Below are 64,509 nucleotides of genomic sequence, written 5' to 3' on the forward strand. Positions count from 1 at the left end.
ATTCAGGGTGGGTCTGAATTAAATTACTGGAGTACTATATAAGCTCAGACAGAAGGAGCAAGCTTGCTACAGCCAAGAGGGACCCTTTGAAGAATGCACTGGAACTGAGAGAGGAGCTTCAGCTTACAGAGATATTTTGGTGACAACTTTTGAAAGCAGACTTTTGCTCTGGAGAAGCTAAGAGAGGACAAATGCCCCAAGAGCAACTAAGAGTGACATTTTTGAGGAGCTGAAGCCTAGAGAGGAACAACCTGGGAGAAGGCCATTTTGAAACCAGAACTCCAGAGCAGATGCCAGCCACGTGCCTTCCCAGCTAACAGAGATTTTCTGGATGCCATTGGCCATCCTCCAGTGAAGGTACCCAATTGTTGATGCATTACCTTGGACACTTTATGGCCTTAAGGTTGTAACTGTGTAACCAAGTAAATCCCCTTTTATAAAAGCCAATCCATCATCTCTGGTGTTTTGCATTCCGGCAGCATTAGCAAACTAGAACAGGTACCTTCACTGGAGAAAGGCCATTGGCATCCAGAAAACCTGTTAGCTGGGAAGGCACGTGGCTGGCATCTGCTTGCTCCCAGGTTGTGTTTCAAAATGGCGTTCTCCAAAATGTCTGCATCAGCTTCCAATGGCCGTTTTCAAAATGTCTGTTTCAGCTACCAGCTAGCTATGAGCTCCTTCTGTCTGAGCTTATATAGTGCTCCAGTAAACTAAACAAGGCCCACACTGAATGGGGTTTCCGGACACCACTGGCCATCCTCCAGTGAAGGTACTTTATTGTTGATGCCTTACCTTGGACACTTTGCAGCCTTAAGACTGTAACTGTGTAACCAAAAAAGCCCCTTTATAAAAGCCAATCCATTTCTGGTATTTTGCAAAAAGGCAGCATTAGCAAACCAGAACAGTAAGGTAGCAGCATATAATGTTAATATACAAAAACCAATAGTTTCATATAGACAAACAGTAATCAGAGGACATGATAGAGAAAACCCATTTATCATAGCAACTGTGGCAGTTTGGAGCTATGGATCCCAGAAAAACTTATTCTTAAACTTATTCTATTCCAATGGGTGTGAACCCTTGTAAACAGGACCTTTTAATGAGGTTACTTTAGTTAAGGTGTGGCCCAGCTGAATCAGGATGGGTCTTAATCCTGTTACAGGAGTCCTTATAGGGAAGGTCAAAGAGGGAGAGAAAGCCAGAGGAAGGAGCCAGAAGGTGAGTGTCAGTGGAACTGAGAAGCCAGGAGAGGCTGCCATGTGTGTTGCCTTGTGACAGAAAAGTCAAGGACCAAGGATCAGTAGCAGCCAGCCCCGGAACACCACAGTCTTCTGGGGAAAGGCACTGCCTTGCTGACACCTTGATTTTGCACTACTCCTAGCCTCAAATCATGAGCCAATAAATTCCCATTGTTTAAGCCAACACATTGCATGGTATTTGTGTGGCAGCCAGGAAACTAAAATGGTAACCAAGAAAGATACTTAGAAATAAACTTAACAAGAAATATGCAAAACCTATATAAGGAAAAATTTAAAATACTCCTGAAAGACAAAGGTAGATTTGTACAAATGAATAAGACAACTCAACATTATAAAGGTGTTGCTGACACTTAAGTTTATATAGAAAAACAAACATGCAGGAAAAGCCAGAGAAAAGCATTGAAAAAAGAAAACTTGCAAGGGGTCTAGCTCTGCTGGACATTAAAACATATCATCAAGCCTCTGTAATTAACAAGTATGGTACTGGTACAAGAATAGACAAATAGACCAATGGAATGGATAGAAAAGTCAGAAATCAAACAAGTACATATGGAAATTTACTGTTGGGGATTGAATCATATCTCCCACAAAAGGCATGTTCAGGTACTGTGCTAGTTTGCCTATATTATGTCCCGCCAAAAGCCATGTTCTTTGACACAATCTTGTGGGGGCAGAGGTATTAGTGTTAATTAGATTGTAATTCTTTGAGAGTTTCCATGGAGAAGTGACCCACCCAACTGTGGGTGATGACTCTGATTGGATAGTTTCCATGGAGGTGTGGCCCCGCCCATTGAGCACGGGCCTTGATTAGTTTACTAGAGCACTATATAAGCTCAGACAGAAGGAGCGAGCTTGCTACAGCCAAGAGGGACACTTTGAAGAATGCACAGGTGCTGAGCTGCAACTTACAGAGACATTTTGAAGATGGCCATTGAAAGCAGACTTTTGCTGATGCTTTGGAGGTACCAGCCCAGAGTTTGCTCAGAGAAGCTGCAGCCTAGAGAGGAACATCCTGGTGGAAAGCCATTTTGAAACCAGAACTCCAGAGAAGGCAACAGCCACGTGCCTTCCCAGCTAAAGAGGCTCTCTGGACACCACTGGCCATCCTCCAGTGAAGGTACCTGATTGTTAATGCCTTACCTTGGACACTTTATGGCCTTAAGACTGTAACTGTGTAACCAAATAAACCCCCTTTATAAAAGCCAGTCCATTTCTGGTATTTTGCTTAACGGCAGCATTAGCAAACTGGAACAGGTACCAACCCCTGGTCCTGTGGGTGTGAACCTATTTGTAAATAGGAACTTTGAAGATGTTATTAAGATGCACCTGTTCTAGTTTGCTAATGCTGCCAGAATGCAAAACACCAGAAATGTATTGGCTTTTATAAAGGGGATTTATTTGGTTACAAAGTTACAGTCTTAAGGCCACAAAGTGTCCAAGCAATCGGGTACCTTCACTCACTAGAGGATGGCCAATGGTGTCCGGAAAACCTGTTAGCTGGGAAGGCACGTGGCTGGCATCTGCTCCAAGGTTCTGGTTTCAAAATGGCTTTCTCCCAGGACGTGCCTCTCTAGGCTGCAGTTCCTCAAAAATGTCACTCTTAGTTGCACTTGGGATATCTGTCCTCTCTCAGCTTCTCCAGAGCACGAGTCTGCTTTCAACAGCCATCTTCAAACTGTCTCTCATCTGCAGCTCTTGTGCTTTCTTCAAAGTGCCCCTCTTGGCTGTAGCTCCTCTTCAAAACATCACTCACAGCTGCACTGAGTTCCCTCTGCCTGTCAGCTCATGTATATGGCTCCACTGTTCAAGGCCCACCCAATGGGCAGGCCAACACTCCATGGAAATTATCCAATTAGTCATCATCCACAGTTGGGTGGGGCGCATCTCCACAGAAACACTCAATCTAATCAACACTGATGATGTCTCAATCTAATCAACACTGATAACATCTGCCCACACAAGATTACATCAGAGATAATGACATTTGGGGGACACAATATATTCAAACTGGTACAGCACCCAAACTGAATAAGGATGGACCTTAATCCAATGTGACTGAAGTCCTTAGAAGCAAAGGAAATTGGAAACAGAGAAAGAAGTCACAGAAGAAGCAAGAAGCTGTAAGTCAGTGGAACCCAGATGAGACAGGAGAAGATGCTGCCATGTGCCTTGCCATGTGACAGAAAAACCAAGGAACCCCAAGGTTGCCAGCCAATTAGAACATATAGGCCCTGGGAGGAAGCAAGCCTTCTAACCTCTGAAACCATGAACCAATAAATTTCTGATGTTAAGCCAACCTGTTTTATGATATGTGTTCTAGCAGCAAGGAAACTAAAACAAGTCAATATGAAGATGGTATCCAATGGCACAGTAAACACTCCATTTCAACAATAAGCAGTTTTCTATTCTGAGTGCAATTTAAACTAAAATGTGGAAACAGCATTCATTACCTTGTCTTTTGTATTCATCAAACCTTTCACTGGGGCAAACAAGGAGTTTTTAACAAACAGTGCTTGGACAACTGAACAGCCATTTGGAAGTAGATAAAATCAGATCACACTTTACACCATATACAAGAATAAACTCCAAAATGGATCAGTGATCTAAATATAAAAACGAAGCCATACAAGTACTGGAAGAAAATTTGGGTAAATTTCTCTTTAATCAGAAAAAGTCACTCTGGAGGGCATTCTTATGCACTATATAGATATCCCTATTTAGTATTTAATGTATTGGAATAGCTAGAAGGAAATACCTGAAACTGTCCAACTGCAACCCAGTAGCCCTGATCCTTGAAGACGATTGTATAACTATGTAGTTTACATGGGGTTATGGTGTGATAGTGAAAACCTTGTGGTTCACACTTCCTTTACCCAGTGTATCGATGGATAAGGAGAAAACTGGGGACAAAAACTAAATGAAAAATAGGATGAGATAGGGGAGATGGAATGATTTGGGAGTTCTTTTTTACTTTTATCTTTTACTCTTATTTTTATTCTTTTTGGTGTAAGGAAAATGTTAAAAAATGGACTGGGGTGATGAATGCACAACTATATGATGGTACTGTGAACATTTGGTTGTACACCATGGACGACTGAATGGCATGTGAATATACCTCAATAAAACTGAATTAAAAACAGAACAACAACAAAAACAAACAAACAAAAAAAATGACTTTCTCCAAAATCTCTCAGCTGCTCTTGGGGCATTTTGTCTTCTCTTATCTTCTCCAGAGCAAACTCTGGGTTAGCATCTCAGAGCATCTCCAAGCATCTCTCAGCACCTCTGTCAGCTCCCAAGCATCTTTCCAAAAGTCCCTCCCAGCAACTCTGAGCTCCTTCTGTCTGTATCTCCAAGCATTTGGGTCTGGTCCAGCTTCTTTAAAGGACTCCAGTAAACTAATCAAGACCCATGCTAAATGGGTGGGGCCACACCTCCAAGGAAATAATCTAATCAAAAGTATCACTTACAGTTGGGTGAGTCACATCTCCATGGAAACAACCTAATCCAAATATCCCACAAGATTGAATTAAAACATGGCTTTTGGGAGGACATAATACATCCAACCTGGTACAATGATGAAGTGGGATTTATCCCAGGTATGCAATGTTGCTTCAACATAAGAAAATCAATTAATGTCATACACCACATTAACAGAATGAAGGGGAAAACCACAAGACTATCTCAATTGATGCAGAAAAGACATTTGCAAAAGTCAGCATATTTTCTTGATAAAAACACTCAGAAAACTAGGAAAATAAGGAAACTTCCTCAACATGATAAAGGGGATATATGAAAAACCCACAGCTAACATCATACTCAATGGGGAAAGACTGAAAACTTTCCCTTTGAGATCAGGAAAAAGACAACGTTGCCCACTGTCACCACTGTTACGCAACATTGTGCTGGAAGTTTCAACCAGAGAAATTAGGCAAGAGAAAGAAATAAAAGTCATCCAAATTGGAAAGAAATGAAACTTTCACTATTTGTAGATGACATGACCCTATAAATAGAAAATCCTGAAAAATCCACAACAAAAGCTACGAGAACTAATAAAAGAGTTCAGCAAAATGGTGGGGTACAAGATCAACATGCAAAAATCAGTAGTGTTTCTATATACTGGTACTGAACAATCTGAAGAAATCAAGAAAAAAATCCCACTTACTATAGCAACTAAAATTATCAAATATCTAGGAATAAATCTAACCAAGGATGTAAAGAACTTGAACAAGAAAACTACAAACATTGCTAAAAGAAAATTTTTAAAAAACCTAAATAAATGGAAGGACATTCTGTGTTCATGGATTAGAAGACTAAATCTTATTAAGATGTCACTTCTACCCAAAGCAATTTACAGATTCAACACAGTCATAATCTAAATTCCAACAGCCTTGTTTGCAGAAACGGAAAAGCAAATAGTCAAATTAATATGGAAGGGTAAGGGGCCCCAAATAGCCAAAGCCATGTTGAAAATGAAGAACAAAGTTGGAGGACTCACACTTTCTGATCTTAATACTTGCTAAAAGTCCACAGTAACCAAGGACAAACATTTAGGCCAATGGAATTGAACTGAGAGTTCAGAAATCAACTCTCACTTTTATAGCCAACAGATCTTTGTCAAGGGCTCCAAGTCTACTCATTTGGGAAAGAATAGTCTCTTCAACAAATGGTACTGGGAAAACTGGATATCCATATGCAAAAGAATGAAACTGGACCCCTACCTCACACCATATAAAAAAAATCAACTAAAAATGGATCAAAGACCTAAACATAATAGAGAAAAATATAAAACTCCCAGAAGAAAACATAGAGAATCATCTTCAGGACCTTGTGTTAGGCATGGTTTCTTAGCCTTTACACCCAAATCTCAAGCAACAAAAGAAAAAAAAATAGGTAAATGGGACCTCATCAAAACTAAAAACTTTTGTGCATCAAAGGACTTCATCATGAAAGTGAAAAGAGAACCTACATAATGGAAGAAAGTATTTGGAATCCATATATCTGATGAGGGATTAATATCCAGAATATTTAAAGAAATCCTCCAACTCAACAACAAAAAGACCAACAACCCAATTTAAAAGTGGGCAACAGACTTGAATAGATATTTCTCCAAAGAAGATATACAAATGGCCAAAATGCACATGAAAAGATGCTACACATCATTAGTCATTAGGGAAATGCAAATCAAAACCACTACGAGATACCATTCCACACCCACTAAAATGGCTACTATTAGAAAGACAGAAGATAACAAATGTTGGAGAGGATGTGGGGAAATAAGAAAATTCATTTATTGTTGGTAAAAATGTAAAATGTTGCAGCCACTGTGGAAGACTGTTTGATGGCTCCTCAAAAAGTTGAATATAGAATTACCATATAACCTAGCAATCCCATTTCTAAGAATATACCCAAAAGAACTGAAAGAAGGGACTCAGACAGATATCTGCACACCAATGTTCATAGCAGCTTTAGCCACATTTGCCAAAAGATGGAAGTATTCAAGTATCCACCGACAGAAGAATGGATAAACAAAATGTAGTATAACAATGCAGTGGAATATTATTTAGCTGTAAAAAAGAATGAAGTTCTGATACATGTGACAAGTTCTGACATCATGTTGAGAGAAATAAGCCAGACACAAAAGGACAAACATTGTATGAGCTCACTGATATGAAATAATTAGAATAAACAAATTCATAGAGTCAGAAACTAGAATACAGGTTGGCAAGGCCAGGGTGTGGGTAGGGAATGGGGAGTTAATGCTTAAAACTATACCGAGTTTATATTTAGGGTGATGGAAAAGTTTTGGTAATGGATGGTGGTGATGGTAGCACAACATCATGAATGTAATTAACACCACTGAATTATATATTTGAATGTGGTTAAAAGAGAAAAAGTTAGATTGAATATATGTTACTAGAATAGAAATCTAAAACTAAAAGCTATAGGAGTGTATAACACAAACAGTGAACCCTAATGCATACTACGGATTATTGTTAGTAGTAAAATTATTACAATATTCCTTCATCTTTTGTAACAAAGGTACCACACTAGCACAAACTGTTAAGGGGGGGGGGTATATGGGAACTCTGCATTCTGCATGACTTTTGTGTAAACCTACAATTTCTCTAATTTAAAAAAAAGTTAAAAAGAATTATCAAATGACCCAGAAATTCCACTCTTCGACATACACCCCAAAGTATAGAAAGCAGAGTCTCAAACAGATACTTGTATGCCAATATTTATAGCAGCATGACAATAGCCCAACAACCCAAGTGTCCGTCAACAGAAGAATGGATAGACAAAACGCAGTATATACATAGAATAGAATATTATTCAGCCATAAAATTGAATGAAGTGCTATTACCTGCTACAACATGAATGAACCTTGAAAACTTTATGCTAAGTGAAATAATACAGACACAAAAGGACAAATACTGTATGATTCCACTTCCATGAAATATCTAGAATAGGCAACTTTATGGAGATGGAAATTAGAGGTTCCTAGGGACTGGAGGAGAGGGAATGGGGAATTATTGCTTAATGGGTATAGAGTTTGTTCTGGGTGATCAAAAAGCTTTGCTAATGGATGGTGGTGAAGATAGCAAAACATTATAATTAATGCCACTGAATTTTAAACTTAGAAATATTTAAAATGGTAAATTTTATGTTATATATGTTACCATAATAAATAATAAAAATTTAAAAAGGCAACTTCATGAATGTTGGCAAAATAATTGCTCATTCTCATAAAAGTTTCAGGAAAAAGAAATGGATGTCCACTGATGGTGACATTTGTGTTGGGAAGTCCTGAAAGTGTTAGCCAAGGTAATTAGAGTACAAATTCCAAAATGTAGTGACAAGGCAAAATTATCATTTGAAAGTGAAATGACTATTTCTGGGAAGCCTAAGAAAATAAATAAATGAAAATTATTAGACAATAAAGAATTCAGTAAGGTACCTGGTTTAAAAATTAATATATAAAAAGCAACAGCTTTCCTATAGACAAGGGGTCTGAAAACTATGGCCTTTGGGACAAATCTGGCTGCTGCCTGTTTTTGTAAATAAAGTTTTATTGAACAACAGCCATGTTCATTCCTTTATGCATTGTCTGTGACTGTTTTCATGCTACAATGGCAGAGTTGAATAGCTGTGGAAGAAACCATATGGTCCTCAAAGACTTAATATTTACTATCTGCACTTTACTGTAAAAGCTTGCCGAGCCCTGCTATAGACAAATAATACCCAATTAGAAAATAAAATGGAAAAGAAAAGCTCAAACTCGCAATAGTAACAAATACAACCTATCAAGGAATAAACTTTAAAATATACATTAGCTATTGTGCCAGTTTGAATGTATTATGTCCCCCAGAAAAAGCTACATTCTTTGATGCAATCTTGTGGGGCAGATGTTTTGGTGCTGATTAGATTTGCATGGAAATACACCCCACCCAACTGTTGGCGATAACTCGGATGAGATATTTCCATGGAGGCGTGGCCCCACACATTCAGGGTGGGCCTTGATCAGTGGAGCCATATACATGAGCTGACAGGCAGAGGGAACTCAGTGCAGCTGTGAGTGACGTTTTGAAGAGGAGCTACAGCCAAGAGAGACACTTTGAAGAAAGCACAGGAGCTGCAGATGAGAGAAACTTGAAGATGGCCGTTGAAAGCAGACTCTTGCTCCCGAGAAGCTAAGAGAGGACAAATACCCCAAGTGCAACTAAGAGTGACATTTTTGAGGAACTGCAGCCTAGAGAGGAACATTCTGTGAGAAAGCCATTTTGAAACCAGAACTTTGGAGCAGATGCCGGCCACGTGCCTTCCCAGCTAACAGAGGTTTTCCAGACACCATTGGCCATCCTCCAGTGAAGGTACCTGATTGCTGATGTGTTACCTTGGACACTTTATGGCCTTGAGACTGAACTGTATAACCAAATAAACCCCCTTTTATAAAAGCCAATCCATCTCTGGTGTTCTGCATTCCAGCAGCATTAGCAAACTGGAACACCTATTATATATGAAGAAAACCTCACAATTGTACAGATAGACACAACACGAAACGTGAATAAATGGAAAGACATATTTTGTTCTCTATGAAATACTAAAGCAAGATTTTCTCTAAATATATCCTCCAGCCAAAGACCACCAGAAACACAACTGCACAACTGTAGTGGAACGAATTGGGTTTATTACTCTAGCACATCATGGAGAATTGTGGGGCATCTCCAAACAAGGAGGGAAGACTGGATGGAGGCTAAAGCTGTGACTGGTAAAGAAGCAGCAGCTTCTTATATTATCCAAGATACGGATGTTTGGTCATTTCTTGGGTTTGGACGGTTTTCATGTTTTTGTGATCTAGTGATCTCTTTTTTATCTTGCTCCTGCATGCTCTGAAGTTGATGTTAGGTGCAAGTGTTTATGTTTAACAGGAAAACCCCAAGGCCAGTTTCTGAATGTCAGTGGCTGCTGTTTTGCTTCTCAAATCTTTAAATTAAGCGCAATTTTGTATCAAAGTTCCTAGTTTTGTATGTGTTTGTTTTGGAGGAAAACGTAACAAAAGATGTCTAAGTGGGTATCTGAACAAATAAACATCAGAGAAGAATTAAGGAACAAAAAAAAAAAAAAAAAAAAAAAAAAGAATCTTGCAAAATCTAAAATACATAAAAGGTTGATAACTCTGACTATTAAAAATAAGTCTTCTCAACCTTTTTTAGGTTCTAAAGAATTGGGGTAGCTGGTGGTGGATACCTGAAACTATTAAACTACAACCCAGAACCCATGAATCTCGAAGACAGTTGTATAAAAATGTAGCTTATGAGGGGTGACAGTGGGATTGGGAATGCCATAAGGACCAAACTCCACTTTGTCTAGTTTATGGATCGATGTGTAGAAAAGTAGGGGAAGCAAACAAACAGACAAAGGTACCTAGTGTTCTTTTTTACTTCAATTGCTCTTTTTCACTCTAATTATTATTCTTGTTATTTTTGTGTGTGTGCTAATGAAGGTGTCAGGGATTGATTTAGGTGATGAATGTACAACTATGTAATGGTACTGTAAACAATCGAAAGTACAATTTGTTTTGTATGACTGCGTGGTATGTGAATATATCTCAATAAAATGATTAAAAAAAAAAAAAAAAAAAAAAAAAAAAATAAGTCTTCTGTATAGCAAAAATCACCCAAACCCAGGTTCGGAAAACAAACCGTCAACTCCAATAAAATATCTTTAACTAGAGATAGGTTGATGTTCCTAATAAGCTAAAAATAAGAAACCCTACAAATCAATATAAAAGGTGTACTTTCTGAAATCCTTTTGGTTTTCTACAAAGAGCACGCACCATTAAAAACAGATTAAAGAGCCTAAAGGCTGGGACTTGAACTCAAGGAAGGGGCACTTGCAGAGGCGCTTCGGCTACGGACTACGCTTCCCAGCAGGCTCCGCGCTGACTGAGCCCGGCCTCCCGAGAGGCTCCGCGCGCTTTACGCGCCAGCTTCGGCCTGGGAGGCGAGCGGCAGGATGGAGAGGAGCGACGAGGAGGTCGCGGGGAAGCAGCGCGTCCACGTGCGCCCCGCCACGCTCCGCGGTGCCGCCCCGGGCACGCTGCACCTCCTGCCTTGCGAGGTCGCGGGGAACCGGCCCGCCCCCGTGGACTGCTTCTTCACGCCCGCCATCCGCCAGGGGCCCGACGGTGAGCGCTCGCGCGGGGCCGCGGCTCCCGGCAGCCCCCGCGCCGGCGCCTGGCTCCCCTCGGTCGGGAGCGTCGCGAGGGCTCCTGGGGTCCGCGGCTGAGGCCCTGCCCCTCCGTCCTCCAGGGCTCGAGGTGTCGTTTCGGGGCCGCAGTCTTCGCGGCGAGGAGGTGGCGGTGCCGCCCGGCCTGGTGGGCTGCGTGCTGGCGATGGAAGAGAAGGGCGCGGTGATGACCGGGCTCAAAGGGAAGCAGGCCTTCTCGGGGGGTTCGGAGAATGACGACGAGGATGAGGAGCTGCAGCCGCTGGAGCGGGACTTCGTGAGCAAAGGAGGGGGTGGAGTTGGAAGGGGTGCGGGCGGGCAGGGGCGGCGGCCCCGAGGTTGAACGGGCCCCCCACCGCAGGACCGCTTTATCGGGGCCACCGCCACTTTCAGCCGCTTTACCCTATGGGGTCTGGAGACCGTCCCCGGCCCGGACGCTAAAGTGCGTGGCGCCCTGACCTGGCCCAGCCTCGCTGCAGCGGTGAGTACAGGGTCGGGCCCTCTTCCTCGGCAGCCTCACCCGTTCCCCTCCCCTGGCTTGAAGGTTGAGGCCGGTTGCCCAGAATCTTGCTTCCTTACTGGATTCGGGTAGCATAATGGGGCAGAAAAGAGCCTGGGCCTCACTGGGAGATGACGTTGGTGAAAGGTGGCCTGGCTTCCCTGCCTCTCTCCTTTCTGGCTGCCTAGAAGTTGGTATCATTCTGAGCAGCTGGACCCCTCCTTGGGTGTGTGGGCCACCCAGTGACTGTAACTTAGAAATCCAACCCTGGAACTGACTCCTGTTGCAGATTCACGCACAGGTGCCTGAGGACTGAGAACCAGCGCTGATCCCTTCACTCCAATAAAATAGCTCTTCACTTTGGAGCCGCTGATCCCATCACCCAATAAACCAGCTGTTCACAGCACCTGTGAGTCTGTGGGCACCTCAGATCCCCTAAGCCGGCACAGCCCACTCCCCCAGCACAGGAACCTTTCATGGCTCTGGCCTTTAGAAACTATTTATTGCCAGGGGTGGTGGGGAAAGGGGCAAGAGAGGCCAGAATTCTGCAGCCAATACCCACCCCAACTCCTACTTTACAAAAGAAATCTTTACACCCAGCCAGTCCTCTGTACCGAGGGCCCCCAAACCCATCTCGCTGTACACAGCTGCCTGGCTCCTTCCAGTCCCTGGTTCAGAACAGGCTGGGCCTGCAGCCAGCTGACCTGGGAGTGGGCCTGAGCCCTGAGCTTGCATGGTGCTGGGCACTAGCCAGCCTTGTCTTCTCCTTTTGGGGCCATCCTCAGCCTCATCTCCCTTGACATGCCTCTCGGGGGCCCCACTGGGGGCAGGATGGGCTGTCGGCCCCAGTTCTGCCAGCTGTACTGGTGCTGCCACAGCACTGCCTGTTCACCACTTTCCCCGTTTGCTCCAGTCCTTGGGAGTGAAGTGCAGACACTTAGAGTCAATCCGAAGGAGCCGCTTGAGCATAGCCCGTTCATGCCCATCCACGATGTCCTCCGACAGTGTGAGGATATACTGGCCCTAGACAGGGAAGAGGGGCAGGCAGGGGGTCAGCCCACGCTGGGTCTGCACCCTGTGCACCCCACCCCACTGTCTCCCCCTGCCTGCCTCTCTACCTTGTAGTAGTTGATGAGGTTGAGGTACTGCAGTGTGGAGATGACATCCTCTTTCTTGATGCTGGTGATTTCACTGATCTCACTGTGGGAGAGCAAAGGTCAGGTCCACTGAGATCCTCACCTCTGCCCTAGGAGCCCAGGAGGGAGTGAGAAAGCCCAGGGACAGGCCATGCCATGCCATGCACTCCCCAGGTGGGCCAGGGCCAGCTCACTTGATGGTAATCTGCGGCCTCTCCCCACTCTCTGACTTCAGCCCCATCAGGATCTCCAGGATTGTCTGGGACCAGTAGCTTCGATAGGACAGGAGGCCGAGATCTGAGAGGGGCTTCTCAGGGGTCCCTGTTTTCCCTTCCACTTTGGAGAGTTCATAGCCTAAAACAATGGAGCGGGAAAGGTTAAGTGTCACAGATTCATGCAACCAAGGTTTAAGAGCATGAGTTGCAGGGGCAGACTACCTGGTTTTCATCCCAGCACTGCCATTCTACTTCTGTGACCATGGGTCACACTTGTCTGCTGTGCCTCAGTTTCCTCGTAAAAGACTGATGATAATACCCATTTTCTAGGTTTGTCATATAATTAAATAATACATTAAGTGCTGGCACCTGGCTGGTCTTTATGGAGTACTCACTCTTCACCCAGGTGCTCAGAAGCCAGCGAAGGCCAGAAGAGGTGGTGCAGGGCAGAGCGAGGGTGGCTTATGGGAAGGAGATGCCATCGATTTGCCTCAGCCATGCCAGACTCCCTGCTGTGTCAGGGTATATGAGGAGGGAAGTGAAGCAGGCCTCCCCATCCAGAGTCCAGACCTGAGGATACTTGAATTCTCAAATCAGTCCCCCTAGCTGTGACCTTGGGAGTCTGCTGCTCTTCTAGGGCAGCCTGATTGGTGGTTGTGAGGACCCAGAGAGGAGGAGCACCCAGGGCCTTCTAAGCCAGAGGAAGGCACTACTCCCAGCCAGGGCCCTGAGTTCTACAGTGGCCTTCCCTTCCTATTCATGCAGCCATCTAGGCACTGGGCCCTGAGGCAGGTGAGGCTGAACCCAGAGCCATCTCTGCTGGGCACTGGCAGTCGGCTGCTGATGAGACCCTCAGGCCCTGTGAGGCCGAGTGGCTTCGTATCTTGGCAGGGTCTTCACTTTCCCGTCAGGGCCCTGGAATACCTCCACCACCTTTAAAAACCCTTCCTCGCCCGTAGATCCAACCAGCCTCATATTGGACCTAAATACTTTCTGCTCTTCTGTTCTTGGTACATCTTTACTGGCCCATCTCAACCTCTGCCCAATCTTTTGTCAGTTTCAAGCAATCCAGTAAGAGAAAGAGATCAGTTATTTGGAGGGAGGAAGCACTGAAGAGGAAGGGGGCAATCAAACATACTCACAGGGGCTCCTGCCCAACTTTGCGGGCTCCACACTGCATGGTCCTAGCGCATCAACTGAAGGCCACAGGGAACTGGCTCCTCAGTGAACACCCACCCTCGAGCTGCCTGGATGGTGCTTGTGCCTTGCCTGACACTGCTGTGCAGAAATGCCCGTACCTCCTTGTGTCCCCACCTGTACCCTGCCTCCACTTGGGTCTGAGTTCCAGAATTCACTTAGGCTGAATGTCTTGAAGAATCTGCCTGCTCTACTAGGCTGAGAGCTTAAGATGTAACTCCATCTTGGCATCATTTGATCAATAAAATTTCTCAATAAAACCATCACCACAAACTAAGTCAAGCCTTGTTGTCTTCAACAGTCAGTCAGGGATCCCTCCCTGTCTCCCAGGGTCAGAGAGCTTGAAAACAAAATTTCTCAAATGTTTGTTGTTGGAAGGGTTGAGTGCTGACTTGAATGGAGTGACAGGTAAGACCTGGAAAGTAGATGGGGCCTCAGGAATTGGAGAGGATATTGAAGAGTGTGTGTGATGAGGGGGTAGAGTTCCTTCTGTGCTTTAGGAGATGGACTTGACTGAATGCAAAGAGCAGGGGACAAATCCATGCAAGTTGGTGTTTACATGTGTTTGCTGACAGCATTCTGAACACTTTTCTCTAAGGTTTGGGGGACAAATGGGGAAATTAACCACTGGCCCCTACCTAGGAACTTGTATCATGGCACACTCAGCGTCTGGCCATAGGCCTGGGCCTGGCATATAAGTCAGATAAGGAAAAGTTAGGTAATGCATATAACCTTGACCAAGAAACAGTGAGGGAAGAATGAGAACCTATATCAGACAAGCAGGGCAGTCACCCTTGTGGGGGACAGAACCTTGGCAGACTCCCATCTTTATGTCTGGCCACCTCCCCTGGGTCTGGACTGCCCAGTCAGGTTTGAAAAGCACAGCAACCCAGCAGGTCTGCCTTGGCCAAAGGTGATGGGGCACTGGCACTGGGCCCAGACCTGCCAGCACCCACTGCCAGCTAGCACAGGTACTCACTGAACTCGATCAGCAGCTTGCCATAGCCCCGGCGCTGGTAGGGAGGCAGAGTCAGGATGCAGGCCACGTTATAGTCTTCCGTTGACTCCTTCTCCTGGAGAAGAGGGGCGGGTGAGTGTGAGGGAACAGGACCTAGTTCAAGACAGGACTGGAGGGACAACCTGGCTGAGCACTGACCTTGGAGAAGTAGCCCACGATATGGAAGCCCTTGCAGTCATATTCCGTCATGACATAGAAGAGGAATGGGTCCGTGTCGTAGTACAATGTCTTGTGATCCAGGAAACACTTGGCCAAAAGACACAGGTTCTGGGAGTAACTCTGCAAAGGGAAAGGCCTGTCACCACTCTGGACACCCTGCCCTAAGATGGCCACTGGCCCCAGGATGGCCAGATGCTGCTTTGTTCCTGCCATGTCCCAGGCTGTTTTGATGAGCCTTCACCCCTGGCAGGGCCACTCGGCTGAGAAGCCTATGCACCAGCCCATGACGGGCTCCAACCGCCTGCCTCCCATGAGCTGGGCAGGTCTACCCCTGCTTCCCAGAGCTCCACGCAGGCCAAGCCCAGAGGCCTCTACTGTCCTCTGCTGTACTGAACAAAAGTCAGCAAACTGATACGGCCCCACAAAGTCACACTCTGACCAAGGCTTGTAAAAAGCTGTGGTCTCTGCTCATGTGACCATCTCAGGAGTCTGGCTGTCAAAACATGCAACCACCACCACCCTCTCCCAGTCACACTTCTTGAGAACTGATCTGCCATTCTGCAATGGAGCTAAGGAATTCTGGAATTTAACAAAATTACAGCCTTAGGGGTTCTCCTAGCAAAATTATTAACCTTGCTACTTTACCTCTCCACACACTTTCTCCTGTAATTTTAACTCCCGGCTGCCCAAAGGCGCTCAGTAAGACAGAACACTGGTAAATGGAGCATTTTCTCCCAGGCTCCCCACCACCAAGGCAGAGCATGGCCCTGCCATCCTAGGTGCTGCCTCTCCCTCAATGCCCTCTAGGCTCCAGGAACGAGGGCAAGCTCACTCTCAATTGTCTTTCCAGATTATTCCCTCCTACCTTCCCACAGCTATAAACCAAGACAGTTTGTAGCCCTAAACCTGTAGTGTCCCCCACTCCTCCCCACCTGACATCTCTCCTACCACCCTAGCTCAGTCCCCTGTAACAGTCTTGCCTCATCCTCTCATCTCTGCCGGTTAATCAGAATAATCTTCGCATTTTACACATGCTATTTATGTACAACCATACCTGCCCTTCAGAAGTCCAATTCTTCGAATCCCCTTATCCCCCCTAATCCTTCATGTCAAGGTTCAAGGGCCACCTCCTCTGTGAAGCTTGCTGACCACCTCCGTTGGGTCCTAAGAACCCAACCTTTGTTTCATGACATTTATGACTCTAGAATGTAAGTGGTTGTTGGCCCGTCTGTCTCCCCTGTGGACTGAACACTCAGAGAGCAAAGACTGTCTAATTTCTGGTCCTCTTGGTACTTCCCAACTCCTGCCCACAGCAAACATAAACGGGTTGAACAGCTCCATTGGCCAGACCGGTCAAGGTTTTCCCCAGCAGGAAGAAGTAGCCCGTTTGCACTCACACAGGCCCCCAGAGCCAAGGACTCCTGTCTGCCCCAACCACTGACCTTGTTCTTGCGTCCATCAATCTCAAAGAAGGAGATGGTGCCCTTGCGGTAAATCTCATTGCCTGGAGGGTGCCGCAGGTCACACTTGGTCTGGGGAAGAGAGGAGGATCAGGGGTGGGGGCAGGATGGGGAGAGCTGGGAATGCAGCCTCCTGGGGCCCCTCATACCAAGTGACGCTGCAGACACTTGAGGCTGCGGCCATACTTGAGGCAGAATTCGCAGAGGTAGAGGACGGGCAGCGTGGTGAGCTCCTGTGGGTAAGGGGAGAAGTACCACGGCTTCAGGCGGTGCCGGCCCAGCTCGATGCACTCAATGTTCTTCATCCGGGTAACGATATCGTCGTGGCTCCGGTCAGACACCAGGCTGCCGGTCATGCGTGGTGCCGACGGGATTCCATCTGAGCTGTCCTGGGAGTCCTGCCAGGGCCATGGAAGACACCAGGTTATAAGAACTCAAGCAGGACACTCCACAGTGCACAAAGTCCCTCCCAGGTTTCCCTGTTCAACCCTCATAACAATCCCATGGGGGAGACACTATAATCCCCACCTTCCAGGTGAAAGACCCGATCACTCGATGACTGATCTGAACCAGCTCTGCCTGACTCCTAATCCCTCCAACACCAATGCTGCCCACCAACTCATGTTGATTTTGAAAACAGACACTAAGCTCTCTAACCTGCCTGCACCCCCTTGTCACCCAGCTTCCCCCTTTCCCTGCTCTCCAGACCCACCTCATCGGTGCCCAAACAATTTGATTTCCGCTTCCGTCCTGGCTGAGCTGCCACTGCCCTACGAGCTGATCCATTCTGCAGGTGAGACGGTAGGAACAAAAGGGTGGCTATGAGATGGGCCTGAAAAGGGCTGCCAGAGGGTAAAAGAGAGGAAGGGAAGAAGAGAGTTTGGGGAACTCACCTGGGGAAAAACGGAGGCTGGAGCTGTCTCGCTGGGCACCGGAGTTGCTGGTGAAACCACCTCCACCTTCCGTTTCTGCAGAAAGAAACCAAGAAAGGTGGGTCAGAAGGTAGAGAAGGTGGGACCTGAGAGAAAAGCAAGGTCCCTGGAATTGCTGAGGGTACCGTGGAGCGGTGGTTGGGCTGCAGGCAGGAGCTGGAGGAGAGCGGCTGGTCAGGCTCGCCACCGGGGATGGCCTCCCGCTCCTTGGGCAGGTTGAAGCGGAGTGTGATCTGGACCGGGATTGGCAAAGTCTTCCCGCTGGCCTGGGCGGAGGCCGGCTGTAGAGATAGGTCCAGGGTCTTCCTCTGGGGTGGGGATGGTGGTGGATTGGGGGATGCGAGGAACGGGGCCTCAGCACCAAGTGATCAAACCCCACCTCTGCCCTCTCAAGGACACATGAAGAGCCACTGGACTCTGGATGCTGTGTCTAAAATTTGGCCCCCATCCTTTGCAGGCTAAAGCCAGGGTGGGAGGAACACTGCTTCCTGCCCATTCAGGAGCCCCTGAAGCCAAGAGATGAGAGAAGCAGGAGGCAGGAGAGAAGAGGAAAGTGGGGGACCTACTCACCACCTCTCTCTCTGGAGAGCCAGGGCGGGACCCAGGAAGCCCGTTCTTGGTGGGAGTCTTGGCCTCCTTCTTGGGGAACTGGATCTTCTTTAGGTCCAGCCGCTCGTGGGTCACCCATTCATCCAGACGTTTGTTGACTGCAGCAGTGGGGATGGCTCAGGAAGGAATGCCAAAGGCTGCCCCCTACCCCTTCCCCGCAGCCCCACCTCACCCCAGCCCAGAACTCACAGTCAATGTAATGGACGTAGAAAAGCTTCCGGCCACTGATGTCCTTCACGCTCAGAATCTCGGCCAGAGCTGTGGGAAGAACACAGGCAGGGGCCTTAACCCAGCCAGACCATAAGGCTCCACTCCCAGGCCTGATCCCTAATCCCCAGCACTTGGAAGCTCTCACCCAAGATCCCCTTCAATCTCCAAGTATAATCCGTCTCCAAGCCCCGCCCCGTCCAGCCCTTAGCAGCTAAAGGCCACGCCCCTCCCTCTCCGGCACCCCGCCGCCCCAGGATTCCAGAGGCCACGCCCCCTCCCGGGGTTCGGTTGTCTCGCTCCCGCCCCTCACCCTTAGCTTCCTTGGCCCCGCCCCCCGACGTCACTCACGCCACTCATCCTCGTTGTCCTGGTTCCGCCGCAGCACGGGCAGGCGGCAACCCTCGATAATCTCCCCCTGGGGAGACAGCGCGGCGCCAGGGTCGGCTACTGGGGGGCCTCGGGCTCTACCCACCTCCCCTGGCTCCCTCCGCCCCGCCCCGGGAACCGGACTCACCACCTCCGCCATCTTCCCTCCCTCCACTGCCCTTCCGGCTCCGCTGGGCGGCGTCACTTCCGGGATTGAGCGCACGCAGGCCGAGGCCTCCCGAAGCCGTTTGGAAGAAAGAAGCCAGCGAGACGCCGCCGCCCGGCCGGAAGTGGGGAGCCGGCCGGTTGGGCTGGCAGGAGAACGGGGCGTTCCAAGTCTTGTGCCGGATCCTGGGTGGAATCTCCTCCCTCCGTGCCCAACTATTGGAGGAAAACCGAGTCCGTCACGTGACGCTCACTGAGTGCGAGGCCGGTCATGTGGATGCGGCGCTGGTCACGTGGGTGGGACGAGGGTTTGGGCTTCGACTTGCGGCTCTGCTCGGGTGTCCCCTAGTGGCGGCGAGAGGTGTGGCCGGGGGAGAGCTGCAGTGGAGGGAGGGAAGATGGCGGAGGTGGTGAGTCCGGTTCCCGGGGCGGGGCGGAGGGAGCCAGGGGAGGTGGGTAGAGCCCGAGGCGTGCGGGGACTGAGCGGGCGAGGAGCGTCTGGGGAGTGGAAAGTAGCTGCTACGGAGGATGGAGAAGTGGGTGGGACTGAAACTGTGAAGGGCCTTGAATGCTGAGCCAAATTGATGGACTTCATCCCTTAGAGACGAGAACTTCTGGAAGATTTCTACCTCTGTTGTTTGTTTATTAGGTTTCTGATTTAGAAAATAATACGTGGGATTATTCATTCATACGCTCAGCAACTATTTAGTGAGCCCCTACTATGTGTCAGGCACTATTCAAAGAGTCTGGAATACATCAGTGAACAAAATAAAGACCCCTGCCCTAATGGAGCTTACCTTTGGGGAGGTAGAAATAGTAAACAATAAACCTAGTGAAAAAATAAGTCATTTTAGCATATTAAAGAGGGATAAGTGTTATGGAAAACAAAAAAAAATTGAGCAGGGTAAATTTTTAAATTTAATTGCAATTTTAGGGTGCTTAGAGCAGGACAGCTGAAAACGTATTATTTGAGCAAAGGTTTAAAGGGGCAAGGGAATGAGCCATGCAGATATCTGAGGAGAAAATATTCCAAGAAACAGACGGCAGTAAGGGAGGAAAATCCCTAACCTGACATTATCACAGGGAAATGGTCACAGTGAACATCTTGACTGTCTTGTAGACCAAGGGTGGATAAACTGTGGCTATGAGTCCAAATCCAACCTATTGCTTGCTTCCCTACAGCTCATGAGCTAAGAATGGTTTTTACATTTTTAAATGATTGGGAAAATTCATAAGACAATTTTCTGACCTCCAGACTCACTGCCCACACAGCCTCTCCACTCCGATGTCTAAAAGGCATGTCTGAAACCAAACCCTTGGTCTTCCTTCCCATCCTGCTCCTCCCATCTTTCTTGTCCCCATCAGTGAAACTCCATCTTTCCATGTGACTCACGAAAATTGTATGAAATTTCATGGATTGTATGAAATTCAAAATTCAGCGTCTATGAAGTATTATTGGAACATAGCCAGACTCAATCTTTATATATTGTCTTTGATTCCCTTGACTCTGAAATTGAGTACAATAATAGTGCTTGAGATCGTATGGCCCCAAAACCTAAAATATTGACTATCTGGCTTTTTACAGAAAACATTAGTCAACCCCTACTTTATTTTCTGATCAACACAAAAATAGTTTCTTTCTGTGTATACTGTTCTGTTATCAGTTTGTTCACTTAGCAACATAAATTGAATCCTTGTGAGATATCCTGCAGCACTGTTTTAATGGCTTTTTAGTGTTTTTTTTTGTTTTAGATGGCCCTTAGCTGCCATAGCCAGTTTCCTGTTGTATCCAATTTCTCCTATTACAAACAATACCACAAAGAGCATCTTTACATCAACTGTTCACATATTCCATCCACCATGATTTGCATTGAAGTTGTATGTGGGGAATGACAACATCTGCGTTAAGATCACCCTGGTGGTGGTATTCTAGGATTGGAGGGGTAATAGCAGAGGGAGACCAAGTGGAAGGCAGTTGAAATTGGTCATTCACTGATATAATCAATGTTTATTGAGAGTCTGCCGTGTATCATATTAGGCATGTTTCAGCCCTGCCTCTTGACCAGGTCATTAGTGACACCACTCCTCCCCCCACTTCCACACACACTTCTAATCTAATGGCCACTTCTCAGTCCTCTTCTCAGTGGCATTTGGCCGCTCATCTCCTTTGCTGGTTCACCTACCCTAGGTTCAGTCTTGGACTTCATCTTTTTATCCACACTCCTTTCTTCATCCCCTCCAGGCTCAGGGCTTTAAGTACCATCCATTTGCTGAGGCTTCTCCCATTTGTATCTTCAGTCCAGAACTTGCCCCTGACCTCCAGACTCACTGCCCACTCAGCCTCTCCACTCAGACATCTAAAGGGCATGTCTGAAACCAAACCTTGATCTTACTTCCCAACCTGCTCCTCCCACCGTCTTTCTTGTCTTCATCAGTGAAACTCCATCCTTCCATGTGCTCAGACCAAAAACCTCAACGTCATCCTTGATTTCTCTGCTTTGTTCACATTCAGTCCTTCAGCAGATCCTCTTGTCTCTACAACTGCTTGCTTTCTTCACCGCTGCCACCCGGTTGCACCCAGAACTACGGCAATAGCTTCGTACACAGGACAGGAGGGAGCCTCTAAAAATATAACTGAGACCATGTCCCTCTGATGATCAAAATCCACCAATGGTTTCCCATTCACTGAAAGTAAAGCCCAAAGTCCTTACACAAATTAACCTCCCCTGCCACACACACACACACACACACACACACACACACACACACACACACACACACACACGTATTACCACTCTGACCTCATCTTTCCCCACTGTCACCTCCTTTCAATCCTTTCCAGCCACAATGGCCTCCTTGCTCTTTCTAGGCATGTTCCTCCCCCAGTGCCCTTGCTGTTTCCTCTGCCTACAACATTTTCTGTCCGTTTGTCCACTGGGCTCACTCCCTCACTACATTCGAGTCCTTGCTCAAAAATCACTGTGATGGTTTGGCACTGTATGTACCCCAGAAAAACATCTTAATCTGAATCCATCCCTGTGGGTGTGAACCCATTGTAAGTAGGACCTTAGGATGAGGCAACTTTGGTTAAGGTGTGGTCCAGCTCAATCAGGATGGGTTTAATCCTATTTCTGGAGTCCTTTATAAGCGGAATGAAACTCAGGCGTAGAAGAGAAAGCCACAGGAAGTAAGAAGCTGGAATTCACCAGAACCTGAAAGAGAACAGAGAGGCCAGGAGAGGCCGCCACGTGCACTGCCATGTGACAGAGGAGCCCAGGACCAAGGATCACCAGCGGCTGGTCCCAGAACGCCACAGTCTTCATGGAGAAAGCATCGCTTTGGTGATGCCTTGATTAGGACTTTTTCGTAACCTCAAAACTGTGAGCCATTAAGTTGCCATTGCTTAAGCCAGCCCTTTGCATGGTATTTGCTTGAGCAGCCCAGGAAACTAAAATGGTCACCTTTCCAGTGAGGTCTTCTCTCATGTCCCCAGCTAACACTGTCCCCACCCCCACACTCCTCTTTTCCCTCCAATTCCACTTCTTCAGAGTATTTATCCCCAGCTGTCAAATCATATGTTTTCCTTTAGTCATTTGTTTTGTCTTTCCCACACTAGGATGAAGGCAGTGTTTGTATTGTTTTGTCCTCTGCTGTTTTCCTGGCTTCTAGAATAATGTCCCAGTCACAGTAGGCATCCAGTAAAAAACTGTCAAATGGATGAAGCACGTGGTATGGAGGAGGAGCCAGAGACACAGACTGACATTTACAGGGGCGGGGGGATTACTCCTGCAAGATGGGCAGCCCAGGTCTCGGGAACGCTGACCAGGTGGGGTCCGGACTGGGGTCTCAGAGCTTCTGATGCCTGACCTAAGTCTTAGAGGATGGGTGGGCTTTAGCTATAGAAAGGGGTTGGAGGCATTCCAGGCAGTGGGGACAGCAATTTCAAAGACAAGAGAAGAAACAGGTGGGTGAATAGGGCATCATTCATTCACCTATATTAATTGAGCTCCAACTGTGTGCCACACCCTGGGGCAGCAACATGAGTGAAATCAGATGGGGCCCCTCCTTTAGTGGGACGGACATGACCAGTTCAATAAAATAAAGCAAAAATAATGGCTTGCAGAAAGTGCTGCGATAATGATAAAACAGAACGATATGTCAGAGAGGGAGGGCTGCCAGTCAGGCTTGCTATCCCTGCAAGGAGCAGATGCCCAGCCCAGCTCAAGCTGGATTATAAGGGAAGGACTTGGCCCACGAAGCCCGAAGGCACGTGGAGCTTCAGGAAAGGCTTCATCCCGGGACTCAGCAGTGTCACCTGCAACTCAGTTTCTTTATGTCTTTTTGCTCCTGCCTCCTTAGGGTTGCCTTCCGTCTACCTTAAGGCTGACTCCGCTTTATGGTTGCAAGATCGCTGCCCACAGCTCCGAGGACACCCACGTGTGTCCATGGCCACACCCAGGGAGAAGTCTCTTTCCAAGCTATGGAAGGAAAGTTCTGGTCTTCCCTTGGGTTGAACCATCTAAGGGCACATGCCAATGCCTCAGCCACTTCATATGGCCAGGGTGTGGGGTTATCCTGACTGGCTTTGACCCCTGCAGCTGGGGCAGCCCAGTCTCATCCACACAACAGCTGCTGTAGATGGGGGAGAGTGGAGTGGCTGTTGGGAGGCGGCTAGGATGTCCCCAGAAGTAGAGGACATGAACCGAGACCTGAATGATGAGAAGGGCAGCATTAGAAGAACTGGGGGAGGTGCGATCCAAATGGAGGGAATGGCCAGGGGGGTGCGGGCAGTTCATTGTATTCCAGGAATGAAAGAAGCCAGTGTGGATAAGGGGACGATCTGGGAGGACAATCCAGGGGTCTGAGAGTTCACAGGGCATCATCCCAGAGCCCTTTATGATGCTTGGAACAAAGTCATGTTTTGCTTTAAGGGCGATGGGAGCCATTGGAGAATTTGGAGGAGGGGAATGACGTTTTCTGATAAAAGTTTTTTTTTCTTGCAATTTTATTGAAATACAGTCACATACAATACAGTCATCCAAAGTGTACAATCAGTTGTTCACAGTATCACCATATAGTTGGGTGTTCATCACCAATTTTTTAACATTTTCATTACTTCAAAATAAATAATAAAAATAAGAATAAAAATAAAATTTTAAAAAGAGCACCCAAAACAATCCATCTCCCCCATCCTACCCTATTATTAATTTGCTTTTTTGTCCCCATTTTTCTATTCATCTGTCCATACACTGGATAAAGAGAGTGTGAGCCAAAAGGTTTTCACAATCACATGGTCACACTATGTAAGCTACATAGTTATGTGCTCATCTTCAAGAAACAAGGCTACTGGGTTGCAGTTCAACAGTTTCAGGTATTTCCTTCTAGCTATTCTAACAAACTAAAAACTGAAATGGAATATATAGCACATAAGAATGCCCTCTAGAATGACCTCATGACTCCATTTGAAATCTCTCAGCCCCTGAAAATTTACTTTGTTTCATTTCACTTCCCCCTTTTGGTCAAGAAGTCTTTCTCAATCCCATGATGTTGGGTCCAGACTCATCTCTGGGAGACGAGATGTTGCCAGGGAGATTTGCACCTCTGGGAGTCATGTCCCATTTAGTGGGGAAAGCAACAAGTCCACCTGCTAAGTGGGCTTAGAGAGAGAGGCCACATCTGAGCACAAAAGAGATTCTCTGGTGGTGACTCTTGGGAACAATTACAAGTAGGCTTAGCCTCTCCTTTGCAGTAACAGGCTTCGTAAGGGCAAGCCCCAAGATCAAGGGCTCAGCCTTCTAAATTGGTAGTCCCTAAAGTTTGTGAGAATATAAAGAACTCCCCAGGTGGGTAAATTTAATATTTCCACGTTTTCCCCAGTCCCTCAAGAGGGCTTTTCAAATACTTCTTTATCTTCTGTCCAAATTACTATAAGATGTATTGGGGCTTCACATTAACCTGTACATACAAACCATATCTCACCCCCTATTCAAGGTTCCATGTAATTATGGTGTTTGAGTAAACTGACTATACAAGTTAAATTATATAGTGTGCTACAGAAAATAAAAGATTTTCCCCTAAATAAACATCTCTGCCTTTGTGATTGACGTTTTAAAAAGATGACTGAGTGATTAAGAATTATTGGGGGCACAGACAGAAAAGAGGCCTGGATCCAATTAGAAGGTTCTTGCAGCCGTGGAAGCAAGGGAGCTTGAGGTATGACTGACAGTGTGGTGAGAGAAAGATGAGAAAGATGGGGGTCTTGACCTTGTTGGGGGCCAGTGGTTCTCCACCCAGACCCCAGATCTCTGGGAGTCTCAGTTACTTCAGAAGGGGACTCTATTTCAAGAAATCATAGTCTTTTTATGGAAAAACTGAACACAGTCTCTAAATGCATGTGAGGCAGTTGAGCTTGCGAGATTCAAAGTGGGGTAGCCAGCATGCTGCTAGGTAGAGAACCCGAGCTGGCCAGAGGGTCTAGGCGGAAGGCTTGGGTCTGGGAATCCTCAGCACTGACGGCAGTAAGGACTGGAAAATGCCTGCTGGGGTGGGCAGTGGGACAGTCATCAGAGAGGAGTTCTTTGCAGAGGTAGGGGTAGGAGGATGCAAGACTGTGAGGGAGGTGAGGAAATGGAAGCAGCACAGATAGGCCCCTCTTTAGAAATGTTTGCATGAAAAGTGGAAAGAAATTATAAAACAAACAAACAAACAAAAACAAAAAAACACAGAAACCTAAGAGCTATTTATTCAAAGGAGGAAAGCAATTGGAGGGGAGCCAGAGGGCTACAAGGATAGCAATGAAGTGTCCTTAGGGCTTGTAACAGTTGGAATTCTTTGTTGTCAATAACAGAAAACCATAAATAAACTGGCTCAATAAACTGGAATTTTTGTAGCTACATTCCTGGAGTTGGGGCAGCCCCGAGGCCGGTTGGCCATGACTCAAAGATGGCGTCACCACCCACCCGGGTTTCTTCCATCTCTCTGTGCCAACAGCTCAGTGGGTTGGCTTTGTTCTCAAGCCTACTCCCTGTAGGGTGCGAGAGGCTTTCACAACTAGTGTTTCCATGCAGGCATTTGTGGCATTTCTTGGGGAATTTGTGTTTTGCTGAATCCTGAGCAGGGCCATCTTCATGGGCATCTGGCCAGCACAGTCACCCAGGGCCACATGCTCAGAAGGGTCCTGCATTCAGTTTAAGGCTCTGCTGTTGCCATCTTGAAATTCTTGATTTTCAAACAAGGGGGCCAGCATGTTTATTATTCACTGCGCCCCACAAATTATATAACTGGTACTGATCCTGAGAAAAATCTATTTTAAAAAAGTCAGGAAAACAGGAAACAGTATTATACTTCACCCACAAGAGTTCAAGTTTAACAATCAATGTGGAGACTTGACTGGTTTGAAAGAATCCTCCAATGTCAAGGCCAAAGCAAGAGCCCGAAATACTGATGCATGGGAGAAAGGTGTCAGTGTTATGGAATACTCTTACCTGAAATCTGAATTAACAATATCAATTTCAACAGCAGATCCAAAATCAGGGCAAGTAGACAAAATATTTTCATCGTTAAAAAAAGGTGATGAGCTTATCTGAAGCAACACGTATGTCCAAGTTTAAGATGTTTGTGGATGCCCTCCTAACTATTTGACCAACGTCATTGCAAAATGAAAAGAACGTTTTCTACAGTCAGAATATTTGACATGAAAAATTATCAAGACTATCAGGGCAATTAATGCTCTGTGTGTTTTGGAATTTCATTTTGAGAATGCTAACTTCTAAATATTAAAAATTGGCATCATAATTTTTAGTTTTATAATGTCTTTTAATTGGCATTTTATTTGTGTTCTCCTTCCCTTCTTTAAATCTTTCTTATCATTAAATGTCTGCATCAAGTAGAGATCATTTTTGCATGTAATTAAAATATAGTCTTGTTGCAATATGTTGGTTCATAATAATGATCATTTGCATTTATTATATTCATCATATCTTTTTTTTCCAGAAAACCTCTGAACCTTTTAATGTAAGGCTATTACAGAAAAATGATTCAGAGTTTACTCTGTTTTTTTTTAAATTTGAAAATACATAAAGTATTGTGTAAAAGCAACGTAAGTTATGGTTTTTGCAGGATCATCCATGTTGGCAGTGGGAGAGGTGAGGGGGCAGGAGGAGAGAGAGAGATAAAGAGGGAGAGAGAAGGAAAAGGGAGGGAGCTAGAGTAAGGAAAAGGGGATGCCTCCCATGGCTTTGGTGTCTTGTCCCTCAGGAATAAAGAAGTGGAGCCATCACTCAAACACAAACTTTGCCTGCCAGGCCATCTATGCTGGTTTGAATCTATGATGTCCCCCACAAAAGCCATGTTCTTTAATGCAAACTTGCAGGGGCAAACTTATTAGTCTTTTGATTAGGGTGGGACTTTTAATTAGGTTGTTTCATGGAGATATGATCCCCCAACTGTAGTTGAGACCTTTTGAGTAGATCATTTCCATGGAGATGTGACCCCGCCCATTCAAGGTGGTCTTGATTAGTTTACTGGAGACCTTAGGAGAGCTCAGGGGCCAACACAGATCCAAATGTTTGGAGATGCAGACAGAAGGACGTTTAGACATGCTAAGCTAAGAGATGAAGCCCAGAGTTTGCCCTAGAGAAGCTAGGAGAGGTTTCCCAAATGCTTAGAGAGAAACACCCCAGGCAAATGAGGCAGATTGCTGAGAGAAGCTAAGAGAGACAGAAGCCCAGAGACATTTTGGAGAAAGACATTTTGTAAACACAACCCAGGAGCAAAGGACCAGCAGATACCAGCCACATGCCTTCCCAGCTGACAGAGATGTTCCGGACATCATCGGCCTTTCTTCAGTGAAGGTATCTGTGCTGGTTTGTATATATTATGTCCCCCAGAGAAAGCCATATTTTTTAATGCCATCTTGTGGGGGCAGATGTATTAGTGTTGATTAGGTTGGAACCTGTTGGTTCAGTGTTTCCATGGAGATGTGACTCAATCAACTGTGGGTAAGACTTTTCATTGGGTTATTTCTATGGAGGTGTTGCCCCACCCATTCAGGGCGGGTCTTCATTGGATCACTCTAGTACTTTAAAAAGAGTCATACAGGCCCAGACACAGAGAAACGGAGAGTTGTAAGAAAAGGGTTAAGTTTAGCTTCCACATAAAGGTGACATGAAATAGGGAAATAGAAGCTAAACACTATTAGCACAAACTGACTCTGCAATTAGAGGGAGAGAAAGAGCCTCTGACATAAGCTGTGATGGTTAGGTTCATATGTCAACTTGGCCAGGTGATAGTACCCAGCTGTCTAGTCAAGCAAGCACTGGCCTAACAATTGCTGTGAGGATGTTTGTGGCTGGTTAATAAACCAACAGGCTGGCTTATTAAATCATCAGTCAATTGATTGCAGATGTGACTGATGACTCACCTAAGGCCGTATCTTCCACAATGAGAGAATGCAATTGACTGGATTTAATCCAGTTAATCAGTTGAAGACTTATAAGTGAGACAGATAGAGGACCTTCACTTCTTCTTCGGCTGCCCAGTGAAGCATTTCCTGAGGAGTTCATTGAAGTTGCCAGTTTGTTTCCTGAGGAGTTCATTGAACACGTTCGTCGAAGATCCCAGTTCATTCCCTGAGGAGTTCATCAAAGTTGCCAGTTCGTTTCCTGGGGAGTTCATCGGACATCTTCCTTGGAGTTGACAGTTTGCTGATTGCCCTACAGAATTTGGACTCATGCATACCCACAATTACATGAGTCACTTTTATAAATTTTATAGTTATAGATATCTCTCATTGATTCTGTTTCCCTAGAGAACCCTAACTAATACAACTTGGAACCGGGAGTGGTTCCTGAGAAACAGAATCTTAAAATGGGCTTTTACAATTTGTTTTCTTCTCTGATTAGATTCAAAGGCACTAATGACTCTATTTCCAATAATCAAGAGGGCACTGACAGTCCATGGCATGAATTGGCAAAGGAGATATGCAAAATAGCACCATTTGATTCTCCTAATCATACTCTTGTACGAAACAAGGCTCTGGGTGACAGTGTTTTCGAAACCTTCACAGAGTTTTGCAGAATTAAGAGGTATAAGGATGTTGGTTGGCTGCTCTTCAGTACATTGGATAAAGTTGTAAGAGAAAGAGATGAGTTAAAGTCTTCAAATTTAAAACTTAAATGCCGTATGACAGATGTAAAGGTATCTATGTGTGCCTTGAAAGAAAATCTTATTTCTTGTGCCCACAGACTTGAGGTTTCAGAAAACCAGTTGCAAACTCTCATTGTGCAAGTAGCAGATTTACAATGTAAACTAAAATCTCAACCTCTCGGGCTGTCTGCTGTTAAAATAAAGGCATTGATTGCAAAGAATAGGATCCCAAAACTTGGGATGGGGGCATATGGATTGATAATAATGGCAGTGAGGACATTGGAACCCTGAATTCTGCTGAGTCATTAGATTTACCTGTAGAGGGCTGTCCTGAGGAAACAGCTTCCCCACCTCCAGTCTGCCCTAAGGAGCCTGCCACTCAACCCCCACCTAAGGAGATTAACCCTTCAGTGCCTGCTAATCCTGTAATCACCTCCCCGGAGGAAGCAGCCCTCACTCTTCTTTCTGGAGAGATTAATCCTGTTTTATGAGATAAAAGTGCAACAGAATGTCCTGAGGTAAATGGGTTGAGGGATAATTCTAACTATTTTCATGACCCACCCCCACCACCAGTCTTTGCTTCAAGGCCTATAACTAGACTGAAGTCCCAACAGGCCCCGAAGGGTGAGGTACAAAGTGTGACCCATGAGGAAGTACGCTATACTCCAAAGGAACTGTATGAGTTTTCCAACTTATACAGACAGAAACCAGGGGAATATATGTGGGAATGGATATTAAGGGTGTGGGATAATGGTGGAAGGAATATAAAGTTGGATCAGGTTGAATTTACTGACATGGGCCCACTGAGCAGAGATTCTGCATTCAATGTTGTAGCTCGAGGGGTTAGAAAGGGTGTTAACAGTTTGGGTGGTTGGCTGAAACATGGATCAAAAGGTGGCTGGCATTACCAGAGGTTGAAATGCCAGAACTGCCCTGGTACAATGTGGAGGAGGGGATTCAAAGGCTTAGAGAGATTGGAAAGTTGGAGCGGACTTATCATGGAAGACCTGCTCACACACCCCTGGAATGTCCAGAGGACACATCTTTTACCAGGACTGTGAGGAATAAATTTGTGAGACTAGCTCTTTCATCCCTGAAGAGCTCTGCAGTCACCCTTCTCTCTAGGTCAGATATTACTGTAAGAACTGCTGTCACTGAGCTGGAATCCTTAAACACAATGGGGATAATCGGGTCCTGAGTCAGCAGAAGCCAAGTGGCTGCAGTTAATCACCACAGACAAGGTGGGCATGGCTACCATAATGGAAAACAGGCTCAAAGCAGCAATTGAAATAATAAGACTTGCAGAGACTTATGGCGCTGGCTAGTGGATCATGGAGTGCCAAGTAGTAAAACAGATGGGCAATCAACTAAATTCTTGTTTGAACTATATAGGCAGAAGAATTCTAGGTCACGTGAACAAAGGTCTCCCTTGAATTACAAAAACAGAGAGTCATGGCCCCTTAATCAATTCCCAGACTTGAGACAGTTTACAGACCCAGAGCCCCTTGAAGAAGGGAAGGCTGGGTACCCTTGGGGAAGGACCCTGTTACACTGCCAAAAATTTATACATTAATCTTCCTCCTAACCTTCCCCAGGAGGACATACAGCCTTTTAAGAGGGTAACTGTGCATTGGGAAAAAGGAAATGATCAGATATTTTGTAGATTATTAGACACTGATTAAGAAGTGACATTAATTCCTGGAGACCCAAAACGTCACTCTGGTCCACCAGTCAGAGTTGGGGCTTATGGAGGTCAGGTGATCGATGGAGATTTAGCTCAGGTCCATGTCACAGTGGGTCCAATGGGTCCCCAGACCCATTCTGTGGTTATTTCCCCAGTGCCGGAATGCATAATTGAAACAGACATACTCAGAAACTGGCAGAATCCTCACATTGGTTCCTGACTCATGGAGTGAAGGCTATTATGGTGGGAAAGGCCAAGTGGAAGCCACTAGAACTGCCCCTGCCTAGCAAAATAGTAAACCATAAGCAATACTGGATTCCTGGAGGGATTGCAGAAATTAATGCCACTCTTAAGGACTTGAAGGATGCAGGGACGGTGATTCCCACCACATCCCCATTCAACTCTACTATTTGGCCTGTGCAGAAAACAGATGGGTCTTGGTGGATGACAGTGGATTATCATAAGCTTAACCAGGTAGTGACTCCAATTGCAGCTGTTGTTCCAGATGTGATATCATTGCTTGAGCAAGTCAACACATCCCTTGGTACCTGGTATGCAGCTATTGATCTGGCAAATGCTTTTTTCTCGATTGCTATCAGTAAGGACCACCAGAAACAGTCTGCATTCAGCTGGCAAGGCCAGCAGTTTACATTCACTGTGCTACCTCAGGGTTATATCAACTCTCCAGCCCTATGTCATAATATTGTCTGCAAGGATCTTGATCATTTCTCCCTCCCACAAGACATCACACTGGTCCATTATATTGATGATATCATGTTGATGGGACCTAATGAGCAAGAAGTAGCAATTACTCTAGATTTATTGGTAAGGTATATGCATGGCAGAAAATGGGAGATAAATCCAACAAAAATACAGGGGCCTTCCACCTCAGTAAAATTTCTAGGTGTCCAGTGGTGTGGGGCCTGTCGAGATATTCCTTCTGAGGTGAATGATAAGCTGTTGCATCTGGTCCCTCCTAAGGCCAAAAAAGAAGCACAATGCTTAGTTGACCTCTTTGGATTTTGGAGACAACATATTCCTCATTTAGGTGTGCTACTCTGGCCCATTTACCAAGTGACCAGAAATGCTTCTAGTTTTGAGTGGGGACTGGAACAAGATGAGGCTCTGTGACAGGTCCAGGCTGCTGTGCAAGCTACTCTGCTGCTTGGACCATATGATCCAGCTGACTCAATGGTGCTGGAAGTGTCAGTGGCAAGTAGAGATGCTGTTTGGAGCCTTTGGCAGGCTCCAATAGGAGAATCACAATGCAGGCCCTTAGGATTCTGGAGTAAAGCTTTGCCATCCTCTGCAGATAACTACTCTCCATTTGAGAAAAAGCTGTTGGCCTGCTACTGGGCCTTAGTAGAGACAGGACGCTTAACCATGGGCCACCAAGTTACCATGAGACCTGAGTTACCTATCATGAGCTGGGTGTTGTCTGACCCACCAGGCCATAAAGTTGGGCATGCACAGCAGCACTCCATCATAAAATGGAAATGGTATATACGAGATGGAGCTCGAGCAGGTCCTGAAGGTACGAGTAAGTTACATGAGGAAGTGGCCCAAATGCCCATGGCTCCCACTCCTTCCACCCTACCTTCTGTTTCCCAGCCCACAGCTATGGCATCTTGGGGAGTTCCTTACAATCAGTTGACTGAGGAAGCGAAAACTCAGGCCTGTTTTACAGATGGTTCTGCATGATATGCAGGCACCACCCAAAAGTGGACAGCTGCAGCACTGCAGCCCCTTTCTGGGATGTCCCTGAAGGACAGTGGTGAGGGAAAATCCTTCCAGTGGGCAGAACTTTGAGCAGTGCACCTGGTTGTTCTCTTTGCTTGGAAGGAGAACTGGCCAGAGGTGCATTTGTATACTGATTCCTGGGCTGTTGCTAATGGTTTGGCTGGATGGTCAGGGACTTGGAAGGGACATGATTGGAAGATTGGTGACAAGGAAGTCTGGGGAAGGGGTATGTGGATAGACCTTTCTGAGTGGGCAAAAAACATGAAGGTATTTGTGTCCCATGTGAATGTTCACCAGAGGGTGACTTCAGCAGAAGATTTTAATAACCAAGTGGTTAAAATGACCCGTTTGGTGGATACCAATCAGCCTTTCCCCAGCAACTCCTGTCATTGCCCAATGGGCTCATGAACAAAGTGGTCATGGTGGTAGGGATGGAGGTTATGCATGGGCTCAGCAACATGGACTTCCATGCATCAAGGCTGACCTGGTCACAGCCACTGCTGAGTGTCCAACCTGCCAGCAGCAGAGACCCACACTCAGTCCCCGATATGGCACCATTCCTCGGGGTGATCAGCCTGCTACCTGGTGGCAGGTTGATTACATTGGACCACTTCCATCATGGAAGGGGCAGCAATTTGTTCTTACTGGAATAGACACATACTCTGGATACGGGTTTGCCTTCCCTGTACATAATGCTTCTGCCAAAACCACCATCTGTGGACTTACAGAATGCCTCATCCACCGTCATGGTATTCCACACAGCATTGCTTCTGACCAAGGGACCCACTTCACAGCAAATGAAGTGAGGGAATGGGCACATGCTCATGGAATTCTCTGGTCTTACCATGTTCCCCATCATCCAGAGGCAGCTGGGTTGATAGAATGGTGGAATGGCCTGTTGAAGACTCAATTACGGCACCAACCAGGTGGCAATACCTTGCAGGGCTGGGGCAGTGTTCTCCAGGAGGCTGTGTATGCTCTGAATCAGCATCCACTCTATGGTGCTGTTTCTCCTATAGCCAGGATTCATGGGTCCAGGAATCAAGGGGTGGAAACAGGAGTGGCGCCACTCACTATCACTCCTAGTGATCCACTAGGAAAATTTTTGCTTCCTGTCCCAGCTTAAGCTCTGCTGGTTTACAAGTCTTAATTCCAAAAGGAGGAGTGCTTTCACTAGGAAACACAACAATAATTCCATTGAACTAGAACTTAAGACTGCCACCTGGCCACTTTGGGCTTTTTATGCCTCTGAATCAACAGGCAAGGAAGGGGATTACTGTATTGGCTGGGGTGATTGATCTTGACTATCAAGGGGAAATAGCACTGCAACTACACAATGGAGGTAAAGAAGAGTTTTCCTGGAATACAGGAGATTCCCTAGGACATCTCTTCGTACTACATTAAAGTCAATGGAAACCTGCCAACAACCCAATCCAGAGAGGACTAACAAAGGCCAAGAAACTTCAGGAATGAAAGTTTGGGTCACCCCACCAGGCAAAGAACCATGGCCAGCTGAAATGTTTGCTGAGGGTAAAGGGAACATGGAATGGGTAGTGGAAGAAGATAGTGATAAATATGAACTATGGCCTCATGACCAGTTAGAGAAACAAGGATTATGATGGCATGAATATTTCCTCCTTTTTTGTTATGATTATGTTTGTATTTATCTGTAAAGCAAGTATCTTTGCTTTCTTCTCTATCTTATCCCCCTATCATATGGCATAACCCGTACTGTTCATTTTGCTGTATTTAAGCTAAAGGAAATCAGTTTTAAGAGCTACTGTCACCCAAGGACTTGCACCCTATTCTGGAGAGATTTAGCGCATTTCCAGTTGTACGCTGCAGAGTGGAGTATTGTTAGGCAAAATATATGTCTGTTATTATTATCTACTTAGAGATAAAGTATGGTTTTAGGTGATGTGTATAACTGCCAAGTTGACAAGGGGTGGACTATGATGTTAGGTTCATGTGTCAACTTGGCCAGGTGATGGTACCCAGCTGTCTGGTCAAGCAAGCACTGGCCTAACAATTGCTGTGAGGACATTTGTGGCTGGTTAATAAACCAACAGGCTGGTTTATTAAATCATCAGTGAATTGACTGCAGCTGTGACTGATGACTCACCTAAGGGCATGCTTTCCACAATGAGAGAATGCAATTGGCTGGATTTAATCCAATTAATCAATTGAAGACTTATAAGCGAGACAGATAGAGGACCTTCACTTCTTCTTCAGCTGCCCAGCGAAGCATTTCCTGAGGAGTTTGTCGAAGTTGCCGTTTCATTTCCTGAAGAGTTCATTGAACACATTCATCGAAGATCCCAGTTCATTCCCTGAGGAGTTCGTCAAAGTTGCTGGTTCATTTCCTGAGGAGTTCATCAGACATCTTCTTTGGAGTTGACAGTTTGCTGACTGCCCTACAGAATTTGGACTAATGTATACCCACAGTTGCGAGAGTCACTTTTATAAATTTTATAGTTATACATATCTCTCATTGATTCTGTTACCCTAAAGAACCTTAACTAACACATAAGCCTAGAGTTAATGCCATTAGCAACCAAGGTCACTAAAATGTAAAGAAATATGAGGTGTAATCAAAGGCGGGTTAGTCAGCTTTCTCAGATAAACTGTAACCTCTGGAGTACCCAGCCAGTGGGGAAACAGGGGAAGGACTTGCATGTTAGGCTTAGGAAATATATTGCACTTCTTTCCTTTGTTCAGGGTGCCAACCATTCCATTTTCTTTTGGTTGTGAGCCTGCTCTTGCAAGAATGAAAATAAATTTCTTTTCTCCTCCACAATCAGATGAGCCTTTGTTTTCTTCCAGGTACAACTCTGTTTCTAACAACTTGGGGGCTTGTCTGGGATCCAAAGCATCAAGGGGGACCCCCAGGATGGAAAAAGGGAAGGTGCACTATGCTGTTTGAGCAGTCTCAGACTCCATCTTTGGGGGCCCACCTCTGACTGCTGGTGAGACCTGTGATCAGATGCTGAGGTCTGCTGATTGTGGACAAGAAAAGGGGAAGGAAAAAATGTGCCTTGCAGCGACCAGGTAACTCTATGCATAGACCAAGGTAAGAAAAAAGGACTATTAAGTATTGCCTTGGTGGCTGGGACATTCTGATAAGTCTGAGGCCAATCCTAAGGGAAAGATGCCCAGACAAGACTCAGAATGGGGAATAGAGGCAGTCAGCCGGTCAGGGAAAAAGGGAAGGGGGTACTTGTAGGGTCCCCCAGGGTCATTCCTCTGAATAGTTCATTGGGGAGGATGTTGAAACATCGAGCTGATAGTGATTGGACCAAGGGAAAGAATAAAAGGAAAATGATCAAATATTGTTGCTATGTTTAGGAAAAAAAAAAGCATTTTGCCAACCGATGTATTCTGGCCAAAATATCAGGCAGATGAGGGTTGGCTCTGTGCTGACCTTGTACTTTATGTTAATGAAAAGAAACTTTTTTTTCTAAGGAGTGCATAGTGCATATGCCATGTGCTGGCTGCAGGGAAAGAGACCAGTTCTTATCTCATGAAAGTAAAAACACCAGACCCAAAGACTAAATCTTTAGAAACTAAAGGCTGGGATCCTTTATTAAACCTCCCTCCTCCCTATGTTCTCCCTCCCTTCCTGGGGCAGGAACTGCTAAACCCTGAGAGCCCAGTAAAACCAACCCAAGACCCTGGGGAGCCAGAAGGCCAATCAGGGCCAACCGCTCCACTGGAGACAATCCACCAACTGTTAAGGGAGGAATTGACACAATGTAAAAAAAAAAAATATATATATATATACAAAGAAAGAAGATACACAAAATTTTCCATTTCCAAAAACTCCTGAGGAGAGAAGGGTAAGGGAACAGAACTCCACTAAGCCCCTAAACCCTTTAAGAGGAAGTACTCAGGAATGAACCCTGATGACCCTGTGGCCCAGGGAATGTTAAAGATCAGCTATGTGAAGGGGTCTTGGCCTGATATTCAGCAAAAGATCCAGAAAATGAATGGGTGGCTAAATAAGCCACTGAAGGAGTTATTAAGAGAGTCTCAGAAAGTGTTTGTAAGGAGGGAGGAGAAAAAGCAGAAGCAGAAAGCCAAAGTCATGATGAGCACGACTGACCACATGGTCAAGGAAAGATTAGGGATGAAGCAGGGAGGAGGCAGAGGAGAGATTAAAAAAAAGTAGTCAGAACCAGTTGGAAAGAAGGGAGGAAAACACAAAACATCACAGGGTATTATCACTGTGGGAAACCTGGTCATTTCAAAAGGGCTTGCCTGAGTTTGAAGAAAGAAAGGGGGCTGCAGAGGTTTCTGGGATTGGTGGGGTGCTGTGAGTTGTGGGTGAACTCTTGTGCATCTCAAGCTAGGGAGCTGTGCCAGGAACTGTTAGAAGAGGAGCCTGGTGGATTAAAGTGCAGAGAGGGGAGATAAAGGCCTTGGGGTGGGAGGCTCAGACAAGCACTGGTGTGGGCTCCTGTTCTGGCTCTCCCCTCCCTCAAGGGGCCTTTCTGCCTGTTTGTTACAGTGAATAAAAGAGTAGCCTTAGGAGTACTAATCCAAACCTGGGGAAGGCCAGAAAAGACCTGTAGCCTTCCTTTCTAAAATTTTGGGCCCTGTCTCTGGAGGGTGGCCTGGATGTGTTCAGGCTGTTGCAGCAGCCACTCTCCTGGTGGAGGAAAGTGGGAGGTTGGCCTTTAAAGGGGCATTGGTGGTCAGTGCCCCTCATCTCAGGGGGCAGGGAAATAGCTGGCTAATTCCCAAATCCCAAAGTGTGAGGTGGTCCTAATGAAAAAAAATTGGTCCACTAGGAATTGGTAAAACAAGTGTTAGCTAATCTACTCTTACCTAGAAAAATATCAGCGGTGCATGTAAATGGACACCAGAAAGGTCATACTTTTGGGGCAAAATGCAATAGATTAGTGAACAAAAAGGCTAAGGAGGCCTCCCTCTGTCCCCCTTCACAGTTTGGGGTCCTTACATTCTCAGCAAAAATAAATAAATAAATAAATAAAAATAAAAGAGCTGGAGCAGTTAGGAGCAACCTTAAATAATCAAGGGAAATGGCTCCTCCCAGACAGAAAACAAATGCTAAATAAACAAATAATGAGGGAGGTATTAGCAGTTTTACACCAGGGGAGTCATTGGGGAGTACAGGCCACGTGTAATTTGGTTCTTAAGCTTTTAAATGTGTGGGCTTTTATACTGTAGCTAAACAAATATGTGAACGATGCATAATTTGCCAAAGGGTTAATTAAAAAGTCCTAAGGAAACAAGTACACAGGGAAGAGAACCAGGCCTGAAACCATTTCAAACTATTCAGGTTGATGACACTAAAATGTCCCCAGTGGATTGGCTAAAATATATCCTGGTTCTTGTAAACCATCTGACAGGATGAGTGGAGGCATATCCTCTCCCCTTAGCCACAGCATCAGGAGCTTCCAAAATCATCCTAGAACAAATCGTTCCCCATTATGGATTAGGGAAAAATATAAACTCAGATAATAGTAGCCACTTCACTTCCCATGTATTACAAGATGTTATGCAAAGCTTAAATATTGCATGGGATTTCCACACACCCTGGCATCCACCATCCTCAGGGAGGGTGGAGAGAATGAATCAAACCCTAAAAAAAAAAAAAAAAATCTTTCTAAAATAGTCTTGGAGACAAAGTTACCCTGTACCAAGTGTTTATCCATAGCCCTATTAAGGATTAGAACTGCCCCTAAAAAAGAACTGGGAACTTCCCCTTACAAGATGCTTTTTGGCTTGCCTTTTCCCAGAAGGACTGGAGAAGTCCCTTCCCTAGATTCAAAAGATCTCTTCCTTAAGAATTATATACTGCTCTTGTCTTCTCCTCTATCATCCCTCAGGCTTTGTGGTTTTCTGGCCCAGACCCCTCCTCTTGAATTTTCCATCCATCAACACCAACCTGGCAGCTGGGTCCTAATCAAGTCATGGAGGGGATCCAAACTTCAACTGGCCTGGAAAGGACCCTATAAAGTTCTGCTAACAAGCGAAATGGCAGTCTGAACAGCAGAAAAAGGCTGGACTCATTATACCTGAGTGAAAGGAACCAGTACCTGAACCAGACAATAAGTACCCAGCAACTCAGCCCAAATCCTGGTGTCACAGCCCAAGGGCGCTTTACCAGTCAAAACACCAAAGAAAACTCCCAGCATCTGCTGAAACATGAACTTTATTTAGGGCTTACTCACAGGGAGGCAGAATTTAAATGGCTTTTCTCTTGCCGGGCAGGTACCACTTTTGCAGGGAAAATCGGCCACGTGATTCAGAGAACAGCAAGCCCTTTTATAAGGGTTTTAGACAAAGACATTTCTAAGGGTGGGGGGAGCATAGACACAGGAACAGGTCACTCTGACCTGGAGGGTGGTGCAGGAAGGACTAGAATAACACTTGAACAATTACATTTTGCTCTTTTTGTGAGACTGAGTCTCTCACTTCCTGCCTGCTTCCCATAAAGTTACATTTGAAGGTGAATTTACTCTTTTTCTTCTTACTGACTTATGAAGACAATAGGTTAAACATTTAGCTGCCTTGGTCATGCAGACTTCTGTGCACCAAAGATCTGCAGGCCTGTTTTCTCAGGCCATGGCTTGCCACACCTGGAAAATAACTTCAACCTCAGATCTCTTGAGGATCACTATAGAAAGACAATAAATGGAAGGTTATATCAGGAAAAGGAGAAGGGGTGGGTCAAGCCCTGTATTTTACTAATCCTATCAAAACCTAACAGATGAGGGGTTTCAGGCTCAGCCTAAAAATGAAAAGAATTATATTAATGATGGTGTTTCCAACAATAAGCCTTGCCAAAAACAACTTAGTAATAACAGTAACTGAAGGTCTAGTGTCCCAAACCATGCAGTTTGACACTTGCCAGGCAATCCCCTGTGGGAATTTAAAACATCAGTGGAGCTAAGTGGAAAAAACAAGTACCTTTGTCAGGGTTAGAAATAAAAAAAAAAAAGTATAACATCATTTTCTTTTGCCCCAAATAAAAAAATGTATGGTGGACAACCCAGTATAAAGGGTGGACTACAGAGGCATGGGGAAGGCAAAGCTTACTAAAATATATATATATATATAATAATAATAATAATAATAAAATAACTTTTTACAAAGGTAGTGCCCCACCGAACTGCATATACCTTCAGTGCAACCCAGTAGTATTAACTGTCCAAAAAAGCAGACACTCTAATTAACAGAGTATATAGAATGGGAGCAGATGTCGTTAGTGAGGACCCTCTGGGAATGTTCCATATACAGGTTCTCCCCTCCCCAACAAATGTACTCCCCAAAACGTCTTCTCCAGTTAGTTTGCCAGTGACACCAGGGAAAACTTGGCTGGAAACCAGCTCCCCAGTTCAGAAAGATCCCAAAGTCATTAGAATATTCAAGGCAGAAGACTTAAAGCAGACCACAGAAATAGAGACAGGTTATGGAGATACAAATGCCTAGTTAAAATGGGTCAAATATACCACCCAGAGTCTAAACAAAAGTGACTGTTATGCTTGTGCAATAGGCTGACCCACTGCTCAGATCATGCCCCCCATTAGGCATAAAAAAGCATGAAAAGGAGTTTAAGTGTATAGTACTCCTCTTTCAAAATACTACTCCTGGTGAAAATTGTAGCACGTTGTCCTGTCTCCTGCCTCCAATCCAGAAGGGAAATGTCAAGGCTGTACCAGCTTCTTGCCTTGGTCCAAGAAACCACTCTGCCTGTCTCTCTGGATGGGAAGAAGGGCTCCAAGATCTTAAAACCATGGCCTTGTGTACACAAGTGTGAAACATAAGCAAGGATAGTGCTGGCAATTTCTCCAGTTTAACCATACCCCATGCAAACCTCTGTGGAAAGGGCATTCTGCAGCCAACCTTACCTGAAAAGTGGGGAGGGACCTGTGCTCTGGTTCTATTGGCTATCCCATTCACCCCGGCATTTAAAAAGAAAAAGACAATGCAAACCCAGCAGGAGAGAAAGAAAAGAAGTACACCTGGCTCCTTTGATGAACAAATTTACCTAAATAATAAAAAAGTTCCCTGGGGAATCCCAAATGAATTTAAGGCCAAAAATCAAGTAGCTGCAGGGTTTAAATCATTTTTATTCTGGTGGGTCACTATTAACAAAAATGTGGATTGAATTAATTATATATATCATAATCAGCAAAAATTTATCAATTACACCAGAAATGCAGTTATGGGACAGCTAGATGCTACTAGCTGAATGGCATGGGAAAATAGAATGGCCCTAGATATAATGCTGGCTGAAAAAGGAGGTGTCTGTGTTATAATTGGGAGTAGTTGTTGCACATTTATCCCCAATAATATGGCACCAGATGAAACCATCACCAAGGCTTTACAGGGCTTAACAGCCTTGTCTGAGGAATTAGCAGGAAATTCTGGCATTAACAACCCACCCACAGGATGGTTGGAAAACTGGTTCAAAAAAATGGAAAGGAGCTGCACTATCCATCTTAACTTCCCTTATCATTTCAGATGAAGTACTCGCAACAGTTGGGTTCTGCATCATCCCGTGTGCCCAAGGGTTAACTCAAAAACTCATTGAAACCACCCTAACCAAACAAATGCCCATGCAGTATAAGCAAAACAACCCATAACCCCTCAAAGAGGAAGACTCCTATGATAAAGAATGTAAAAAAGCTCTTAACAAATTTTAAAAACTAGAATGTGAAAATTAAAAATGTTTAAAAGAAAGAGGGGGGAAATCTGTAAGAAAAGGGTTAAGTTTAGCTTCCACATAAAGGTGATGTGAAATAGGGGGAATAGAAGCTAAACACGACTAGCACAAACTGACTCTGCGATTAGAGGGAAAGAAAGGGCCTCTGATGTAAGCCTAGAGTTAGTGCCAGTAACAATCAAGGTCACTAAAATGTAAAGAAATATGAGGTGTAATCAAAGGCAGGTTAGTCAGCTCTCTCAGATAAACTGTAACCTCTGGAGTACCCAGCCAATGGGGAAACAGAGGAGGGACTTGCGTGTTAGGCTTAGGACATATACTGTGCTGCTTTTCTTTGTTTGGAGTGCCAACCGTTACATTTTCTTTTGGTCGTGCACCTGCTCTTGCAAGAATGAAAATAAATTTCTTTTCTCCTCCGCAATCAGGTGAGCCTTTGTTTTCTTCCAGGTACAACTCTGTTTCTAACGGTGACATTTTGAAGAGCAGCTGCAGCCACAAGGGACACTTTGAAGAAGTCACAGGAGCTGAGAGAGGAGATGAAAAACATCCTGGGAACAAGCAGACACCAGCCACGTGCCTTCCCAGCTAACAGGTTTTCCGGATGCCAATGGCCTTTCTCCAGTGAAGGTACTCTTTGTTGATGCCTTACATTGGACACTTTATGGCCTTAAGACTGTAACTTTGTAACCAAGTAAATACCTTTATAAAAGCCAACCTGTTTCTGGTATTTCACATAACAGTAGCTTAAGCAAACCAGAATAACACTGTTCAATTCACTATAGTATCCATCCATTCAGTTTTCTGTGGGTCTTTGCTTTCTTCCCAGTTTTATGCTAAACATGGACATTATTGCAATGGTACATCTTCTGCATAGAGTCTAAAGGACAGAGTCCCAAAAAATGCATGAAAGTTTGTTTCCTCATATCCCCATCAGCAACAGGTGTTTAGTAGAGCTGTTTTAAATTCTTGCCAAACTGAAGGTAAAGTTCTATCACAGCATAACTTGCAATTGCATTTTCTAACCTACTAGTCAACATAATCATCTCTTCCTTTCTTTGTTGACCACTGGGAACTGTTTATGTGCTTAGCATATTTATATATGCTAAGCTGTAGCTGTTTATAAACTGGCTGTTTATGTGCTTAGCATATTTTTCTCTTGTACTGTTTGTGCCTTTCTAGATATTTGTAAAACCTCTTTTTATAGAGCAGTATTAAGCTGCTATTGTCTTCTCCTTTCAAATATTTTTCTAAATCTATTCTTTGTTCCTTTAATTTGTTTATAGCATCTTCTGGCATACAGACATTTAAATTTTTATTTAGTTAAATATTCCTATCTTTCCTTTTATAAATTGAGATTTTCCAGTCTTGGTTAAGAATGTCTTCATCATCTTTTAAATTTTCTTAAAAGATTTGTATTATGTTATTTTTTACATTTAAGAGTTTGATCCTCTTGAGGGAATATAAAATGGTGCAGCCACTGTGAAAAGCAATGTGGCAGTTCCTCAAAAGTTAAATATAGAATTACCATATGACCTGGCAATTCTATTTCTAAGTATATAGCCAAAGAAATTGAAAAAGGGACTCAGATACTTGTATGCTATTCTAGTTTGCTAATGCTGCTCAAGTGCAAAACACCAGAGATGGATTGGCTTTTATAAAAGGGGGTTTATTTGGTTACACAGTTACAGTCTTAAGGCCATAAAGTGTCCAAGGCAACATATCAGCAATCAGATACATTCACTGGAGGATGGCCAATGGAGACCATAAAACCTTTGTTAGCTGCGAAGGCACATGGCTGGTGTCTGCTCCAAAGTTCTGGTTTCAAGATGGCTTTCTCCCAGGATGTTCCTCTCTAGGCTGCAGTTCCTCAAAAATGTCACTCTTATTTGCACTTGGGGTATTTGTCCTCTCTTAGCTTCTCCAGAGCAAGTCTGCTTTCAACAGCTGTCTTCAAACTGTCTCCCATCTGCAGCTCCTGTGCTTTCTTCCAAGTGTCCCTCTTGGCTGTAGCAAGCTTGCTCCTTCTGTCTGAGCTTATATACTGCTCCAGTAATCAAGGCCCACCTGAATGGGTGGGGCCACACCTCCATGGAAATTATCTCATCAGAGTCATCACCCACAGTTGGGTGGGGCACGTCTCCATGGAAACACTCAAAGAATTAAAATCTAATTAACACTGATAGGTCTGCCCACACAAGATTACATCAAAGATAATGGCATTTGGGGGGACATAATGATTCAAACCAGCACATACGCCAATGTTCATAGCATCATCATTCACAACAGACAAAAGGTGGAAACAACCCAAGTGCCCGACAACAGATGAGTGGAGAAACACAACGTGCTACAGACACAATGGAATATTATTTGACTGAAAGAAGGAATGAAGTTCCGGGACATGTTGCAACATGAATGAAACTTGAAAACATTATGCTGAGGGAAATAAGCAATGCACCTAAGACAAATACTGTATAATTTCACTTATATGAAATATCTAGAAATAGCAAATTCATAGAGACAGAAAGTAGATTAAAGGTTACAGGGGATGGGGGGAGAGGGAAAGGGGAGTTGTTGCTTGGTGGGTATAGACTGCAAATTTTGGAAAGTTTTAAATAAAATTGATTTTTGAAAATCAATTTGCTCTTTCTGGGATTTACTTTTGGGGCTGGTGTAAAAGAAGCCCAATTGCATTTTCTTCCAAATGAGTAGTGAGCTATGTCCTAGCACCTCTCATTACATGTCAGCCCTTTTCTGCTGAATTGAAATACATGTGTCATGTATTAAATTCTCAAATAGACAGGGACCTGGTTCTTTATACCTAATTTGGCTGCATGGATCTGTTTGTCTATTCCTTTGCCAAAACCATATTGATTTGATTATAATGGCTTTTAATGGTTTCTTCCTGGTAAGGCACAGCCCTCTCACTGTGCTTTTTAGCTATTCTCAGAGTTGTATTCTTCTAGACAAGCATTAGGATCATTTAAACCAATTAAAAGAAATTCTTGTTGGAATTCTAATTAAAATCTCATTCAATTATCTATTAATTTGCATACAAGTCTTTTAATGCTATTATGTCTAACTATCCAAAAACCTGGTATATCTTTTGAGTCGTTGAATTTTTGTAATCATAGTTTTCTTAGTATTGGTCTTGTGCCTTTCTTGATAATTTTTTCTTAAATATTTTATCATTTTTGTCTCTGTTATGATTTAGAGTATTTTCTTCTCATTTTCCATATCAAGGTACTTAGTGCTAGGATATTGATAACCTATTAATTTTTTATATTTTTCTTTATTACCTTAATTTCTCTTATTAAGTCTTTTTGCATTATAGTCTTTTGGGTTCTCTCTATATATCATAACATATTTGACAAAAACAATTTTATTTCTTTTTTTAATGCAATTTGATTGTCATATATTCACACAGCATCAAAACTATCTGAAGTAATTTTATTTATTTTTATCCAAAGTTTATACCATTACTTTTCTTATCTTATTGCATTTACTACAATCTCCAATCAGTGCTTAAAAATAAGAGTGATAATAAATATCTGCGTATACATCCTGATTTTAGTTGAAATTATTTTAGCATTCAGATAATTAGGTTAATATTGGCTGTAGGGTTTTTTCTTATATTAAATAGTTTCCTTTGGGCCTTGTGCCAGTTTGATGTATTATGTCCCCTAAAACGTCATTATCTTTGATGCAATCTTGTGTGGGCAGACATATTGTTGATTAGATTTTGGAATCCTTTGGGTGTTTCCATGGAGATGTGATTCAATCAACTGTGGACAAGACATTTGGTTGGATAATTTCCATGGAGGTGTTGCCCCACCCATTGAGGGTGGGTCTGAATTAAATTACTAGAGCACTATATAAGCTCAGACAGAAGGAGAGAGCTTGCCAGAGCCAAGAGGAACACTTTGAAGAATGCACAGGAGCAGAGAGAGGAGCTTCAGCTTACAGAGACATTTTGGAGATGGCCTTTGAAAGCAGACTTTTGCTCCAGAGAAGCTAAGAGAGGACAAACACCCCAAGAGCAACTGAGAGTGACATTTTGAAGAGAAGCTGAAGCCTAGGGAAGAATGTTCTAGGAGAAAGCCATTTTGAAACCAGAACTTAGAGCAGACACCAGCCATGTACCTTCCCAGCTAACAGGTTTTCTGGATGCCATTGGCTAGCCTCCAGTGAAAGTACCCGATTGTTTATGCATTACCTTGGACATTTTATGGCCTTAAGACTGTAACTGTGTAATCAAATAAACCCCCTTTTATGAAAGCCAATCCATTTCTGGTGTTTTGCATTCTGGCAGCATTAGAATACTAGAACAGGCCTATTTTACTTAGAACTTTTATTAGAAATAGCTCCTGAATTTCATCAAATGTCTGTTTGTTCCTTTAATTCATTGATGTAATTGACTATGTTAGTAGATTTCCTGGGCCTTAAGTACTCTTTTAAATCTTTCTTGGTCATGGTATATTAGTTTCATACATTGATGTTACCTATTTCCTTTTCTCAATGTATAATTTTTGCATCTTAGTTTATAAGATTGATCTAGACCTTCACTTTCCAAATGGTATCCACTTCCTATATATGTTCTGTTGGGAACTTGAAGTGGTGAATTCAATAAAGAAACTGAAAATTTCTGTTTAATTTGATTTTAACTCAATTAGATCTAAATAGAAAATTGATACCTGATTCAGTTATTGGAAAACTTCTAAGTTGTTTGAAGTAACTTGGATATGTGAATCTAATTCTTCAAATATAAATTTTATGAAATCTAAGTACAGGTCAAGTATTTCCAATGAAAAATGTGACAGCTGAATTGAGATGTACTATTCAGTGTAAAATACACAATGAATTTAGAAGGCTTGTATGAAAAAAGTATGTAAAATAACTCATCAATTATTTGGTATATTAATTTCATGCTAAATAATATTTCTATATATTAGTAAATAAGTTATATTATTAAAATGAATTTCACCTTTTTAAAAACTTTTAAAATATGGTTAAGATTTTAGATTGTATATGTGGTTCATGTTATACTTCTCTTTGTCTTCACTGATCTAGAATTTCCTTCTTAATATTAACATCATCATGGAATCAAATATTCTTTAAATTTTAGTTAAAATTCCTCTGAGTAGCCATTGGGTTCTTAGGGTCTTGATGGATAATAGTTCTTTAATAAGTTTTCCAGACATTTTTCTGATAGTTTGTTTGTTTAAGTTTTACAATTCTTGCCTCAGTTTTGGTCATTGATATTTTGCCAGGAAATTGTCCATTTAGTCTACCTTTAAAAAATATATTGCCATAGTGTTGCGTGGGGCATTTCCTTACGATTCTTTTCATCCCATCCATACATTCAGTTTATGTTTCTGTACTCATTCTTAATTTTGTATTGTTTTGTTCTCTCTCCCCTTCCCTTGGTCTATCTTTTTTTTTTTTTTATCATCATTTTATTGAGATATATTCACATACCATGCAGTCACACAAAACAAATCGTACTTTCGATTGTTTACAGTACCATTACATAGTTGTACATTCATCACCTAAATCAATCCCTGACACCTTCATTAGCACACACACAAAAATAACAAGAATAATAATTAGAGTGAAAAAGAGCAATTGAAGTAAAAAAGAACACTGGGTACCTTTGTCTGTTTGTTTCCTTCCCCTATTTTTCTACTCATCCATCCATAAACTAGACAAAGTGGAGTATGGTCCTTATGGCTTTCCCAATCCCATTGTCACCCCTCATAAGCTACATTTTTATACAACTGTCTTCGAGATTCATGGGTTCTCGGTTGTAGTTTGATAGTTTCATGTATCCACCACCAGCCACCCCAATTCTTTAGAACCTAAAAAGGGTTGTCTAAAGTGTAAGTAAGAGTGCCCACCAGAGTGACCTCTCGGCTCGTTTTGGAATCTCTCTGCCACTGAAGCTTATTTCATTTCCTTTCACATCCCCCTTTCGGTCAAGAAGATGTTCTCCGTCCCACGATGCCGGGTCTACATTCCTCCCCGGGAGTCATATTCCACATTGCCAGGGAGATTCACTCCCCTGGGTGTCTGATCCCACGTAGGGGCGAGGGCAGTGATTTCACCTTTCAAGTTGGCTTAGCCAGAGAGAGAGGGCCACATCTGAGCAACAAAGAGGCATTCAGGAGGAGACTCTTAGGCACAAATATAGGGAGGCCTAGCCTCTCCTTTGCAGCAACCGTCTTCCCAAGGGTAAAACTTATGGTAGAGGGCTCAACCCATCAAACCACCAGTCCCCTATGTCTGTGGTCATGTTAGCAACCATGGAGGTGGGGTAGGCAAATACCCCTGCATTCTCCACAGGCTCCTCAAGGGGGCACTACATCTTTTTTTTTCCTTGTTTTTCTTTTTTCTTTTTTTTTTTTTTTTAACTTTCCCTTCTTTTTTAAATCAACTGTATGAAAAAAAAAGTTAAAAAGAAAACAAACATACAATAAAAGAACATTTCAAAGAGACCATAACAAGGGAGTAAGAAAAAGACAACTAACCTAAGATAACTGCTTAACTTCCAACATGTTCCTACTTTACCCCAAGAAAGTTACATAATATAGCAACATTTCTGTGAACTTGTTCCTACTATATCCATCAGAAATTAACAGACCATAGTGATTTCTGGGCATCCCCAGAACGTTAAATAGCTTATCTGTTCTTCTTGGATTATTGTTCCCCCTTCCTTAATTGCTCTCTACTGCTAGTTCCCCTACATTCTACATTATAAGCCATTTGTTTTACATTTTTCAAAGTTCACATTAGTGGTAGCATATAATATTTCTCTTTTTGTGCCTGGCTTATTTCGCTCAGCATTATGTCTTCAAGGTTCATCCATGTTGTCATATGTTTCACGAGATCGTTCCTTCTTACTGCCGCGTAGTATTCCATCGTGTGTATATACCACATTTTATTTATCCACTCATCTGTTGAAGGACATTTGGGTTGTTTCCATCTCTTGGCAATTGTGAATAATGCTGCTATGAACATTGGCTTGCAGATATCTGTTCGTGTCACTGCTTTCCGATCTTCCGGGTATATACCGAGAAGTGCAATCGCTGGATTGAATGGTAGCTCTATATCTAGTTTTCCAAGGAACTGCCAGACTGACTTCCAGAGTGGCTGAACCATTATACAGTCCCACCAACAATGAATAAGAGTTCCAATTTCTCCACATCCCCTCCAGCATTTGTAGTTTCCTGTTTGTTTAATGGCAGCCATTCTAACCGGTGTTAGATGGTATCTCATCGTGGTCTTAATTTGCATCTCTCTAATAGCTAGTGAAGCTGAACATTTTTTCATGTGTTTCTTGGCCATTTGTATTTCCTCTTCAGAGAACTGTCTTTTCATATCTTTTGCCCATTTTATAATTGGGCTGTCTGTACTATTGTCATTGAGTTGTAGGATTTCTTTGTATATGCAAGATATCAGTCTTTTGTCAGATACATGGTTTCCAAAAATTTTTTCCCATTGAGTTGGCTGCCTCTTTACCTTTTTGAGAAATTCCTTTGAGGTGCAGAAACTTCTAAGCTTGAGGAGTTCCCATCTATCTATTTTCTCTTTTGTTGCTTGTGCTTTCGGTGTAAAGTCTAGGAAGTGGCCGCCTAATACAAGGTCTTGAAGATGTTTTCCTACATTATCTTCTAGGAGTTTTATGGTACTTTCTTTTATATTGAGATCTTTGGTCCATTTTGAGTTAATTTTTGTGTAGGGGGTGAGGTAGGGGTCCTCTTTCATTCTTTTGGATATGGATATCCAACTCTCCCAGCCCCATTTGTTGAAAAGACCATTATGACTCAGTTCAGTGACTTTGGGGGCCTTATCAAAGATCAGTCGGCCATAGATCTGAGGGTCTATCTCTGAATTCTCAATTCGATTCCATTGATCTATATGTCTATCTTTGTGCCAGTACCATGCTGTTTTGGCAAGTGTGGCTTTATAATAAGCTTCAAAGTCAGGGAGTGTAAGTCCTCCCACTTCGTTTTTCTTTTTTAGAGTGTCTTTAGCAATTTGAGGCATCTTCCCTTTCCAAATAAATTTGATAACTAGCTTTTGCAAGTCTGCAAAGTAGGTTGTTGGAATTTTGATTGGGATTGCATTGAATCTGTAGATGAGTTTGGGTAGAATTGACATCTTAATGACATTTAGCCTTCCTATCCATGAACATGGAATATTTTTCCATCTTTTAAGGTCCCCTTCTATTTCTTTTAGTAGAGTTATGTAGTTTTCTTTGTATAGGTATTTTACATCTTTGGTTAAGTTTATTCCTAGGTACTTGATTTTTTTAGTTGCTATTGAAAATGGTATCTTTTTCTTGAGTGTCTCTTCAGTTTGTTCATTTCTAGCATATAGAAACATTACTGACTTATGTGCATTAATCTTGTATCCCGCTACTTTGCTAAATTTGTTTATTAGCTCTAGTAGGTGTATCGTCGATTTCTCAGTGTTTTCTAGATATAAGATCATATCATCTGCAAACAATGACAGTTTTACTTCTTCTTTTCCAATTTGGATGCCTTTTATTTCTTTGTCTTGCCGGATTGCCCTGGCTAGCACTTCCAGCACAATGTTGAATAACAGTGGTGACAGCGGGCATCCTTGTCTTGTTCCTGATCTTAGAGGGAAGGCTTTCAGTCTCTCACCATTGAGTACTATGCTGGCTGTGGGTTTTTCATATATGCTCTTTATCATGTTGAGGAAGTTTCCTTCAATTCCTACCTTTTGAAGTGTTTTTATCAAAAAGGGATGTTGGATTTTGTCAAATGCTTTTTCAGCATCTATTGAGATGATCAATTGATATTTCCCTTTCGAGTTTTTAATGTGTTGTAATACATTGATTGTTTTTCTTATGTTGAACCATCCTTGCATGCCTGGAATGAACCCCACTTGGTCATGGTGTATGATTTTTTTAATGTGTCTTTGGATTCGATTTGCAAGTATTTTGTTGAGGATTTTTGCATCTATATTCATTAGGGAGATTGGCCGGTAGTTTTCCTTTTTTGTAGCATCTTTGCCTGGTTTTGGTATTAGATTGATGTTAGCTTCATAAAATGAGTTAGGTAGTGTTCCATTTTCTTCAATGTTTTGAAAGAGTTTGAGTAAGATTGGTGTCAGTTCTTTCTGGAAAGTTTGGTAGAATTCCCCTGTGAAGCCATCTGGCCCTGGGCATTTATTTGTGGGAAGATTTTTGATGACTGATTGGATCTCTTTGCTTGTGATGGGTTGGTTGAGGTCTTCTATTTCTTCTCTGGTCAGTCTAGGTTGTTCATGTTTCCAGGAAATTGTCCATTTCCTCTACATTATCCAGTTTGTTGCCATACAGTTGTTCATAATATCCTCTTATAATTTTTTAAATTTCTTCAGGATCTGCAGTTATGTCACCTTTTTCATTCATTATTTTGTTTATATGGGTCTTCTCTCTTTCTGATTTTGTCAGTCTAGCTAGAGGCTTGTCAATCTTGTTGATCTTCTCAAAGAACCAACTTTTGGTGATATTTATCCTCTCTATTGTTTTTTTGTTCTCTATGTCATTTATTTCTGCTTTAATCCTTGTTATTTCTTTTCTTCTACTTGATTTAGGATTGTTTTGCTGTTCATTTTCTAGCTTCTTCAGTTGATCCATTAGTTCTTTGATTTTGGCTCTTTCTTCCTTTTTAATATATGCGTTTAGTGCTATAAATTTCCCCCTTAGCACTGCTTTTGCTGCATCCCATAGGTTTTGGTATGTTGTGTTCTCATTTTCATTCGTCTCTATATATTTAGCAATTTCTGTTGCTATTTCTTCTTTAACCCACTGATTGTTTAGGAGTATGTTGTTTAACCTCCAGGTATTTGTGAATTTTCTAAGTCTCTGATGGTTATTGACTTCTAATTGTATTCCATTGTGGTCAGAGAATGTGCTTTGAATAATTTCAATCTTTTTAAATTTGTTGAGGCTTGTTTTATGTCCCAGCATATGATCTATTCTGGAGAAAGTTCCGTGAGCACTAGAAAAGTATGTGTATCCTGGTGATTTGGGATGTAATGTCCTGTATATGTCTGTTAAATCTAATTCATTTATCAGATTGTTTAGGTTTTCAGTTTCCTTATTGGTCTTCTGTCTGGTTGATCTATCTATAGGAGAGAGTGATGTGTTGAAGTCTCCCACAATTATTGTGGAAACATCAATTGCTTCCTTTAGTTTTGCCAGTGTTTCTCTCATGTATTTTGTGGCACCTTGATTGGGTGCATAGACATTTACGATTGTTATTTCTTCTTGCTGAATTGCCCCTTTTATTAGTATGTAGTGGCCTTCTTTGTCTCTCAAAACATCCCTGCATTTGAAGTCTATTTTATCTGAGATTAATATTGCTACACCTGCTTTCTTTTGGCTGTAGCTTGCATGAAATATTTTTTTCCATCCTTTCACTTTCAGTTTCTTTGTGTCCCTGTGTCTAAGATGAGTCTCTTGTATGCAACATATTGATGGTTCATTTTTTTTGATCCATTCTGCGAATCTATATCTTTTAATTGGGGAGTTTAATCCATTTACATTCAACGTTATAACCATGAAGGCATTTCTTGAATCGGCCATCTTATCCTTTGGTTTATGTTTGCCATATTTTTCCCCTCTCTCTATTAATATCCTTTATTGTACCCATACCGAATCTCTTTAGTACTGAACCTTTCTCCAAGTCTCTCTGTCCTGTCTTTGTTTCTCTGTCTGTAGGGCTCCCTTTATTATCTCCAGTAGGGCAGGTCTCTTGTTAGCAAATTCTCTCAGCATTTGTTTGTCTGTGAAAAATTTAAGCTCTCCCTCAAATTTGAAGGAGAGCTTTGCTGGATAAAGTATTCTTGGCTGGAAATTTTTCTCACTCAGAATTTTAAATATATCATGCCACTGCCTTCTTGCCTCCATGGTGGCTGCTGAGTAGTCACTACTTAGTCTTATGCTGTTTCCTTTGTATGTGGTGAATTGCTTTTCTCTTGCTGCTTTCAGAACTTGCTCCTTCTCTTCCGTGTTTGACAGTGTGATCAGTATATGTCTCGGAGTGGGTTTATTTGGATTTATTCTATTTGGAGTTCACTGAGCATTTATGATTTGTGTATTTATGTTGTTTAGAAGATTTGGGAAGTTTTCCCCAACAATTTCTTTGAATACTCTTCCTAGACCTTTACCCTTTTCTTCCCCTTCTGGGACACCAATGAGTCTTATATTTGGACGTTTCATATTATCTATCATATCCCTGAGGTCCATTTCGATTTTTTCAATTTTTTTCCCCATTCTTTCTATTATGCTTTCATTTTCCATTCTGTCATCTTCCAGGTCACTGATTCGTTGTTCAACTTCCTCTAGTCTTGTACTATGAGTGTCCAGAATCTTTTTAATTTGGTCAACAGTTTCTTTAATTTCCATAAGATCATCCATTTTTTTATTTAGTCTTGCAATGTCTTCTTTATGCTCTTCTAGAGTCTTCTTGATTTCCTTTATATCCCGTACTATGGTCTCATTGTTCATCTTTAGTTCTTTGAGTAGCTGCTCTAGGTGCTGTGTCTCTTCTGGTCTTTTGATTTGGGTGCTTGGGCTTGGGTTATCCATATCATCTGTTTTTTTCATATGCTTTATAATTTTCTGTTGTTTTTGGCCTCGTGGCATTTGCTGAACTTGATAGGGTTCTTTTAGGGTTTGTAGACCTATTGAAGTCCTTATCTTTAATTTATCAGATCTACAGCTTCGTGGAGTACACTTTCTCTAACTAACCAGCAGGTGGCGTCCACGAGCCACCTGTTCTCCACAAGCCAGTTCTCCCCTGCTTAGCCTTTTTGGTGAGTGGGGGAGTGAGTCTTGTGGGGCCCAATTGGTGTACCAAGCTTGCGTGTGTAGTTGGTGTTGCCTGCCCTGTATGTGGGGCGTGTTTCTGGGCAGTCGGGGAGGGGGGGTGGCCCTAACAATCAAATCTCCCTGGTGATCCTAGAGTTTTAAAGCTGCTGCAATAGTCTAATCCTTCAGTTCAGTCCTGCCACAGTTTGTCTCTGCCACTGACCCACAAGTCCTTGGTATTGGCGTATGGCTCCTGAGACTTGCAAGTGGGCCCCTCTTCCAGGCTGTGCACCCCGGGTCCTCTGTTGAGGGATGACTGTGCTATGTCACAGGTGAGTGCCGTCCCCCCAGGGCAGTTCTGGGCTGCTGGGCTGTGTAGGGAGGCTCCCAGTCTGCTCAAATGATGGCTGAATGGGGCTTTGTTAATTCACACTGCTCCACCTTCCCAACTCTGGGACAATCAGCTGAGGTTGCAGGGAAGGCTAATGTCCACACCCAGTTTTGTGGTGTGTGCCTGTTATTTGAAGCACTTCCGTCACACTGGGTTGTCTGGGGCAGCTCTGGGCTATGGGGCTGGCGATGGGCAGGAGTGTTTCCTGTCCACCAGGATGATGGCTGTGAGCAGACACCCCCCTTTTCTTGGGAAGTTGTGGTGTTTAGTGAATTTTCTCAGCCAATGGATTATTGCCTTTTGTCTCAGAGCTCTCTTAGTTCTGCTCCTGACTTGACGTGCCCAAATTGCAAGTCTTTGAAGCTTTCTGTATTGGGCTTCTTAGAGTAATTGTTTTAGAAAAAGAAAAAAGGATTAAAAAAAAAAAAAAAAAAAAAAGGGCCCTCCTCAGAGATCTAATGGGTTATTGAAATGCTAATAGACAAAGCAACCAGGGCCATTAAGGAAAGGTCCACAGGGCAGAGATCAGCTTTTCTTCGGGATTTGCATATGCGCCTCAAGGCCTGAGCTCCGCCCTTCCCCTTTCTGTGTTCACCAGAACTCCAAAAATCCTCCGCTTTTATTTTGGAGTTTTTCGTGTTTTTTTTTTTTCTATGCCTGTCTCCTCTCTGCTGGGCTGGCTGCTCTCAGATTCTCTGGTGTCTGGTCTCAGTCTATCTATGGTTGGAGTTTGGATCAGTAGAATGAGTTTCCGATAAGGGCTGCCACTGCAGTTCTCCCTTCTCCTTCCCGGAGCTGACAGCCCCTCCTCCCACGGGACTGAGCCTGGCAGGGAGGGGCGCGGGTCCCCTGGCCGCAAAAACTTACAGATTTCGCTGATCTCAGCAGTTCGACATTTTCATGAGTGTTGTATGAAGTATGCCCAAAATCAGATTGCTCTGTGGTGTCCAGTTCACGCAGTTCCTGGCTTTCTACCTACTTTCCTGGAGGAGTAACTAAAACATACAGCTCACCAGTCTGCCATCTTGTCCCGCCCTCCGGTCTATCTTGAATGGATTTAAGTTGAATGGAAATTGTTATTGGTCTTTTAAATTTGACTTGTTATCCTTTATACTTTTGGATTTATTGATCCTCTCTACTATTAATTTTATAAAATGAATACTAAGTTCGTTTAGTTCTTTCTTTTTTAATTATGAAGGAATTTAAGGCTATAAATTTTCCTCTGAGTACAGCTTTTGCTACATTCCCAAGGTTTTAGAAAAACTATTCTTTTTCCTTGCTTTCTTGATAAAATTTAAATTTTTATTTCTTCTGTACTCCAAGGTTGATATAAGAATGTATTTATTAATTTTCAAGTATTTAAACTATTTGGGTCACCATTTAATTATTTCTGTGTTTCTTGTTGAGGTCAGAGACTTTAACCTGTAAAATTTCAACATTTTTTGGATTTGTAAATGTTTTATTTGTAGTTAAGTGTATGAATAATTTTTCTAATTTTTCCTTGCATAAATAAAAGTTGATAATCTCTAACATAGCAGTGTATAGTTTGCTTTGTATCTAATTATGTTTGTTGATTTTATCATTTAATTCCTTTCTATCCTTTCTTATTTTTTATCTACTAGATCTGTCCAATTCCAAAAGAGATATCTTGACATCTTCCACTATAACTGTACTTTTATAAATTTTTCCTAGCATTTATAATAGTTTTTTTTATTGTGGTAAAATATATATAGATGTAACATTTTCCATTTTAACCACTCTCAGGTGTACAATTCAATGGTGTTAATTAAATTTATAATGTTGTGCTACCATCACCACCATCCATTACCAAACTTTTCCATCTCCCCAAACAGAAACTCTGTACCCATTAAGCATTAACTCCCCATTCCCCACCTCCATTTCCACCTGGTACCCCACCCTGATAATCTTTGCTTTGTGTGTTTAGCACATATGTTTTTAGGTGAATACAGATTTGTGACTTTATCTTTTCTTATAAATAGAGACTTTTGTCATTTCATAATACCCTTCCCTATTTAATGATTTAATCTTAACTTTCAATTATCTGTTTTTAATGTTGCCACTTGTGCTTTAATTTTCCTTATATTTTTCTAGGATCTCTTTCCTGTTACTCTGTTTCAACCTTTATTTTTTACTTTTTTTCACTCATTTTATTGAGATATATTTACATACCATGCAGTCATACAAAACAAAGCATACATTCAATTGTTCACAGTGCCATTATATAGTTGTGCATTCATCACCAAAGTTAATTTTTGACATTTTCATTACCATACACACAAAAATAATAAGCATAAAAATTAAAGTGAAAAAGAGCAATAAAGTAAAAAAGAACACAGGGTGCCTTTTGTTTTGTTTTGTTTTTCCTTCCCCCATTTCTCTATTCATCCATCCATAAACTAGACAAAGGGGAGTGTGGTCCATATGGCTTTCCCAATCAGTGTCACCCCTCATAAGCTACATTTTTATAGAATTGTCTTCAAGATTCATGAGTTCTGGGTTGTAGTTTGATAGTTTCAGTAATTTACTGCTAGCTATTCCAATTCATTAGAACCTAAAAAGGGTTGTCTATATTGTGCATAAGAGTGCCCACCAGAGTGACCTCTTGGCTCCTTTTGGAATCTCTTTGCCACTGAAGCTTATTTCATTTCCTTTTACATTCCCTTTTGGTCAAGAAGATGCTCTCCATCCCACGATACCGGGTCTAGAGTCCTCCCAGGGAGTCTTATTCCACGTTGCCAGGGAGATTCACTCCCCTGGGTGTCAGATCCTACATGGGGGGAGGGCAGTGATTTCACCTGCCAAGTTGGCTTACCTAGAGAGAGAGGACCACATCTGAGCAACAAAGAGGCATTTGGGAGGAGGCTCAGGCACAATTATAGGGGAGGCCTAGCCTCTCCTGTGCAGTAACAGTCTTCCAAGGGCAAGTCCTGTGGTATAGGGCTCAGCCCATCAAGCCACCAGTCCCCTATGTCTGTGAGCACATCAGTGACCACCGAGGTGGGGAAGCCCAATACCCCTGTATTCTCCACCAGCTCCTCAAGGGGGCTCTGCATATTTTTTTCATCATTTTTTTAATTAACTGTTTTTTTTAAGTCAACTGTATAAAAAAATTAAGAAAAAACATATAATAAAAAAAATTCAAACAAACCATAACAAGGGAGTGTGTTTGTAATATAGTTGATTTGGCTTATAAAATAGCTGGTTTATGGCTGATCCAGTTTTTTAAAAATCTAATCTGACAATTTATCCCTTATTAGAATCATTCAGTCCTTCACATTTACTATAATGAATGAAATATTTGGCTTATATTCCTTCCATCTTACTTTATGATTAAAACTTATTTTGCATCATTATTTCTTCTTTTCCTTTCTTTCCTTTTTCAGTTAAAAAATTGTGTCTACCTTAATAAAAAAAAAAGTTTCAATATACTTACTATTGAGTAAAACTGGTGTTCCAGAAAGAATCCCTGCTCTGCCACTTACTAGCTATGTCATTAAGCAAGTACTTTAATTTCTATAAGCCTCAATTTCCTCATATACAAAATATGAATAATAACACCCCCTTCAGGTTGTGGTTGTGAGAAATAACCACAATAAAATAACTAAACATAAAAAGCCCAGCATGGAGTTAGTACACAATAAATTGTAGCCCAAATGAAATATGTTTTGATGAATCAAAAAACTGCATGTTTATCTTGTGATGTCATGGGACTGGAGATGCCACAGGGGTTGAAAAACTTCCTCATTCTCCATTTCCTCAGGGCAGGAGGCCAGGAGCTCTGTTGAGGGTGAGGATGGGGGTAGAGGAAAAGGTAGGTTAAGCTTTGGAATGGTTGATAATGGGGCCTGGAGAGGGAGCTCTCCAAAGGATGGGCCAAGATCAAATGCAAAATTTCCTCATTGTGATGGTCGGGGGCATCTGACCTCCTTAGCAAATGTCAGGATAAAGATAAGCATGGGGTCTTTTCTGGGCAGAGCACAGAGGCCCAGGCTGGGAGAGGATGTTCAAGGGAATCAGGAAAGGTGCTAGCAAGAGTGTTTAGGAGTCAAGAAAGAAGGAGCTGATGTGGGGTAGGCAGACATGTGGAGAGGACAGGAGGGACACTGTGGAGGTCTGTCTGTGGCATTAAAGAGCATCCATCCTTCCACCCAATGGTCACAACATTGTTGGTAAAGCAGAGAACCTTTCTTTTCTCCATAATTCAGCCTAATCTCTGTTTTGAGATCCATTCTGTTGTGGGCAGGGGGGCCTAATCTCAGTAACTTTTCAGATGTGGAGTTATATCCAAAGTAGAGATGGAGGACTAGGAGGGGCTTACCTAGAGCCACAATGTTGATCATTTGACCTGATGGTTGAAGCCCACAGCTCTCTTTGAAACAAGGAATATTACCAGGGATGTGAGAGACTTTTAATAATTTAAAAAGTTTATTTCATCAAGAAGACATAAAAGTCTTAATTGTGTATGCATCTGTTCTGGTTTGCTAATGCTGCCAGAATGCAAAATACCAGAAATGGATTGGCTTTTATAAAAGGGATTTATTTGGTTAAACAGTTACAGTCTTAAGGCCATAAAGTGTCCAAGGTAAGACATCTACAATAGGGTACCTTCAGACAAGGATGGCCATTGGCATCCAGAAAACCTGTTAGCTCAGAAGGCACGTGCCTGGCATCTGCTTGCTCTCAGATTGTGTTTCAAAATGGCATTCTCCAGGATGATGGAAGAAGACAGTGGCATAGAGAGGAGTGGAAGTTAGTTAGTCCCTCTGGAGCAACTAATAAACAACCAGGAACAACTATTAAATGATCTGGAATAACTGCTGGGGAACAACCATGACTGTCCACACATTGTGCACCAAGCTGGATTGAGAGGAATGCCTGAGATTGCAACATGGAATCTGTGAGTAGAAACTGCATACCTGAGCTGGGAGCCCCTTCCCCTCATGGCAGCCCGAACTGCAAAGCCTCATTGTAATAGAGAACAGCACTCTCTGAAAAAGTGAATATACAACTGGGGTTTTAATTGGCAAATGTGGAGTCCTCAATGCAAGCTACAAATCCCCAAAAGCAGACAGAGACTTTTAGTGACAACTGACCTTGAAGAGCCAGGGGAATTCTCTGCCCTGGAAGGGGCAGCCCAGAGGACTGGGTGCTATCTCTGACTGATGGGTGAAACTGGGGGCCATGGGCTGGCCCTGAAAGGGGGCTTTCTGTCACTTTTTCTCTCTCTCAACTTGAGCAGCTCAGTGGAGAAAGCCTCAGCCATTTTCAGTTTGCAGAACTCTGACCCAGACAAGGGTGGAGATAGCTGAGTCAGAGACAAAAAAACCTATTTAAATGCAGATGAAAACTCCTGAGGGGTGTATCTTTCTAAAGAGAAAGGAGGTGGTGCCCAGCTCTACTACCCACCTTCCATTCAAAACAAGACCCCAGAGCCTGGGGAAAAACAGCCCAAACAGAAACTAAGCAGGCCATACCTCCTTACACCTGTCAGCAGTGACAGGCTGACAGCTTCCATCTGCTGGGAAGGTTAGGAAAAGCACAGCAACTTGGGGCCTCACAGGGTGTGTCAATCTTCTAAGACACACCTTCAGGGAAACCTGATACTGAATATTGCCCCCTTCTAGGACCTGAGCCTGTTCTGGTCTGGGAGAACCTGATTGGGGTAACCAAGGAAACCAGATGCCTAGACAACAGAAAACTACAACCTACACTAAGAAAAATGAAGTTATGGCCCAGTCAAAGGAACAAACTTACACTTCAACTGAGATACAGAAATTGAAACAACTAATGCTAAATCAATTCAAAATGTTTAGGGAAGAGATGAAGCATATAATGAAAACACTGGGCATACATATGGCAGAAATCAAAAGTTCATAAAAACAACTGGCAGAATCTATGGAAATGAAAGGCACAACACAGGACATGAAAGACACAATGGAGACATACAGCAGCAGATTTCAAGAGGCAGAAGAAAACACTCAGGAACTGGAGAACAAGACACCTGAAATCCTACACACAAAAGAACAGATAGGGAAAAGAATGGAGAAATATGAGCAATGTCTCAGGGAATTGAATGACAACATGAAACAGATGAATGTATGTGTCATGAGTGTCCCAGAAAGAGAAGAGAAGGGAAAAGGGGCAGAAGCAATAATAGAGGAAATAATCAATGAAATTTTCCCATCTCTTACAAAAGACATAAAATTATAGATCCAAGAAGCACAGCATACCTCAAACAGAATAGATCTGAATAGGCCTACACAAGACACTTAATAATCAGATTTTCAAATGTCAAAGACAAAGAGAGAATCCTGAAAGCAGCAAGAGAAATGTGATCCATCACATACAAAGGAAACTTGATAAGACGAAGTGCACATTTCTCAGTAGAAACCATGGAGGCAAGAGAGAAGTGGTGTGATATATTTAAGATATTAAAAGAGAAAAAATGCCAACCAAGAATCTTCTAACTGGCAAAACTGTCCTTAAAATATGAGGGACAGCTTAATATATTCTCTGGCAAACAGACAATGAGAGAGTTTGTGAATAAGATATCTGCTCCACAGGAAATACTAAAGGGAGCACTACACACAGATAGGATAAGACAGGAGTGAGAGGTTTGGAACACAATTTTGGGTGATGGTAGCACAGCAATGTAAGTACACTGAACAAAGATGACTGTGAGTATGGTTGAAAGAGGAAGGTTAGGAGCATGTGGGACACCAGAAGGAAAGAGGAAAGATAAAGACTGGGACTGTATAACTCAGTGAAACCTAGAGGGTTCAACAATTGTGATAAAATGTACAAATATGTTTTTCTTGAGGGAGAACAAATGAATGTCAGCATTGCAAGGTGTTAAAAATAGGGATGTATTTGGGGGAAATACAATCAATGCAAACTAGAGACTACAATTAACAGAAACATTGTATTATGCTTCCTTTAATGTAACAAAGGAAATATACCAAAGCTAAATGCATATAAGAGGGGGACATAAGGGAAGGGTATGGGACTCTTGGCATTGGTGATGCTGTCTGACTCTTTATTCTACTTTAGTTTAATACTATCTTTCCTTTTGTTTCTTCCTAGCTGTCATTTTTTTCTTTTTTTTTTTCTCTTTCTTCTTTCTTTTTCTTTTGTCTCTCTACCTTCTTTGACTCTTCCTCCTTCTTTGTGGAAGAAATGGAGATGTCCTTATATAGCTAGTGGTGATGGTGGTGAATAAATAAATACATGACTATACAGGGAACCATTGATTGTTTACTTAGGACAGAATGTATGGGGTGTGAACAAAACCGTATTTTAAAAAATGGGTTGATGAAGAAAACTTGAGGGCACTATATTGAGTGAAATAAGTCAGACACATAGGGACAAATATTGCAGGGTCTTGCTGATAGAACTAACTATAATATGTAAACTCATAGACATGAAATATAAGTTACCAGGATATAGAATGAGGCTAAAGAATGGGGAGAAGTTACTTACTATGAGCAGAATGTTCGACTAGGTTGAACTTAAATGTTTGGAAATGGACAGAAATGATGGTAGCACATTGTGAGAATAACTAACAGTGCTGAATGGTGCATGAATATGTTGAAAAGGGGATGCTCAGAGTCACATATGTCATGTCACCAGAAGGAAAGTTAGAGGTTAAAAAGATGGGAATGTATAAAAAAGTGAATCTTGTGGTGAGCAATGTCCATGATTAACTGTACACATATTAGAAATCTCTTTCATGAACCAGAACAAATATATGACACTATAACTAGAAGTTAATAATAGAGGGGCATATAGGGAAAAATATATACTTATTGCAAACTATGTACCACAGTTAGTAGTATTTTAATGATCTTTCATCAACAGTAACAAATATACTATACCAATACTATGAGTCAATAATGGAGGGGGGTGTTTAGGGGTATGGGTGGATTTTTTTTTATTAAATTCAGTTTTATTGAAATACATTCATACACCATACAATCATCCATAATATACAATCCACTGTCCACAGTATGATAACATAGTTATGCATTCATCACCACAATCTATCTCTGAACATTTTCCTTACATCAGAAAGAACCAGAACAAGAATAAAAAATAAAAGTGAAAAAAGAACACCCAAATCATCCCCCCATCCCACCCCCTTTGTCCTTTAGTTTTTATCCCCATTCCTCCACTCATCTATACACTAGATAAAGGGGGTGTGATCCACAAGGTCTTCACAATCACACTGTCACCCCTTGTAATCTACATTATTATATAATTGTCTTCAGGAGTGTATGGGTGGATTTGAATTTCCTTTTTTTGTGTGTTTTTATTTCTTTTTTGGAGTAATGAAAATGTTCTAAAAACTGGAAAAAATTAATTGTGGTGATGGATGCACAGCTGTATGATGGTACTAGGGGTAATTGATTGTCCATTTTGGATCTTTGGATAATTGTATGTTATGTGAACAATCTCAGTCTAAAAAAAATGACATTCTCCAAAATGTCAGCATCACCTTCCAACAGCTGTCTTCAAAATATGTCTCCCAGGTGCAGCCACTAGCCCCTTCTGCCCGAACTATTATATAGGGATCTAATAAACATATAGGCCCATGCTGAATGGGTGGGGCCACACCTCCATGGAAACTATCTAATCAGACTTATCACCTATAGTTGAGTGGGTCATATCCCCATGGAAACAACCTAATCCAAAGGTTCCAACCTAATCAACACTAATACAACTGGCCCCACAAGATTGCATCAAAGAACGTGACATTTTGGGGGACATAATACATCCAGACTAGCACGGCATCCAATAACAGAACCTCAAAATTCATGAAGCAAAAAGTGAGAAACACACAAATCCATTATCATGTCTGGAGACATCAGCATTCCTCTCTCAGTAATTGCTAGAACAAGGGTAGAGAACTTTGATAAATGTATAGAAGACCTGAAGAACACCATCAAACAACCGAACCCAGTGGACATTTATAAAACACTCTACTCAACAACAGCAAACTATATATTCTTTTCATGAGCACAAGGAATACTCACCAGGATAGACCATATGCTGGCCTATGAAACAAATCCCAACAAATTTTAAAAGATTGACATCATACAGAGCATGTCAATTGAACACCACAAAATCAAATTGGAGAGTAATAACAGAAAATTATCTGTAAGAATTCCTAACATTTGGAAATTAAAGAAAACACACTTCTAAATAACCAGGGGGTCAAAGAGGAAATCACTATCAAAATTAGAATATACTTTGAACTAAATTAAAATGAAAGCATGACATATAAAAATTTAAGGGATGCAGTTAAAGCAGTGATTAGAGGAAAATTTGGGGCATTAAATTCATATTTTAGAAAAGAAGAAAGGTTCAAAATCAATTACCTATGTGTCTGCTATAAGAAAATAGAAAAAGAAGAGTAAATTAAGTTCAGAGAAAGTGGATGGAAGGAAATAATAAATATAGAGCAGAAATTAATAAATTAAAAATGAAAAAATAATAGAGCAAATTATGAAATCAATAACTTTTTATAAATGATCATTAAAATTGATAAGCCTCTAGTAGATTGATCAAGAAAAAAACAGAGAAGCTACACATTGTCAATATAAAGAATGAAAGAGAGAACATGACTAAAGATACTGCAGACATTAAAAGAATAAGAGAACTTCTGCTTCTGGTGAGTATGTAGTAACAGGGACTGGATTTATGCTCCCACTTGAAACAACAACAACATAGAAAAAGTATATAAGACAGTGGCTTTCAAGACACTGGACATCAGGCAACAAAGGACAGTGAACCCTGAAATATGGGAAATGAATGAGGCATGCACTATGACTGTTCCTGCTTGCTTTCTTGATAGAATTTACCAGCACAGGGAGCAGAAATTCAGGCAGAGACCAGCAGTCTCCCTGAGTTGAGGAGACAGAGATGAGAGTATAGGAAGACCAAGGAAATAACCCCATAGAGAAAGAACACAGAAAGAACTCTGGAAATCTTCAGAGGGTCCCCTTTGAGTATTCAGCAGACTACGTGTTGGTGCACTCCTCTGAAGAAACCACCCAAAGCTGAAGAAAGAATCACCTAAGAGAATTGAGAGAACAGTACTTGGAGCTCATTCTGTTCCCACCAGCCATAATGGAAGACTTCATAATACATGGGGAATTGGATAGAGTCCTAAACATCCTCAAAAGTGGTAAATAATTAGCCTTAGACTAAATAGTGTTCTGGTACTGCCTAAAAAAATCTGAAATGCAATACCCAAAAGAATAAAACCATTTCAAAGTAATGCAACTGTGTCCCAGAACCCAACTCAAGAATATTTACAGGAATACAAAAATATCCAGCACCCAAAAATATGAAATTCAAAATGTCAGGCATCCAACCAAAGATTGCAAATTGCCAAAACAATGACAACAACAATCAATCAACAACAACAAGAAAATATGATCTATAATAAGGAGAAAAAAATCAACTGAAACTGACCCAGAGCTAACAGGTGTTAGAATTGGCAGACAAGGAGAGTATCCCATATATTCAAAAAGTTAAGTAGAGGCATGGAAGAGATAAAAATTCCCAAATCAATCTTCTAAAGATGGGAACTACAGTGTCTGAGATGAAAAATATAGTGAATGAGATTAATAGCAGTTTAGACATAGCAGAAGAAAAGGTTAGTGAACTTGAATACTTAGCAATTGAAAGTACCTAAAATGAAACACACAGAGAAAAGAGAACATGAAAAATGAACCAGTGAACTGTGGGACAACTTCAAATGGCCTCATATGTGTGTAATGAGGGAAGGCAGAAAAAATATTTAGGGAAATAATAACCAAAAGCTCTCTAAATTTGAGGAAAAACCAAAACCCACAAGTCTAAGAAGTTTAACTTAGCCCAAGCACAAAAAAAGTAAAGAAAAGGAAAAAAATGAGGCATGTCATAATCTAATTGCTTAAAACTAGTGAGAAAAAGAAAAGATTAGAGAGGCCCTAGGAGGGCATGGCTTGGAAGAGGGTCCCACTCACAAGTCCCAGGGACTTTACACCAATAACAAGGACTTGTGG

The 64,509-nt window shown here is 42.7% G+C and overlaps 2 protein-coding genes across 7 annotated transcripts; one reads left to right on the forward strand and one right to left on the reverse strand.

The window, feature by feature from the left end:
• The first annotated feature begins 10,729 nt into the window (after positions 1 to 10,729).
• On the forward strand, positions 10,730 to 14,311 carry RNASEH2C (ribonuclease H2 subunit C). Of its 2 annotated transcripts, none has more exons than XM_037838730.1 (4): positions 10,730 to 10,950; positions 11,075 to 11,268; positions 11,385 to 11,472; positions 11,780 to 14,311. In XM_037838730.1, the coding sequence occupies exons 1-3, from the start codon at positions 10,779 to 10,781 to the stop codon at positions 11,430 to 11,432; spliced, it is 414 nt and encodes a 137-aa protein (XP_037694658.1). In that variant the 5' UTR covers positions 10,730 to 10,778; the 3' UTR covers positions 11,433 to 11,472; positions 11,780 to 14,311. The 2 variants fall into 2 exon arrangements, with proteins under 2 accessions (XP_037694658.1, XP_037694657.1); XM_037838729.1 differs by having other exon boundaries at positions 10,734 to 10,950; positions 11,353 to 11,472.
• On the reverse strand, positions 11,738 to 19,181 carry KAT5 (lysine acetyltransferase 5). 5 transcript variants are annotated; one of them, XM_037838725.1, is made up of 14 exons: positions 18,941 to 19,180; positions 18,775 to 18,841; positions 18,406 to 18,474; positions 18,178 to 18,314; positions 17,733 to 17,915; positions 17,569 to 17,643; positions 17,388 to 17,462; positions 16,825 to 17,073; positions 16,658 to 16,747; positions 15,195 to 15,335; positions 15,018 to 15,111; positions 12,821 to 12,980; positions 12,609 to 12,690; positions 11,754 to 12,513 (listed from the first exon to the last, which is right to left on the reverse strand). In XM_037838725.1, the coding sequence occupies exons 1-14, from the start codon at positions 18,950 to 18,952 to the stop codon at positions 12,379 to 12,381; spliced, it is 1,569 nt and encodes a 522-aa protein (XP_037694653.1). In that variant the 5' UTR covers positions 18,953 to 19,180; the 3' UTR covers positions 11,754 to 12,378. The 5 variants fall into 5 exon arrangements, with proteins under 5 accessions (XP_037694652.1, XP_037694653.1, XP_037694654.1 ...); XM_037838726.1 differs by having other exon boundaries at positions 11,777 to 12,513; positions 17,733 to 17,888; positions 18,941 to 19,179; XM_037838724.1 differs by having other exon boundaries at positions 11,738 to 12,513; positions 17,733 to 17,888; positions 18,775 to 19,181.
• Positions 19,182 to 64,509: the final 45,328 nt, after the last annotated feature.

The sequence above is a fragment of the Choloepus didactylus genome, chromosome 6 (assembly GCF_015220235.1).
Source record: "Choloepus didactylus isolate mChoDid1 chromosome 6, mChoDid1.pri, whole genome shotgun sequence".
In the NCBI taxonomy this organism is placed as follows: Eukaryota; Metazoa; Chordata; class Mammalia; order Pilosa; family Megalonychidae; genus Choloepus; species Choloepus didactylus.

Excerpts from the sequence above, each read along its gene's own strand:
- KAT5 (XM_037838724.1), bottom strand. The coding sequence starts at position 18,952 with ATGGCGGAGGTGGTGAGTCCGGTTCCCGGGGCGGGGCGGAGGGAGCCA. Across the intron at positions 18,475-18,774 it reads GGACAACGAGGATGAGTGGC|CTCTGGCCGAGATTCTGAGC; the intron begins GTGAGTGACGTC and ends TTCTTCCCACAG. Across the intron at positions 12,981-15,017 it reads CAAGCTGCTGATCGAGTTCA|GCTATGAACTCTCCAAAGTG; the intron begins GTGAGTACCTGT and ends CCATTGTTTTAG.
- RNASEH2C (XM_037838729.1), top strand. The coding sequence starts at position 10,779 with ATGGAGAGGAGCGACGAGGAGGTCGCGGGGAAGCAGCGCGTCCACGTG. Across the intron at positions 10,951-11,074 it reads CATCCGCCAGGGGCCCGACG|GGCTCGAGGTGTCGTTTCGG; the intron begins GTGAGCGCTCGC and ends TCCGTCCTCCAG. Across the intron at positions 11,269-11,352 it reads AGCCGCTGGAGCGGGACTTC|GACCGCTTTATCGGGGCCAC; the intron begins GTGAGCAAAGGA and ends CCCCCACCGCAG.